Source organism: Carettochelys insculpta, chromosome 10, assembly GCF_033958435.1.
Source record: "Carettochelys insculpta isolate YL-2023 chromosome 10, ASM3395843v1, whole genome shotgun sequence".
In the NCBI taxonomy this organism is placed as follows: Eukaryota; Metazoa; Chordata; order Testudines; family Carettochelyidae; genus Carettochelys; species Carettochelys insculpta.
In genome coordinates, this window is record NC_134146.1 from 12,535,885 (window position 1) to 12,607,438 (window position 71,554).

Sequence of the window (71,554 nt, forward strand, 5' to 3'; positions counted from 1 at the left end):
TAAGGCAGTAAGAGAACGGGGATCTCATTCTTAAAAAAATACTCCATTTATAATTCCATACAAAGCACTGAATTATAAACTACACCCAAAGCAATTATGATAGGCATGTTGGGGTTCACATTACTAATGTATTTAATTCAGAACTGCAGTTATTGATCATTTACAGCAGTGAGGGCCAAGATATAAAATCAGAGTTGGTGAAAGAGGGATGTACTGTCTTATCTCAGTCATGTTTCCCCAGCTTCAACCTTGCCAGGAGGCAGAGCTCAGTTGTTAGCATTTTAGCCTTTTAAACCCATGGTTATGAGTTCAGTCCTTGAGGGGTAGTAGCATCCTTCAGTCCATGTAGACTATGGATCACGCCCTTCGTAGTTCCATTTGGGATCATCATTTGCAGCGTCGAATGTGACTGTGAAGGCCCACACGAGAGTGACATCTGTTGCATGTGCAATGGGTGTCTGGCAGGTCCTTACTGTGATTTCTGTGGGCTCGCTTCTCCTCTGCTAGCTGTCCGATCCTCATCTCACCCTTCTGAAGGCCCTTGTGTAGTTCCTGCCTCCATCTGCTGCGATCGTCTGCCAGCTCCTCCCAGCTGTCCGGCTAGATGTCTAGCTCCCTGAGGTTCCTCTTGCAAACATCTTTGTAGCACAGCTGGGGGCATCCGGGAGGTCTTTTGCCAGAGGCTAGCTCGCCATACAGGATGTCTTTTGGGATCCTTCCATCATTCATCCTTGAGGGGACATTTCGAGGTTCTAGGGCAGGTTAGATTAAAACCAAACAAATAAAAAAATAGTCAAGGATGGTGATAGGTCCTGCTGTGAGTGCAGGGGACTGCACTCCACGACCTCTCAAGGGCCCTCCCATCTCTATGATAGGCATATATCCAGCACTCCTTCCTAGGAGGGCATGTGCCATTGTCTATGCATGCAACTGATTGGTACTTCCTAAGTGGAGTACTTTGCTTTTGTACTTTGCTTTTGCTTTTGTCCTCCAAAATCCTCTGAAGAGAAGAGAAAGACAAAACAAGCAAGATGAACTTAAGTGAGATTCATTTCTCTGGTACAAACATTTTACATTATGGAGTCAGTATTTGTATATAAATTTGTAATTAAAGTTAGGCTTGTGAGAACCAAAGGCAAATTGGGGTTATTAATATTAATGAAAATTAGTTACTGATATCCATTAATGAACTTAAATTCTCAAAATGTTTTTAAAAATTACCATGCCCTCTTGTGGCCTAGAAACACAGCACAACTACAATGTACTTCATGTTAATGTAAATTCAACAAGCAAAAGCCAAATACTTTTTATTCAAGAGTGCATACATTTTTTCTTAATGTGCTGTGCGTTTCTGTCAGATTTGCAGTTTAAAATTACAAACAAGTCAGATAGTTTAGGCATAAATAAAGTACTAAGGCATGTTTTCTCTTCTATGCCTACTCGTAATCCTTACTGAAATCAGAGAGCTGCAGACAAGGAAAACTTAGAAAGCAATTGTGTACTTTGTACATTTCACCCTTTTTCATCACTAACACTGTATTCCAGATTATAGGTCTCTCTCATCCGTCCCCTATGTCACAGATACCATCCATCTGCTTATACATGATAGGAGAATAAGATTGAAATCAGGGTCATTTAATTTCTTTAGACATCTCCATCACTACTGCAGTCTACCACTAGCAAATAATCTCTAGCAGAAACATCCTGTCCACAGGATGAGGGTGGGGTGGCCACCCCATCCATCCTATGGATGAGAATGGGAAGGATTACCTAGGGCAGTGGGTGGGCAGCCAGGGCAGGCAGTGGCAGCAGCAGGGGTTGCTTCCTCTCCTCTTGCCCCACCCCCTCACACTTATCACATGGCTTGAGCGGTAGCCTATTCCGCTCTGCATCCCAACCCCAACTCGGCTGAGTCCCGCTTCTCCGCAGCAGTGGGAAGTGGTCTCTACTCCCAGCCACCAGGAGGTGGCAGCAGAGCAGGGCAGGCTGCTGCTTGCACCATCAATGTACCCTGACCCCATAATTATATGGTTAAGTAAATGGTTTATTTTTTCAGCACCTCCATGTTCCTCATTTTTGGGAGGAGGGCATGGTGCAGGGTGGGGTGGATGGGAGGGAGAGGTCACGGTGAGAGGGTGGTGCAGGATGGATGGACAGGAAGGGTCGTGGTGGGGATGGGGTGGGGCTGTGGGCCAGAGGACCCTGCAGGGGTGCCCTCATGAGGGTCACTGTGGCCCACAGGTGAAGCTTTCTCAGAGGGCCTCCCGGAGACTCATCCTACCACTGTGGGCTTGGTGGTCAGGGGCTTTGGCTGGCTGCTCATATCTGGGACCAGCCTCGGCCATCTGCCCCGGGAGGAAGTTTGCCCTCCATGATGTTGTGGAGGGCACAGCACACCCCCACAACCTGGGGGACATGTGCACCCCAACGACATCCAGGCACGTGAGCAGGCACCTGGACCAAGTCTTCAGGCCCAAAGGCAGACTCCACTGGTTGACGCAGCTGTCGAACAGGTCCTGGATGGGGTCTGGGTGGCCTGTGTTTTACCACATGAGCCAGGGCTGCAAGGGACAGGCCACGCCCCCACCATGCATAAGGGCTCCCACTGCAGGATGCAGGACCCCATCTCCATCCTCTGGCAGAGGCTGGAGTTGCAGAAGACCCACACATCATGGGCCTGGCCCAACCAGCCCAAATAAACATCCATAAAACATCCCCTGTGGTGCACCCGGGCCTGCAACATGACTGAGTAGTACCCTTCGTGTTAGCACAGCAGGCCACACTGTGGTCTGGGGCATGGATGACAACGTGGGTGCCATCGATGATGCCAAAGCAGTGGGGAAAGCCATGGGCAGTGAACCCATCAACAGCCGCATCCAGGTCCCCAACTGGGTGACCCTCTGGAGCAGCAGTGCATTGATTGACCTCACGACCTGCAGGCGATGGAGAGTGGACACACTCGCAAGGGTGGGAAGGGGTGCCCTGATGCTGGCGGGCTCCCTGCCCTCCTCCAGTCCCCTTCTCCGCCTCCAAGCCCTCCAGGCACTCCCTGCACTGTGAGGCTGCCCCTCCAGCAACAGACCTGTTTGGGGGTGGGGTATCACAGTCCCCCCAGGACTAGGCCTTCTCACCCCCTGCTCCAACATCTCAGAGCCCTGAGCCCAGCCCCTGAGGGTTCTCCTTGCCTGGAAGCCCCCTCCCCATGTCGAGTCTGCGAGCCAAGTCTGCCTTACTTCCATAAGGACAGTCCTGGCAGTTGACTTGCCCACTCCAAATTGCTATCCCACGGGGTGGCCAGCTTCCACAACATGATACCTACATGCTTCTCGAGGGTCAGGGCAGGCTGCATGTGGTGTCCTGGTGTTGAAGGGCGGGGATGAGCCATCGGCAGAGCTCCAGAAAGGTCTCATTCCTCATGCAGAGGTTCTGGACCCACTGCATGTCATCCCACTCACCCATCACCAGCTGACGCCGCCAGTCAGAGATGGTTGGGTAGCTCCAAACGCGCCTGATCCCCTGTGGTGGGGTGCAGCCGCAGGCTGGGGGGTTGTGCTCTGTGGCTCCTGCATGGGGGTCTCTCCAACTGGAAGAGCTGGAAGTTGGCCACAATGATGGTGACCAGCAGCCAGACCAGGGCGTGGATACGGTGTTGGCCTGAGAGCTGTCGTGAGTCCATAGGTGCGACCTAATAGCTTGTGGGCCCTGCACTGGCTTTGCTTTGCTTTGTTCAGCTCAGCAGACCTCAGCATGTGCAGGAAGGGAGTGTTTGGGAGGGGCCCTTTAGGGGAGCACATGGCCTGAAGGGCTTGCTGGCCATGTGACTCTGTCTGTGGTGTTTCCTGGCCCATTCTTTTGAAAGAGCGACCCAGGCTGCGTGACCGCTCCCTTTTGAAAGATCAGATTGCTTTTTCGATCCACTTATTGTGTGTGGCCACGGTCTTCCAAAAGACCTTCTTTTGAAGAACCTCTGTAGTGTAACCATAGCCAAGATGCCTGCTGGAAACATCTAAATCTAAATGGAGGAAGGATCAGGCCCAGGCTAGGAGCCTGCTGAACAAGTGAAAGAGATGTTTAGAACAACTTTGGGCAGAGGTGGGAAGCTTTTCTGAGTCAGGGGCCACTGACCCACAGAAAAGGCAGTTCGGAGCCACACACAAAAACAACAAGCAAAACCAACTGCCCCCACAAGTCACAAGGAGATGAAAACCCTCTCAGATGTGTCCTCCAACTGAGAAGCAGGAAAACAAAATACACTCCCCTCACTCCATTCACGCTCTAGGCAAGGGGGTGGGGAGGTGCTGAGGCTCAGTGATTACCCACAGGGCTGGATTAACTCTTCTGGGGGCATGGGGCTAGTAGCTTTTGTGGGGGCCCCTAAGCTCTGGAGAGTAGCCCAAATGAGGGGTTCAATATGCAGGAGGGAGCTGCTGGGGTATGCAGGGTCTGGGCAGTGGTAGGGTTCAGGAGTCGGCTGTGGGTGGAGGGGGCTAGGCAGGATAGAGGGTGCAGAAGCAAACTGAGGGTGGGAGTGTAGGGTCTGGGCAGAAGGAAAGATGCAGGAGTGGGCTTAGAGTGGGGGTGCAGACCAGCGTTCCCTCTTGCCACCCGAGAAATAAATTTCTATGTGCATTGAGGCATATGCACCACCAATAGAAATAGAAACCTAGCTGTGGGCACTCTACTAATCAGCTGGGCAACATCCCTGGCTCACTTCTGCAGCTTCTCCTTCCCAGACCTCTGCACAAGTACCTGTCTTACAGGGAACACTGGTGCGGGGTCTGGGAAGGAGCTGGTGCTGGTGTGTCCCAGAGGTGGGGGTTCAGGGGCTGAGATGCAGTGCCTGGGAGGTGGTGTGGGAGGGGAAAGGGATGAGGACACCTAGCTGGAGCTGCTCCCTTGGGGAAGCAACAGCCACTTCCTCCATCTGCCAGGCAGAGCATGCAAACTATATCTGGCCCTGGCTTACCCTGATTACCCTGTGAGGCTTGGGGCTCTCCCCTCCACAGCAGGTAGCCAATGCTAGCCTCCGTGCCCTGGTGCAAAGGGAGACCCGGTGCTGGTTTGCCCCACTCTGGGGGGATACCAACCCTCCTAGGCCAGAACAAGACAAACCAGGCCACAGGTTCCCCGCCTATGTTAAGGGAAGAATTTGAACGAAACAAGTTTCATAGTGGATTTGGGTAAGCTGGCGTTCGTCATTTGTTTTAACTTAGTAGCTTACTTTGGTCTGACTGTTTTCACTTGCAGCCACTTTTTTTACACTTAACAAGAACAGTTGCGTTTATATCAAGTCTAGTCTAAATAACGGTTACCGCGGGTGGGGAGAGGCGAGCATCCACCGTGCGCATCACCCTTGCATTGACCGACCTTCTGAGCCTCCTCTGCGTTAAACTTTTACAAAGCGTAAGACGGAGTCGGGGGTTGGTTCCCCAGGTGCTGAGCACTCCTGGAACTGAACTAGCTCCGCTGCTCTGCCGGGAGGATGGTTCGTCCCCGCCGGGCCTTTGCTGGGGGAGACGGAAGCTGCGGCTCAGCAGGACGGGGCGCTGGGGAGCCCCAGGAAGCAGGAATGGGGCACCAGCGTCTGGCTCAGCCCGTCGGGTAACAGCTGAGCCAGACTGAAGCATCCAGCCAAACACAAGCAGCACGAAGGAGTGAGCCGGGTCAGGAGGCAGCGTCCGCGCTGCTGTAACGAGCAAGTCCGACTACTAGCCGGGACCTGCCGAGCACCCGAACTCTCCCAGGGGGCAAACCCAGCGGTCACGCGGCACTTCACAGACTCACCAAATCACGTGTTAGGGGAGGAGCTTTCGTGGGCGGACCCGTTTCCTTCCCCGCCTGCCTATGGCCTTTGAGCTGGGATGCAAAATCCTCTCTGATTGGTGGACCCGTCACAGGGTGGGTTGAACCTGTTAACCAATCAAGGGGAAGGCAGCTGGGAAGGCCGCGCGCCGGGGACCGGGGCTGCTGCGGCCAGGAGGGCGCGCCCCCGCTGCAGTGCTGGGGACGGGGCTGCTCTGGGTGAGCCAGCGGGCCCCGCCTTCCTTGGCTGCAGCTTTTCCGCCCCAGGCTTGCACCAGCGGGAACCCCTCAGGGCGCTACCGCCGTTCGGATTGGCTGTAAGCCGGAGCACCCTTCACCCCGCCTGCTCAGCGGCCGGGAACTACACGTCCCAGCGTGCCTAGCGCGGGCTCGGCGGCGGTCAGCATGGCGGCCATGGGAGGGCCCCGGCGCCTGTGGCGGCGCGTGGCGGCTCCCCTCGGGCTGCAGCGGGCCGGCCGGGCCCTGTTGGGGGGCTGTGGCCCCGGCCAGGACGCGGGCGCCGGTAGGTTGTCGGGCTCGCCGCGAACGGGGGGAGGGGTGTTGGCGCAGCCCCGCCTCCTGCGGCGGGATGAGGGCAGCGCCTTCGGGCCCCGTCCCAGCGCCCGCCCGTGCCGGCTGCCGCCTGCCGTGTGGGGCCGGAAACGCCCACCGAGTGCTGGGTGGCTCAGCCGGGGATCGGCCTTTCCCCGCCCGGGCTGCGTCCTGGTCGCGTCCAGTCTGGGCTGGCGGATGCGTGAAGCGCCCGGTCGTTCGCGTCACGCGCCTCTGGGAGCTTCGTCCCCGCTGCAGCAAAGCAGGTAACGCCATAAACGCTCTTTCAGACCGAAGGCAGCCGGATGCCCCCAAGCCCAGTTTTACCGACGGAGCCGTTCAGCGTTTACTCTCCAGGATGACCGGGTTAGATTTACAGAAGATCTTCAGACCTGTGAAACAGGAACTTAAACCGCCCACGTACAAATTAATGACAGAGAAACAGCTGGAGGAGGTGGGGTTCCATTTTTTGCATGTCTTTGGTATATTTGAGAGCGCGACTTGTCCGTGAGGAAGTCAGTGTATCTGTCCGTTTGTTCAAGAACTCCTCCTAATGGGGAAGAGCTAGGAATACCACACTTGGTCTGCAGCTTCCTCCTATAACTGGAGGGTGCTCCTGCACCCCTCACAGCCTCTGCCCCTTCTCGATCTCCAACCCTGCACATGTGCGCACCCACAAACATAGCTGTCTGCTCTGAGCTCTCCCTCACCCCTGCACTCAGCCCTGCCTCACCCCCCCCCCCACACACACTCCAGCATGCCCCACAACCCTAGCCCTCTTCCCTGAGCCCTTTATCACTGCAAAACCCTGACTCCTGCCCATCCAGTCTCCTGCCCTGAAGGACCCGAGCAATACCAGGTAAATACTCATTTGCATGAGTGTAGCTAAATAATATATACGTCTTTGTCAAATCAAAACACTTAGATCAAGTTCTTATTTTCATAAATACCGCTGTCATCCTGACAGATCTGTTTTAAGTAATATCTAAAATATATTTGAAATTCTGTTCCCTACTACTCTATTTCCATCCCATTTTATAAAAAAAAGTATATATTTTACTGGTATTCTGATGTTCAGTTTATTAGGTTATTTTCTTCTGTATGAGGAGTTGAATGGCAGCAGGCATACACGTCAAAAGATAAATGGGAAATGTTACCAAGAAAGTGTCGTTTTTCAGTTAGGGAAATTTTTATATCTATTTGATGTCCCTGAAATTACATAATAATTAAAATATATTCAAACACCATGAATCAAAGTTTTCATTTCTTTGTTCTTACTAGTTATGGCTTCACCAATTTGCCTTTCTTTAGGTGAAGGCTGTAGTAGGTTGAATTCGCAATCAATGTTTATGGAAAAGTTGACATTCAGCACAATTGCATGAGTGAAATAAAAGAAAAGAGCGAAAAAGAAAAGAAAAATTATATTGCTAGTAAACTATCAAAAAAATGGCAGGGCAACAGATTTATTGTAGTACCAGAAATGCTTTTAACTTCTTAAACTGACTACATTTTGATGTAGTGATATTCTGTTAAGTATCTCAGAAATCATTTTAATCTCAAAGTCCTTCCTTCTTCTCTTCTCTTTGGTTTTGAGTTATTGGACATGGAAGGAAGTAAATTGCATATAGTTCTGACCCTCTTATATGACAATTTTTTGGTTAAACTACAGTTTTTTCTGTGCTGCTCCATGTGCTGCTCCTTTTTTCTTTATGCTTATTTCATGTTCAGACTCTTAAAATGCAGGCAGTCTTTTGTTTGCAATGTCATCTCGGTTCCTGGGCTGAACCTTTGAACTGTTGTGATTCTCAACTTAAGCCAATTTTGGTATTACCACAGTCTTGGGTTTCTCCTAAGTTAATGGTGATGCACTTTGGTTAAAAATGGGACAACTTCAGCACCCTCTTTGAACCTCCCTTTCCTAGTGTGCCTTCAAGAGAAGCATTCAAGAGTATGACAAAACAGCATTTTTAAATCGGGACTAGTGGTATGTCATTTCTCCTACTAATACATGTCAGTGTAGTAAAAGTTGAGGGGAGTTTATTTTTTTAAATGTTCTTGCCAGTGCTGAATTATTTTCGAACACAGCATGATATTTGTCTAATATACTAAATAGATTTTATTTTTTTAGGCCACAAGAAAAGCCATTCAGGAAGCTAAAGAACGATTAAAAATGCCCCCTGTTCTGAAAGAGCGAGAGCCAATTGATGATGTGTTAGCAGAAGACAGGATCCTGGAAGGAACTTTATCTACCAAATACGTGTTTACTGATACAACTTATGATACGCCACACCGTGTGAGTAACTTATTTGTGCTGCAAAAGAGCTTCTTGACTACTACATCATTTAAACTTGTAATTTAAAAGAATAATCTTGGGTTTCACAAAATAGGTATCACAGTTCAACCTCAAGTAAGTGCAGTATAAAATTTATGAGGAAATATTTATTGCCAGCAGAACACAAAATTATATTCTGATGCTGTAATGCAGGAATTTCTCTGGAAAGCAAGGGGTGTAATATTTAATTTTTGAACATTCACATGAAAGCCAGATGCCTGCAATTATCCAACAAATGTTCCATGCATTTCTTTTGTTATAACTATCTTTTTTCCATCTCTAGAACATGGCTAAAAATCATATTTATGAAAGATATTGGACAAGTTCACAGTGAAGTGAGAATAAGAGAGCCCTTTTCTAGCACTTTGGCATATCCTGAGATGCAGTACAGTAGGGTATTTTCCCAGCTAGATTTCTCCTACCTCACTTCTGAATATTAAGGGAATGACTAGGAGAAATGGAGTGATAAAATAAAATGTGCAAGAAAAAGTGTTCTTCTAATTTTAGGAGCGTTTCATTGTTGTTAGAGAACCAACTGGTGTGTTACGTAAGGCCACCTGGGAAGAACGGGACAGGATGATACAAGTGTACTTCCCAAGAGAGAGACGCAAACTTGTTCCACCATCAATGTTCAAGGATGAAAATCTTTTGGTAAAAATTTATTTATTTTTGTGGAAATTCATCACTAGTGCTGCTCTTCTGGTCTAGTGAGATGCTGAAATTAAGTTTGTCTTACAGGGGCCTGGGTTTTTGTACCACTTCGGTGATATTGGTTTAGAAACTCTGAGGAGTTCATGCAGTTATTCATGTATAGAGATATACTTATCAGCATAGCTCAGTTTCATAAATTTACAGGTCTAGTAATTGAGAATAAACAAATCCTGTGCAAACACACCCAGTGTAATTAGTTGTCTGATATGTTACATGTCCATGCTTAATTATTGTGTGTATTAATGAGACTGCATGGCTGAGCTAAAGCTGAAAATATGGCTTCTGGCAAACAAATTGTTTTTCTTGTTTGTATATATAAAGTTTAATTATTGCAGTAAAGAATTTAAGAGCAATTATTGTGTTCAGGTGGCTTATTGTTCTTAGCCATCTACTTGCTGAAATTTTCTGAAAGTTGTCATTATCTAAAATAGAAATGGAGTGGCTGTTTATTTTAGATTAAGGGGTATCGTAACATTCATTTCTGAATTACCACTGTCATTTTAGACTGTGTTTTGTGAGAACCGTCATGAAGATGTACTTGACCTATGCGTTGCACAGTTTGAGCCAGATTCAGCTGATTATATCGGAGTAAGTCCGTTATTTTTAATAAGAAGGAAAATGCCAGTGACAACTTGTAAGTTTTAGTATTCGTGAGAGTAAGTGTTCTCTGTGGACCCATAGCTATTGAAAAATCATATTGTCTTTTAATAGCTGTGTAGCTATAAAAATGCTACTAGATTATCAGTGAAAATGTGTGTAAGGCTCTTATAGTATGCACTTTGAGGAGATGAGCATATTATGAAAACAAATCACTGTGCAGTTGTCTAATTTTGATCCTACATTTTTACTTAGTCAACTATGTGCAACTGTTACTTTTTGTAATGCTGCCATAGAAAATATTTATCATTTCAAAACAAATTTGATTTTAGTGAACAATACATACAAAACTATATAATATGTACAAAACTGATGTAAAGTAAAGTGACAACAACTTGATATCTAGTGAGTGTGGTAAGTTACGAATGGCTTCGCTTACCCATATCCTAAATTCTTTGTCAATGTTTTTCTCTTATGGCAGTGTGAAAGACACACAAATTATGTATAGTGCTTATACTTGCACAAAATAAACTAAAATTCTCTGAGCTTCTTATAGTAATAAGAGTAGCTACAACATTTTTCTGGAAAATATTTTAAGTTATTTTTCTTTAACCACAGTGATCCATGAACAAGAGAAAATATAAGCTTTGAAATGTTCCTGCTTTTAATGATATACTGTTCTTATTAACAGTAAGATATGTCCTGCATGCATTTACGTGTGTGTGCATTTTTATTTTCATAAATAGTCCCAATGATGTCAGATAAGACTACTCAATTGAGTAAATCAGAATGTGATGGGAGCAGACACAAATAGACCTTAAGATTACAAGTTAAAGGAAATTGTACTATTTTAAGTACTAATGCATTTAAGTCAGTGGTTGGCAACCTGTGTCCCACGGGGGATGTGTTGCCCACGTTGCCAGATTCCACTGGTTTTCTGTTCACGTAGGTTGTTTTCCTAATATTTCTAAAGTGATACTTACATAAAACAAGGGCATGTGAAGTGGTGTGTGTTTGACTGCACATAACATTGACAGTAAGAGATGTGCTCTCCTGCTGCATCCAATCAAAGCACAGCTATCAATGGGCACACCTGCAGATTGTAGGGATGCAAGCACAATTAGCAAAACCACCCTCTTATGCCTGGGCATTTTGGTTCTGACAATTTTTTAGCCCACTGCAATGAAGGAGGGCCCACTCACTAGCCTACATTGCTCATAGCTGCCCAAAATAATATAGGGGTACTAAGATGTACAAAGATTAGCTTCTAAGTTTTCTGGCATGCAGATGGCAATTTTGAAAATCAGGCTAAGTGCCCTGGAACTCCCAGTTGGAATAAAGAAGAGTTTAATTTCCTACATATCCATTCTGTTTTAACCCTTTGAACATGTATTCTGAATTCAGTAAATATGATACAGTTGAAAAACTTATCAGTGTTCATTGAAAATATACAAGAACATAGTTCCACATTTAGCAGAGCTGCCGCCTTAACTTTTTCTAATAACCTTTCCTATAGTCTACCATAAGATTATTCGTTTTGTGTCTGCTACTCCTCATGAGTAAGGGTAACATCTTCCTACTAAAGTTGTCCTTTGACATCAGTGTTAAACCAACCATTCCTGTAATCCAAGTACTGAAGCTTCCTGCTGTGTCAAAATGTGTAGCTGATTAACAAACTAAAGAACAGTTGTCTGTGTTCATTGTTCAAAATGGGATATAGTGTGAAAAATAAATTTATTTTTGAAAACGCAAAGTAGACTTTTAGAAGCTGTTTCCTTTTTGTAAACTTTTGTTAATGAACGCTACCTCAGAGCGTGTATAGAAGCTTTGAGGCCTGAGATTGTAGGTGTGCTGATGGTTCCTCAAGTGGGTAAGTTAGGGTAGGCATCCTTCTACGCAGACTGTGGATCACGCGCTTTGTAGTTCCATTTGGGATCATCATTTTGCAGCGTCGACTGTGACGGCTCACATGAGTGACAGTCCTTGCTGCATCTGTTCCATGTGTAGTGGGTGTCTGGCAGGTCCTTACTGTGCTTTCTGTGGGCTCGCTTCTCCTCTGCTAGCTGTCTGATCCTCATCTCACCCTTCTAAAGGCCCTTGTGTAGTTTCTGCCTCCATCTGCTGCGATCGTCTGCCAGCTCCTCCCAGCTGTCCGGCTCGATGTCTACCTCCCTGAGGTCCCTCTTGCAAACATCTTTGTAGCACAACTGGGGGCATCCGGGAGGTCTTTTGCCAGAGGCTAGCTCACCACACAGGATGTCTTTTGGGATCCTTCCATCATTCATCCTGTAGACGTGACCAAGCCAGCAGAGCCGCCACTGCCTGAGAAGGGTTTGCATGGTTGGGATTCCAGCTTGCTCAAGGACGGTAGTGTTGGGGACACTGGCCTTCCACAGTATTCCAAGGATGTGCCTGAGGCAGCGCAAGTGGAAGACGTTCAGCCTCTTTTCCTGGCAAGCATACAGGGTCCAAGACTCGCTGCTGTAAAGGAGGGTGCTGAGGATGCAGGCTGTGTAGACTTGCATTTTGGTGTGGGTGTACAACTTGATGTTATTCCACACTCTCTCGCTGAGTCTGGACAGAGTTGCAGCTGCTCTTCTGATCCTCCTATTTAGCTCAGTCTCCAGTGACAGGGTGTCAGTGATGGTGGACCCAAGGTAAACGAACTCGTGGACGACCTCTAACGAATAGTTGTCAGTGCTGATTGATGGAGGTTCAGCAACGTCCTGACCAAGTACGTTTGTCTTCTTTAGGCTGATGGTAAGCCCAAAGTCCTTGGACGCTTTGGAGAACTGATCCAGCAGTTTCTGAAGCTGGTCTTCTGTGTGAGACACTACAGCAGCATCATCTGCGAACAGCATGTCTCTGATGAGGACTTCCTGCACCTTAGACTTAGCTTGCAGCCTTGCAAGATTAAACAGTTTCCCATCAGATCTTGTGTTCAGCAAGATGCTCTCTGTTGAAGATCCAAAGGCATGCTTCAGGAGGAGTGCGAAGAAGATCCTGAACAGTGTCGGAGCAAGGACGCATCCTTGTTTGACGCCGCTCTTGATGCTGAAAACATCCAGGAATGTGCCGTCATATTGGATGGGTCCTCTCATGTCTTCTTGGAAAGACTGGATCATCTTGAGTAACTGTGGTGGACAGCCTATCTTGTGGAGCAGTTTGAACAGTCCATCCCTGCTGACCAAGTCAATGGCTTTGGTCAGGTCGATGAAGGCAGTATAGAGTGGTTTCCTCTGCTCCCTGCATTTCTCCTGCAGTTGCCTCAGAGAGACGACCATGTTGAAGGTAGATCTCTCGGCGCGGAATCTGCACTGTGATTCGGGATACACCCTCTCAGCAATCTTCTGGAGTCTGCCGAGGATGATGCGAGCCAACAGTTTACCAGTGATGCTTAGGAGGGAGATTCCACCGTAATTGTTGCAGTCGCTTCTGTCTCCTTTGTTCTTATACAAGGTTACAATGTTAGTGTCGCACATATCCTGTGGAACCTCTCCCTCTCTCCAGCACAGGTACAGTAGCTCATGTAGGGGTTCCAGGAGGGTGTCCGTGGCACACTTGATTACCTCTGATGGTATACCATCCTGGCCTGGGGCCTTTCCTGCCGCAATGCTGTCGATGGCTTTCTTCGGTTCATCCACAGTTGGTTCCTGATCCAGTTCGTCCATTACTGGGTAGGAGCTCAATGGCATCGAGGGCTGTATCGACCACAGTGTTCTCGCGTGAGTACAGCTCAGAATAGTGCTCGACCCAGCGCTCCATCTGTTTGGCTTTGTCAGCGATGACTTCACCAGATTTGGATTTCAGAGGTGCCATCTTGTTCTGGGTGGGTCCTAATGCCTTCTTGATGCCCTCGTACATTCCCCTGAGATTACCAGAGTCAGCACTAGTCTGGATGCTGCTGCATAACTCGAGCCAGTAGTTGTTGGCACAGCGCCTGGCTGTCTGCTGTACTGTTTTTCTGGCTGCTCTGAATGCTTGCAGGGTGCTCTGGCTTGGTGAGCATTTGTACTCCAGGAGTGCAGCACGCTTCTTTTTGATGGCTGGAATCATCTCATCGGAGTTAGCTTCGAACCAGTCATCTGTGTTTCTAGCTGTTCTTCCAAACACCGAACAAGGCCGTGTTGTAAATTGTATCCCTCAGATGCTGCCATCTGGATGTCACATCAGCACCCCCAGGGCTCCTGCACATATTCTCCTGGAGGGTGTCTCTGAACTTTTCAGCTCTCTCTGAGTTTGCCATCTTTCTGGCATCAGTGCGGAGCCTTCCAGTTGGTTTAGAGTGGTACAGCTTCTTGAGTCTCACTTTGAGTTTGGAGCAAACTAGTGAGTGATCTGTATCACAGTCGGCACTATGATAGCTGCGTGTCAGAAGGACGTTTTTGAGGTTATCATGTCTAGTGATGACCACGTCATGTTGATGCCAGTTTTTTGAGCGTGGGTGTCTCCATGACACTCTGTGCTGTGGCTTGGTTTGGAAAAATGTGTTTGTGATACACAGATTGTGGCATGTGCAAAGTTCGAGAAGACGCTGTCCTTTTCCATTCATTTTTCCCACACCGAAGTGGCCTAAGCAGGAAGGCCATGAGTCACGATCGGCTCCAACTCTTGCATTGAAGTCACTCAAAATGTACAGTTGTTTGTGAGCAGGTATTTGCGCTATGGCAGCACTAAGCATGTCATAGAACTTGTCTTTTACTTCTTGTGTGGCGTACAGGGTTGGAGCGTAAGCGCTGATCAGGTGGACAGGACCAGCGCAAGTTTGAAGTATGACCTAAAGGAGTCTTTCTGATCCGCCCATGACTAATTCCACCATTTGTAGAAGGGTGTTTCTGATGACAAAGCCAACACCATGCTCCCTGGGTTCTTCTTGGGTTTTACCCTGCCAGAAAAAGGTGTAGTCCTTTTCCTTTAGAGATCCCGAATCTGCGAGTCGCGTCTCTTGCAGAGCAGCAATGTCAACTTGAAGCCTCTTCAGTTCCTCATTGATGACAGCGGTCTTTTGGGTGTCGCTGATGTCCTGAAGATCTTCAGTCAAACCGGTCCGCATGGTCCGCACATTCCAGCAAGCAAGCTTAAAACCTTGATGGTTTCCTTTTCTTGTCAATTTTCTTACTGGTTTGCCTGGTGCTCAAATTTCAGTCACTTGCCAGGTTTGGGAACCTTAAGCCTCATGCACCCAGTGAGGCAGGTGAACTGTAGCGGGACAGTACCCTACTGGCTGGGGGCTGCCCAGCTTGAGATGGGCGGTGACTGTCCAGTGAGATGCACTGATCTCTCCCACCAGTGAAGGCAACCCTGGCGCTCGTTCTCTACGCCAATCGAGCAAGAGCTTATAACCGGTATCTGTTACCTCCTGTGTTAAGTGATGCTGGAGTACCTCTCCAGGCGTGAGCCTGGGCAATTCTTTTGGGACCCTTGGCTGCCCAGACGCCAGTGTCCCCCTCTCGGCTTTACTGATATAGTCCAAAGGAGAGGATAACCTCCATGTCTGGTACCAGCTCAGCTGCAGGAGTTGCCGGGTCAGTGCCAGAAGTTGGCACAGAACCGCCTTAGGACTCCTCTCTGGATTTTCTGTCAGGGTTTACTCCCTTAGCCTTGCTCCTTCCCAGGATAACCCACAAGGTAGTGGGGCTGGGTAAGTTACCAAGCAGTTACTCCTGTTTCCTTCTTGCTTTCTTTTTTCCTCAAAGTATGTAGCTCCTGTCACTTGAGCATAGCGAAGGGATACATTGAACTAATTTTCCAAAAATAAGTTGTTAACAAAGCAGGCTGTATTTGTTTTTAATTTACACCCTTCCCCTGCCCCCAAGGAATCTGAATATCCCATTGTGATGCGCTGTTGCCTAAACCTAAGATTTTTACATATAATCTAAATCTGAGATTGTTTTGACACAATCTTTGTGTTGTCAGCAATATTCTAAACCTTTGCAGATGTGGTCAATGTAAATCTGTCACTGCTGGCAGTTCACTAATCTGGCAATCTCCATAACTTAACTAAAATCACAACAAAGTGGAATGTAATCTTCCTCCAAGATTTGTGATTTAATATTAACAGCTCTCATTCTGGGTAGGTTCATCATCGGACATATGACGACATTGATAAACATGCCAAATATCATCTTCTGCGTTCAACAAGACACTTTGGAGGAATGGTTTGGTATCTGGTAAATGGGAAGAAGACAGATGGCTTATTAATTGATATGATTCAGAGAAATTTGTAAGTACTGCTTACTGGACACTTGCTTTGCTTTGTTTTCCTAGCATATAAAAAGTTAAAATCTAACTTAGTTTGAAATAGTTATAAAAATTGTGTGTAAACGTGCAAAAAATTTTTTGTAAAATGTTATGGGTTTTGACTTACATGATTTTAAAAATGGAAGGGATAATCATGCTAAAAAGGTAGGGGGTGTATTTACCAATACCAACCTGTCATCGTACCAATACTTAAAACTATAACTGCAGATTTTAACTTTGGGCACATTTTTAAAGTAGAGAGTCTTAAGTGTATACTTTGTAAACTGATCACTTTTATTTTAAGTAGAATTTTATGACCTGTGTTGTACTTTTGGAAGACTTAGTGAAAATGAAGTATTATTTGTACACCAAGGACTAATACTCAAATTGGGAAAATTACTGAATTTTGGTGGAGTTTGATATGTGCTCTGGAGTTTCCAAGGCATCAGTGAGGGTCTTTGCATGAACATATGCCTTAAAATGTAACATTCCAGCCCCTTTCATAAACACCTGAGACAAATATATTATTCCAGGAGAGTAGTTTCAGGTATGACTAAATTATTGTATGGGTTTTAAGCAGCTAATAAATACATTTCTAATATACAAATCAATCTTAATAGTGTGAAAACAACCTTGATGGAAGTGCTGGTGCAAGAACATGGGTTGCTGATAAATGTTATTACATGAATGGCATGACTAATACTTGATTTTAACTAAAACAAGAAGTCCCTTGGCACCTTAGACTAACATTTGTTAGGGCACAAGCTTTCATGGGTTGCAGCTCACTGTCAGATGCATGGAGTGGGGGTTTCATTTAGCAGGGATTTATACATAAAAAGATGGGTGTGTTACATCAGTGCTAATGATGCTAATTCAGTTAAAGGGGGGTTGGGTCCACTTCCAACAGTGATAAAGTGAGAATACCTAAAGGAGAAAATTACTTTAATGAGCTAGAGGTTCCCAGTCCTTATTCAGGCTGTGTCAGATTTGCATATGAATTCCAGCTCAGTAGTTTCAGCTGCAGTCTAGTTTTGAAGTCCCTCCCCCTCCTCAGGGGAGCAACTTTTAAGTCGGTTACTGTGTGTCTGGGGCAGTTAAAATGTTCTTCTCACTGAGTTTCACTTTCTTGTGTCTGGGGAAGGTGCCAAGGGTCAGGGCTTACCCCCCAGGGCTGGATTAAGCCTTCTGGATGTATGGGGCTAGTAGATTTTGTACCCCCACCTACCTGCCCCTGGACAAAGGGGCAGGGGCTTGGGGCGCCTGCATCACCTCAGAGGGTGGGAGGTATGTGCAAGTGGTTCTGCAGGAGTGTGCTTGCTGGAGACACTGCCCCCCCCATCATTCCCCCTGCCACCCAGGCCAAGCGCAGGGCAGAGCCATGGCTAGCACCTGCTGGGGGGGGAGGAGGGGGTCACAGTGGCTTCCCCTGCTGAGGTGGTGGTGAGGGCCAAATCAAAGCAAGCTCAATCCAGCCTGCAGGTTCCTCATCCATGGTATAACTCACTTAGGCTGTGACTACACTTGGCCAAAACTTTGAAATGGCCATTTTGAAGATTACTAATGAGATGCTGAATTGAATATTCAGTGCCTCATTAGCATTAGGACACTTCCAGCTGTGGTGCTTCAACAGTGCCGCTTTCTAATACATGAGACTCGGCACAGCTACTTTTCAAAAGGACCCCATACATTTCAAAATCCCCTCAGCTGAGAGGAATAAGGGGATTTCAAAAGGTGCGGCGTCCTTTAGAAAAGTAGCTGTGCTATGCTGTGGCTGGAAGTGTCCAAATGCTAATAAGGCACTGAATATTCAATTAAGTACCTCATTATAATCTTCAAAATGGCCACTTAGTTTTGGCCAAGTGTGGCCACAGCCTTACACCTTGGAGGTGTGCTCAGATCTTTGCTTGGGTCTTAGTTATGGGCTTGTGTGCCTATGTACTTGTGCTAAAAAAAAAAAAAATGCTAAGGTATTTCCCAAAAGAATTTTGAGAAATGGTGTCTGTCTTTTTAGAATGGATGATGCTACATGCTTAATCACACTGTATCATATGCTCCATCCTGACTGTCAATCAGCAAAAGAAACACAAGACCAGGAAATCCATGGAGTAGATTTAATCAAGGTATAGTACATCTTCCTGCTTTGGATATTGTAATGAAAAAGATGGCTCATCTCATCACCTATTCTCTCTATACCTAGCCACAAGCCCTCTTCATTCCTTAAGGAACCCTTTTAGCAGGGATATATAAAAATCACTACTTGTGACTCAACAGGAAGTGGTATGAGATGCCACAAGAAACTAACTCATTATACATTCTTCTGTATCCTGTCACCATTTTAATTGTTGTTGTTTTTAACAGGTGTTCATGAAAACAGAATCAAAGAAGGTAGGATACATAGAACTGGCTCTTCAAGCTTATCAGGAGGCACTGGCTTGTTCAGCAGCTTTGTGAAATAAAATGGCTTATTTAATCAAGTTTTAAATGTCAGACATCTCATGTCAACATGGGAAATGCAACAAGTTGTTAATGCTGCCTAGAATGCTAAATAAAACAGATGTGGTTCTGATTCTTCATAAGCTGTAGATAGTCCTTGGTGTAATGCAAATTGGTTCATTTACAAGAATGCTGGAATGAAAGAGAGCCAGGTGATAAAAATAAGCACTGTGTTTTTACCCAGGCAACCCAAAGCCCTTTCTACAGAGGCATTCTTCCTGGAGACAAGTGGGATCCAGCTGTTGACAGAAGTGCTGTGTTCTGTTGACTTATTATCCCTCTAGTCTAGACAGTCTTAAACTAGTGCTCAGTTTTTCAAGCTAAGATGAGGACAAGTACATCAGTTCTAATTCTTTGCACATTTGTTCAACCTGGCAGGGGGGATGACAAGAAATTCAATGAGTTCTCAGCTCAGTCTGTCTAAACCCTAATGCAGTGAAGCTATTTGACCTCTGAGGGAAGTTGGCAAAGCTTATTATTCAACTAAACCTTTGTAATAAGCTGAATGGCAGTTGTTAAAAGTTGGTCAGTTATGATGGCTAATTCATTTTACCCAATACCTGTCATTTTAGCAAGTGCCAATACAGCAACTGCTGTGGGCAGGGGGGGCCACCCTTACCTGCTTTCCCTTTAATCTATTAATGTTTAGCATTTAGTTAACTGGCTATTTTACATCACAAGTAGGTGCCCACCTGCTGGTTTTAATAAAAAATAAAAACAAAAACAACCCCACACTGAATGGAAAATACCCCAGGCTACTTTTTTTTTTTTTTATAAAGGCAGTTTAATCTATATTAAATATGCAACTTGAGCTAAGCATCTGGAATTACAGCACACAATTTTGGACCTATTTATCATCCAGTAAATGTGTACACTGGTCACTAAATATTTATGTATTATCCCTTGGAAAAGGGGTATGCAAGAATACAAGCGAAATTGATCTGTTTAAAAGACTTTATTTTAAATCGCTTGATATTACATGTTATGGAGAGCTGCTTAGTTGCTAAATGAATGTCAAGAAGTTGCAATTTGAAAATTCTTTATGCAACTGATAGTTAGAATAGGGCCCATGTGGTTCAGGTTCAGTATAAAAATCAAACTGCTTTCCAGCTTTTATAGTCCACATTAACATTATTCCACTCCTAACTATAGCAAATTAAAAGTATTTGGTCACTTAAAATCAAATTCAGTCATCCAAGATCTCTTCATCCAGATTGATATCTGTAGTATCAATATCCTCCAGATCCAGGTTATCCAAATCATCATCCAAATCCAGAAGTGCCTGAGAGAAGGAAAGTATTTGGGATTAGGGGCCAGGGAAAAATTTTACCATAGTTATGCATGCTGTGAATGTTAGTGTTTCTTCAACTGAGCCCACTAAACACAAAATTTTGTTGAACATCTGTGAAAACTTTCTTAAATTGTCAGCCCAAAAAACCAAACATACAGCAAGAGCAAAATGAAGTAATTTAAAGTCAGGAATCACAGCAATGAAGTAGTGACACTATCTGGTTTTAGGAACTATAGCCCAGCAGTGTATGATGTGAAGAAAGTGTCAGATGCTTGCAGCACACCTGCAAGTTCACAGAATACCAGTTTTCCACACAACAGTTTAAGAAACACTGCTTCAGAGGGGTATGTTTTCAAACCAACTTTGATGCAGCTCTTCAGACTCGCCCACAAGTACTGTTGCGATTTGAAACTACAAACTTTCACTACTTGGAATAAATATCTGCAGGTGAGCATAAGTGTGTGCAGCTGTTCCATAACAAACTGGTCTCTCTGGTCATGTAAACAAAGGCCAGCTGCTAGTTTGCGGGGGACTGAATGGTGACTGAGGATGTACACTCACATCTGTCCCAGTTGGGTATTTTGCAAGCTTAAATAATGACTCTTTTCTTTTGGTTCTCTGTATTTATGTCAGTCTGTATTGGAAATTGATCTGATGAAGTGGGTCTGTCCCATGGAAGCTCATCACCAAATAAATCACTTTAGCTGCGTCTACACGTGCACGCTACTTCGAAGTAGCAGCAGTAACTTCGAAATAGCGCCCATCACGTCTACACGTGTTGGGCGCTATTTCGAAGTTGAAATCGACGTTAGGCGGCGAGACGTCGAAGTCGCTAACCCCATGAGGGGATGGGAATAGCGCCCTACTTCGACGTTCAACATCGAAGTAGGGACGTGTAGACGATCCGCGTCCCGCAACATCGAAATAGCGGGGTCCTCCATGGCAGCCATCAGCTGGGGGGTTGAGAGATACTCTCTCTCCAGCCCTTGCGGGGCTCTGTGGTCACCGTGGGCAGCAGCCCTTAGCCCAGGGCTTCTGGCTGCTGCTGCTGCAGCTGGGGGTCCATGCTGCATATACAGGGTCTGCAACTAGTTGTTGGCTCTGTGTATCTTGCACTGTTTAATGAAAGTGTGTCTGGGAGGGGCCCTTTAAGGGAGCGACTTGCTGTTGAGTCCGCCCCGTGACCCTGTCTGCAGCTGTGCCTGGCTCCCTTATTTCGATGTGTGCTACTTTGCCGTGTAGACGTTCCCTCGTTGTGCCTATTTCGATGTTGGGCTGAGCAACGTCGAAGTTGAACATCGACGTTGCCAGCCCTGGAGGACGTGTAGACGTTATTCATCGAAATAGCCTATTTCGATGTCGCAACATCGAAATAAGCTATTTCGAAGTTGGGTGCACGTGTAGACGTAGCCTTTAAGTGCTACACTTCTGCTGTCTTAATGGAAGTGAGCTCACATGAGGTTTTTATCACCACTTTTCCACTGTGGAGATTATAAAATCTCAAACTGTAGTTTCAGATTAGCTTTCCTCTTTATCTCAGAGAAATACTTTTGTAACTGAAGTGTACCTTTTCATCTTTTGTCGTTCGAAGTGGGTCAGAATTTCTTGGAACTGGAGATGAAACTAGTTCTTCCTCCTCAGATTCCTTCTGAGATGCAAAGAAGATTTCATATTCACAAGCCTCTTTACACTACATTAATTTGCATAAAAGTCCAAATTTAAGGATGCTAGGAGATCATGGGTTTGTTTCTTCCTTTAGAGAGAACAGTTTCTCTAAGTAGCTTTTGAGTAACATCAATTGCTGACACCTGAATTTAGATTTCTCTTGTTACACTGAAGGTCACTTAAAGATGAACACTAATGAAATTTCATGTATGCACCAGCAGCATGGAAATGTCTCATTTTCAATGTAAAACTACAGATCATATTGAAAACAAAATTCCAAAGTGAGATTTTTTTTTTTTAAGAGGCTACTACAACAAAAGAAATAGGGCCTTTTGTTTCAGATTTTTATTTAAAAACTTTCCTGGGACTAGATGAGTGTTTCTTACTACACCAAAAAACAGCTGAAAATTAGTGCAAAAATCTAATTTTTCTTGGCAAGTGTTAGTTTATTTTGGTTGATGGCAGGATAGGGAAAGTATTAAGCAGATTCATATTTTGCATAGACTAGCATATCAGATCATTAAACCATTTCAAGCTGATAATGTGTACCTATGGGCATGAGATTCAAACACACATTCTGATTCACATGCTTCAGAGCTTGGGTGCATTCTTTTCGACTAATACATAGCCTTACATTATACAACACTCTGGGGCAGTCACTAAAGTAGCCCCCCACCTTTTGGCAGGGGCATGCTAGTGAGCCACTTTGGCAGATGCTAATGAAGCACTGCAGTGAATATGCAGCACCTCATTAGCATAGTGGCACAACACATACCACTTGTCTAGACAGGCCTTTCCAAAGGACCCCTCTAATTTCAAAAGCCCCTCCTTCCCATTTGGTTTTGGGAAGGAGGGGCTTTTGAAGTCATGGGGTGTTCCTTTCAAAAGGCCCCTGGTCTACACAGGTGGCATGCATTTTGAAAGCAGCACTTTCAAGACATGCAGGGTGTCCATTGTGTTAATGAGGCGCTGTATACTCATGGCAGTGCCTTATTAGCATGCCCCTTCCAAAACGCAGGGCTAGTGTAGCCATGGCCTGAGTACATATACTACTCTATGGAGATGTACACTACATTTTTCTAATAATTTTTTTTAAAAAAAACTTTGAATGATATGAAAAATCAGGAAAACATTTTGTAAAACCCATGATTTTGTTCCAGTAAATAAACACGTTTGTTTTCAGTTTAAAATGTTTGAGAGAGCATGTGCCTTACAGTTCAGTGTACTCTCTAAGCCTGCTGCAGGATGTTTGAAAGGGGGAATATTTAATGGTTTAACTCAGAAGAACACAAAAAACAGGACTGTCAGCATTTTCTTTCCCATGGTTCAAAGACAGGTTTGGGGCTTTTTTTTTTTTTTTTTTTTTAAATAAAGAGCCCTTTAAGACACTACCCGCTTTCAAAAAAGATCTTAAAATTACAGGAGAAATGTAAGCTGGATTTCCCCACCTGACAATTTGTGCCATTTCATAGTAGGAGATGGGGTATTAAAAAAAAATATTCATGTAATGTAAAAGTGGCTTGTTTTACATCACCGGACTTTTAAACTTCTGGAAAACAGCTGAAGCTATTTGTAATGAGCTTCACAAGGAAGATCTAGCTCTGAATTGTATTCATCCTGTTGAAATTTATTAGATGTTTGCAGCTGTACTCAACAGCAAACTATTATTCACATGCAATCGTACAAAGATATACGAGTAACAATTTCTCACCCATCTTTCAGAAATTTAAAGAGCCCTAGTTTAGTTTGCAATACCAAACTTGACATCCAACATGGATTTATGTAATTTTAGTGCTGCAAGGGATATACAGCAATTCATGCTAGTGGAGCAATCAGTATTAGCTCAAGTAAATAATAATTGTGAAAGAATGTTTTGATAGGGGCAGCAGCAATGACACAAAGCAGCAACAAAAGCACACCAAAGCAATGATTTGCCCATTAAAAGTGAGTAGTGTCTCCACAGCTGCTAGTGCACAATACTAGATCTGCCTCATCCTGGAACTTTACTGTAGAGTTGTAACACTGACCTGGGCTGCTATTACTCTTGAAGGCTCAAAGCCTTTAGCTTCTTCCAGTAGATTTCTTTCTTCATTTGGCTAACAGAACAGCAGGGAGAAAAATTCTCATAAGTAAAGAATCTTAGAGTTGGCGTTCTTACTGCAAGTGTGGAATTATTTATATTAATGAAAACAAAATACTTTACTTACAGTGACGAGTGGATATTCCTTGGCTGGCCGCAAATCAGAATGAGTTTCCTTTACGTAGTCTTCAACAAGAAAAGCTTCTTTTAATCCAGGGAAAAGGTTTTCATACTCTGTTGGATCAGCCAGGGAATCTGCAGCTTTCTGATTGACTTTAGAGAGATTCTCTCGCCACAGTTTTACAACTCTGGCAATAGGACACAATACATACGTAAACAGCGAGTTTTGAAAAGGAAAGTATTTCCACTTTAAAAACATTTAAAAGTTACCTTGAAACTTGGCTTGGCAAATATGTACGTGCTAAAAACGCAGCTTCTGGCAAACGTCCAGTTTTAATCAAGAGTTCCAAACAACTGTCAACCCTAGAATGTTAAATATTGAAGTTGTCAATACCTTTGCAGTTATGAGCCTGTGCAAGCTCAAGATGCCATCGTTGGACACAGTGGACTACCTACAATACCTTAATACCTTCTTTTGTTAAAATACCAAAAGGCAGATACTGCATTTGATTCAAACCATGATTCTGCTGAAGTAATGAAAAACAAAAAGTCTTTCTGCTTGCACCTGATGTACATCACATTTATTGAAAGATATGAAGGAACATCAGTCTGAAAACTAGGGTTAGGCATGCCACAATAAGCAAAATGTAGCACACTAATTTTGAATTTCTTTTTGCAAGAATCTACCAAGGATTAATTTAGCATTAATCTAATGTATTTGTGTTTTCGGTGTCTCTGGAAAACAAGAAAAATCTTAGATAAACTTTGTATTCAAAGTAATACCAAATTGATGAAACAAAAATAAGGTTCCAGTCCACTAGAAGTTCTATATACATGCTGTATGACCTATTGGAAAGTCATAGACTACAGTGTGTTCAGTACTATTTCAGTAGGGCAACCATATCTCCCTGTCCCAAATACCGGACAGGGAGATACAAGGGGAGGGGCAGTTCCTTCCAGCTCTTCCAAGCCCCCCAGGAGCCAGGAAGGAGGCACAGCAGCTGCAGCCCCCAGCACTCCCCGGGCAAGTGGCAAGGACACGGCAGCCAGCGATGTGCCCAACTTCCTTGAGGCTCAGGGAAGTAACTCCCGCCAGCAGCTGCACTTCCACAGCTGCTGGCAGAAAAGGTCAGCAGGGGAGGGCCCAAATATGGGACATTAGTCCATTTAAAAAAAAAAGCCTGGACGCCTTTTTGGCATCCCAAATATGGGACCATCTCACCTAACATGGGATGGATGGTAACCTTATATTTCAGCTGATGCAAGAGACACAGACCTACTCAAAAAGTCAACAGGGGCTTTGCCACAGGCTGCAAGAGCAAACATCTTTCCTTGTGTCATTTAAAAGAAACTGTCTGATCAAACATCTTTGCAACCTCAAGACTCGTATCATCTTCTTGTGTAGTATTTGAGTACAGTGTTTTAACAAGACCAAAAAATTTCTTCAAAATTTTACTGAAGTAAAAAAAACTTCAAGACTCAGTTTTAGTGGACAGGAGAAATGAAACGTCAACAAAGCTTTATTTTAATACAGATTATTTCAAAATATCAAGCTTGTTTCACATTAAAAACAGACCACTTTTTCCATTTGTTTAAAAACAACGCAATTGTGAAAGTTGCAGAGTAAACTGTCTGGAGCCACCAGTCACTTGCCATTCTTTAACTCAGGAGATCGCCTGCCTGTCATCCTTAACCTATCTTACATCAAGATTTACACCTGTATGACCATTTCAGAAGGGGACGGGGAGAGACATGGAGGTAAGCCATCAAACTTCTACATAAAGTGGAAGTGACAGGGCTGGTGGGCACTAAAAGCAGCATGTCAAGTTACATTACAGCAATAGTTGAAAAGCTGTCACTGTCTATTGGTCACGTGGGCTAGGTCTATACTTGCCCCCAACTTCGAAGGGGGCATGTTAATTTTGAGGAGTAAAGGCACTTTGAAGCGCCTGTGGCTGCACACATCAGCACTTGGAAGTTTGACACTTCGAAGTTGCCATGGGGAAGAATTAGCCTAATGAAGTGCTGCGTATTCACCACAGCACTTCATTAGTACTCTCCCATCACCCTGATGAACGTGCCCCCTTTGAAATTGGGGGCAAGTGTAGACAAGCCCATGGTGTTGGCTCTCTTTTCCATCTCACATGGGATAGCTAAACAGGAAAAGAGTCTACGTTTCTGCATTAGCAGTTGTAGCACCATACTCGTGGCAGCTCTGATTGGGACTGTGTGGTATGGAGCACCTCAGTCCAAGTATTATGAAAACAATGAGAATGAACACAGTTCAAGCCTTTTTTGGCTACTTACTTTCCTTGCAAAAAGTAGCTCATAAAAGCCACATTGTTCTTCCCATCTTTTTCAGCTCCTTCTGCTAGTTTGTTCACCATGTTAGCATTTCCTGAAGCAGTGGCCAATAGCAATAAACCTCCATAGTCCTGTGCATGGTGCAGACACTCCTGGGCTAAGCTAAACTGGCATTTGCTGATGGCAAGCTCAGCAAGTTGCTTCCACTTCTGTTCTGACTGCAAGAGATTTTCCATGTTTCAGTGTTTTAAAATCAGAGAACAGAACATTTTTTAAAGGAAAGACTTCTTTGAAAACTGCAGATTAGTATAAATTCAGTCAGGCTTAGCTGTGTTATCCCAAATTCACGTATAAGACTAAGATTTTTCCCATGGTTATTTTTAATACAAGTCACACACAAACAGAAATTCACAAAAGACCCTCCCCTGTCTGTGACTACTATTAAAAACAACAAAATTGGGAGCAGGATACCCAACACCCACTGCTGCTGGGGCTCACAATAGCTGCGGCTTGATGGGGCCCATGGCTAAAGGATCCTCTAAGACACCTTGGTACACTGGGGGCTGTGGAGTTCTACCCCTTCTCTCCCCAGCAGATGCATGCTCTGGGGACCCAGCTGGTTGGCAGCTCCATGCCCACAACTGAAACAGTCCTGGAGCTCTCTGGAAGTCATGGATTCTGTTATTTCCATGACACAATAGCCTTACTTACATGTATTTGCCCCAGGCCTCAGAATATTTGAGTTAATATACCCACACAAAATGCCAATGTAACAGCTATAGATTGTCAATGTTGCAGCCTCACAGACTGTTTTATACACACGGTAAAATTTGTCATTTTCATGTGGCAAACTAGTAGGGATTTCATTTATTAAAAGGGGAGAAAGCAAGGTGTACGCACGTAAAAGTTATCAGACTTGGTGTTTAGGCGTTTATTTTAAAACAAAAACTCAAAGGCTGTGTCTACACTACAAAAATAACTTCGAAGTTGCTTAATTCAAAGCAAGCAACTTTGAAGCTGAGCGTCTACACACACCCTACTTCAAAGTTAAACTTCCCAGTAGGGCACTACTCTGTTCCTGGGAACGGAGTAAGGACTTTGAAGTCAGGAGCCCAACTGTGAAGTAAGGGAAAAAATGTGTAGACTGATGGCTACGTCAAAGTTAGTTTCTAGTGCAGAGACACACCCAAAATGTTTTTGGTAATAAAACTATTCTATCTGAATTATCTGTCCACCTTAAGATGGACACTATTCCTATTACAAAATAACGTGACTGACGGCAGGTGAGATCAATTCTAGTAACCAAATTGTGAGGGTGAAAGGGGCAAACTTTTAAGCTTACACAAAGCTCCTCTTCAGGTCTCAGAAAGCTAGCTAGAGCGTCAAAGCTCAAAAGATTGCTAAGATTAAGGGGTTCACACATACTGTAAGAGAACATTTGAAGTTGGCAATTAATGAGACTATCCTCAAAGTTAGTTATGGGAGATCATCTACATTGGGCACTAGAAGTGGAGTTTAGGTTCTGGTGTTTCTGCTCAGGCAGAGGCTTCAGCCCCTGACACCGGCAAGTCTTGCAAATCAGTGGCTATCCATGCAGACATCCTGTTTCCATGCACCAGTTCTTGGCTTCCCCCTTGTCTCCATTATAGCTGTGCTCCAGTAAGAGGGCACAAACTTGGAAGGGAAGGTTATGAACCCTGAACCAGTATATGTTGTCAGGTAAGTCAGATGGCTTTCCAGAGGGACAGCAAAGAGAACATCCTTCCCACCCACAGATCTCAGTTCCCTATAGAGCACCTCCCAGAGAGGTTTCCTCCGGTCACTGGCGGGACAGGGGCAGTGCGGAAGGCAAAGCAGGTTCAAGGATCTGTTCTCCATCCCGGATCCTGATTCCCACCCCCACTCCTGCCGCCCACCCCTTAGTCCTCTGTTAAATTCATCCCACACGATACAAGTTTAGCAGTATCAGCAAGACTTTAATGGAAAGTGAATATTACATTTACCTCTGCTTCCACTGCAAGCTGGTATGCGATCTTTAATTCTCCCAGCTGAAGAGCAAGTTCAAAGCTATGTTCAGGATCTGTGGATACTGCAAGAGCTTGTTGTTTGAAACCCTAAACAGATTTTTCAAAAGTCAAACTGTAGTCTATCATATTTATCAGCAATCTTAGAAATTTCATTCTAAACACCAAGTATCTTCCTTTACCCAAGGCAAACTGACTGCTGCACAAAGAACAAAAAAAAAAAAAAAAGGCTGCTTTATTCTTAAGATCTTTATGTAAATTGATTTTAAAGAACTGTCACTAAACAATCTTTGGTTTGTGTACAGTAACATGAGAATTCCCTACTGAGTAAACTAAAAAAGGTTAAACAGGAATTACAGTTTACATTCACACTCTTTACATTTGCAGTAATGTTCTCTTGCCTGTTTTTCAAGAAAATGTGCAACTCTGGTCCTCTGTTCCTTTGGAATTGTGGGAAGAACTTTGTCAGCCATACCAAAATCTCGTCTCATTACTGCTGTCTGATACTCAAGCACCGAGACCAATAAGGAGTAACTAACGATGTTTAGCTCTTTATCGCCCAGATAAAGCCTGTTGTCCTTGGGGATATACCCTAGTAGATACATTGTCCTGTAACAAAAACACACGTTTTAATTTCTTCTTCCAGCGGAAGATTCATTAGATCTTATGATAGCAACAGTAATACCTAACACCCTGTTCAGTTTACTCTATGCAATCTTGCAGTAAAAATGGTCCACAATATACATTAAACTAATGTGGCTAGAAAAGGGGTGCATGCTAAGAAGTGAACTCAGTGACAAGTTGTTGAAATATTTCATATGAAATATTTCAGGGTTTTAAAATAAGCATTACAAAATAAATTGACAACTATAAACTACATACTCACCTATCTAAATGAGCAATAGTGACAATTTCTCCTCCAACATAATAGTTCAATCGGTTCACAGAACTGGTGTAAATAAAACAGTCGCCTACCCACAACCCTGTTTTCACAATCTCCTGAATCTCACCAAGAACCTGAGGGAAAAAAAACATGTTAACATTAGGACTGGGACAACCATGAAAAACTATCCCTGCTGCTACTCGGGACCTCATTAACTCAGACACACCATCTGAGCCGCAGCCTGGATTATTCAATTTACTTCCCAAAATCCACAAACCGGGAAACCCTGGACGCCCTATCATTTCAGCTATTGGCACCCTTACCACCGGACTATCCAGTTACGTGGACTTCCTCTTCAAACCCTATGCCACCAACGCTCCCAGCTATATCCGAGATGCCACCGACTTCCTGAGGAAATTACAAAACATCGGAAAAGTTCCTGATAACGCCATCCTTGCCACACTGGATGTAGAGGCTCTGTACACTAATATTCCACATACAGACGGATTACAAGCAATCAGGAACACCATCCCTGATGCCACCACAGCCAATCTGGTGTCTGACCTCTGTTACTTTGTTCTCACACACAATCATTTCCGTTTTGGGGACAATTTATACCTCCAGATTAGTGGAACTGCTATGGGCACCCGCATGGCCCCACAATATGCTAATATATTTATGGCTGACCTGGAACAACGATTCCTCAGCTCTCGTCCCCTATTACCACTCCTCTACTTAAGATACATTGATGACATCTTTATGATTTGGACCCATGGTACAGAGGCTCTAGAAGAATTCCACAGAGACTTTAACAATCTACACCCCCACCATCAACTTATGCCTCGATTACAACATGCAAGAGATACATTTCCTGGACGCTACAGTACTAATCAAGGATGGCCTGATCAGTACCACACTGTACCGAAAACCTACTGATCGCTATACTTATCTACACCCTTCTAGTTTCCATCCTGCACACGTGACTAGATCCGTTGTTTACAGTCAAGCTCTTAGGTACAATCGCATTTGCTCTGATCCAACTGACAGAGACCAAAAACTACAAGAACTTTACCAAATATTCATAAACCTGAATTACCCACCAGGAGAAGTTAAAAAAAGACAGGGCCAGATGCACACCCAGAAACCAGCTACTCCAAGATCAGCCCAAAAAAGCCAAGAACAGAACACCACTGGTCATCACTTACAGCCCCCAACTCAGACCACTGCAACGAATTATTAAAGACCTACAACCTATTCTTAATCAGGATGCTACACTCCAGAAGGCCCTGGGTGACATGCCTGTTCTCTCCTACAGACAACCTCCCAACCTCATGAGGATCCTTACTAACAGCCACAGCCTATACCCCAGGAACACCAGTCCTGGAACCTTTCCCTGCAACAAAGCCCGCTGCCAGCTTTGTCCACGTATCTTCTCTGGAAATACCAATCACTGGACCTAACCAGGTTACTCACAGAATCACGGGCACTTTCTCATGCTCCTCTACTAACATCATATATGCCATCACGTGCCAACAATGCCCAGATGCTTTGTATATTGGACAGACTTCTAACTCCCTTAGACAAAGGGTCAACGGGCACAAAACAGACATCAAAACGCTCCAGATCCACAAACCAGCTAGTCAACATTTTAATGGAATGGGGCATTCTGTCAATGACCTCAAGGTATGTGTGTTACTGAAAAGAAATTATCGCTCCTTTGTAGAAAGGGAAGTGGACGAACTGACATTTATATTCAAATTCGGCACATTAACACATGGTTTAAATTGTGATGTGAACTTTCTGAGTCACTATAGGGGCTTGTCTGCATACTTGGCTCAATCTAATTCTTGATCTTCCCCTCCACCCTCCGATTTGCTCACCTTGATTATCTTTTTCTGATTTGTCCTCCTTGCTTACTGTTTTTGGTCCTCTGTGTCTTAAATATTGAGTCTGTTCTAGTCTGAAGAAGTGGGCCTGTCCCACAAAAGCTCACCTAATAAACTATTTTGCTAGTCTTTTAAGTGCTACTTGACTGCTTTTTGTTTTTATCCAAATTCAATTAGCCACTCCATCCTTTGTGAGGAACAAGGCAAGTTAAAGACATGGAACGTTCACCTTCACTTTAACATTTATAAATATATTCAATAAACTTCCATCAAAGATTAAGACTGGGATTACAGATCAAATTTTAACCTGGACTATGTTGAACTGTGGGGGGGGGGGGGGGGGGGGGGGAAGGAGGGAAGAGAGAGACTTTCATAGAATCCTAGGGCTCAAAGGGACCTCAGGGGTCATCGAGTCCAGCCCCCTGCCTAAAGCAGGATCAACCCTCTCCAAAATCACCCCAGCCAGAATTTTGTCAACTTGGGACTTTAAAAGCTTTAAGGATGGAGATTCCACCACCACTCTCCTGGCAAAATAGTTTTTCCCTAAAAATCCAACTTACACCCCCTGCTCTGTAACTTGACACCACTGCTCCTTGTTCTGCCACTTGTCACTACTGAGAACAGCCTCTCTCCATCCTCTTCAGAGCGTGCCCCTTCACAGAGCTGAAGGCTGCTATCAAATCTCCCCTCACTCTTCTCTTCTACAAACTAAAGCCCAAATCCCTCAACCTCTCCTCATAGGTCACGTGCTCCAGCCCCCAAGTCATTTTTGTTGCCCTCTGCTGGACCCGCTCCATTGTGTCCACATCCTTTCTATACTGGGGGATCCAGAACTGGACACAATACTCCAGATGCGGCTTCACCAGTGCCAAACAGAGGGGAATAAACAACTTCTCTGGATACGATGGAAACGCTGTATCCTTGTTAACTCTGTCTGGTTTAGTTTTGAAACACGTGCACATCACTTTCTTCCAAAGTGCTTGTTAAAAACATTGTTCAGCACATACCCACTAACCAAATCTTGAACTTCATTTAAATTTCAGTACCATTTGAAAATTCAAGGAAAATTTAAACTATTACCCAGCTTTGTGTCTGAAGATAATTTTAGTTGTATTAGAACACAATATAAAAATCAATGTAGAAAAAAAGGTAACAAGTTCTCTTTGTAGACATTTGTATATTATGGCTACATCTACACTACAGCAACCTGTCAACAGAAGTTATTGTTGGAAGAGATGTACCTGCAAAACTTCTGTCGACAGATCATGTCCACACACAAAAGCAGATCAAAAGAGCAATCTGCTCTGTTGACAGAGTGGCCAGACTGCCTGACCACTCTCTTGCCAGAAGGGCTGACCAGAAGCTCAGCAACCAGGGCTAACTGGTGAACCGGCAACCCTGTCTGTCAGAGGGCCCACCAGGAGCGTTTACACGGCTTTTTGTTGACAAAAGGCATTTTTCTTCATTCAGGAGATGCACAACGCCATCAGCGGAAGTGCTAAGTTTTGTCAGCAGACTGTGAACGAAAGCACATTTCATGCGTAGATGCTCCGTGAGTTTTGCAGACAAAACCCTCTAGTGTAGATGAAGCCTTTGAAGCCAAAGCATTTTTCCCCTCTGTTAACGCTCACCTCCTCTTTTCTAAAAGATGGAAGACAAGTTTAAAACAGGGTCATGCTACTAATTATTCTGCATGATACAGCTTTAAAAGATCTGAATGTGTGCAGTAACACTAGACATGATCCAAAGCCCACTAAAGTCAGTGGAAAGCTTCTCGTTGACTGCACTGGGCACTGCCCTAAATGCACTGCCAGTTTTAAGAGCAGTTACCTCAAAGGCATCTTCAATGCCATCCTCAGTGACTCCTTCATGAGTTTCTTGTGCTGCTGCAACTTTTTCAGACAGATATTTCAGTATGAAGAATGATTCCTCTGTTGCAATACAGACAAGCTCACCAGAGTCTGACCAGAAAATCTAAATGAAAACGAGGAAACAGCATTTAGGTTTTAGAGTGCTGTGGTATGAAAAAAGGATACACACATTGGATCAAAATATTTGTTCGTTTGCATGTTCAGTGTAAGAAATGTAGAATACAGTGTCTATGTAAAAATCGCTTTCTATTACAGAAAGTATGAAAATATAATTTTTATAGTTAACAGCTCCATGCAAAAGCCTTTAGTGTATTACAAGTGGTATGTAGCAAAACTCACATGTTTGGGCTGAATTTCAATTCTGCGTATCAATTCTGTGTTATCCCAGTCATAAAATGCCAAGCCATTCACAGATCTGACACCCAATAAGAAACCTCCATAGATACCTGAAACAAATAACAAAAGTAGAAGGAATTAATATTTCACTAGCAACATTTTTTCCAGAAAAAAGCGTTAAGATCTGTGATCAGGCAGATTTAGGAAATACAAATAAAACCTACCCTCCGCACCAAAATCAGGTTTGAAGGACTTCTTGTCTTTGAAATTCTTAAATATCTTTACAACACTGTTGCTCTCCCTGATTGCATACCTAAATGCGTATAGCGAAAAATGCACCATTACAAATCAGTTACCCCAACAAGAAAGCAAAATTTTACACTGTACAGCCATAAAGAACTGCTGTAACAACTAAGCTAGAATATTGGATTTTTTTCCCCTATATCAGAAGTGCTTGTTAACCAAGTTTAGCAGTTTCTGGCAAGTTCATCATTTGTTTTGTCTGGAAATTAGCAGCAGTAAGGTAGTTTAATACAATGCAAAACTAAAACCACTTACTCTGAAGAATCGTGTGCCCATACAAACTCCTGTGCAGAACCAAAACTCTTGTTCCTCAAAGCCATAGCTGTGTAAATGATGTATTCGCCATCCCCACACACTACTACAAACCTAAAGGAAAAGAAAGCGTGGGTGTGAAAATTGTGTGTGGTGGCTAATGGGAATGGACTAAATCCATTGTCTGGAAGGGGGTTTTATGTAAGCCATATTTCTAAATTTAAAAAACAAAACAAAACCAAACTTGGGAATTTTGTCTTAATTTTTTAACAAGTCTATTACCGTCCATTAGGGTTGTGCTGAATGGTCTGAGGGTAGATTTCGCAGCTCCCCATATCTTTTACAGCCAGTGGCAATCTTTCTCCATCTTTAATTTCAGCATCTCCCATAGCTTTCAAGTTAGCCTGTTGCACCTCTGAGTGCTTAGCCCAAATAATTTTTCCATTAGCATCCATTGACATGGCAGGTTCTTCACGGCCAAGCTAATAAGACCAACATATAAAATGAGCATCCTTGGCCCATTAAACTGCTCACATTTCTTTTCATTCACTTTAAGTACATATGACTTAGAATAGGTGAATAAATTAAAGAACACTTATTTTTTAAAAAAAATCACTTCATTTTTCATGGCACATTTTCTAGTTTCATATTAACATACCTTAACAATGATGCTTCCCTCATCATAGCCCAAAGCCACATTATTGGATCCTCTCAGACTGGCTACGCACCACACCCTCTCCATGCCATAGTTGAGTGTACTTTCCAAGCGATATGTGCTTGAATGCCAAATGCGAACAGTTCCTGGAGAAAAGGATATGTACAATTTCAGTCTCCTCTCTCAGTAATAGGGTATATGACATTCAGCAGCAAGAATCCAAAGACATGTAAAACTAAAACCTGTGATTTAAACTCGAGTGAAATATAACCTTAATCTTTCAATTCTAACACAGTCTCTCTGATGCTTGGGGGGATATTTGGCATCCCACATTGGAACAGAGATGGAAGAGGGGAAATCAACACAGAAGAATCTTTTAGCGTGCACCTGAGGGATCACAGGAAGAAGCAATTAGGTGCTTCTAGTTGGTAAACAGATCTCATGTGGCGGTGCAGAGATAGTGAGGGCTCACAGTTGACAGATGCCCTGGGTTTCTCAGCACCAGCACCCCTGCAGCCATCTGCTTTCCTCAGCCATCCCCTTCTGCCCTTCCTGTTGGTGAGATGCACCTTTAGTGTCTTCAAAAGGAGTACTCAAGGGTATGAATGTGGAGGAAGACTGCGTTACTTCAAGTCAAAGTTGCAGAAACTGACACCTACATCCCAAGGAAAAGGGGAAAAATTCATAGGGAAGGCCTGCAGACCACCTAGGATGACCAAGCCTCAAACAAGTAATTAAGAGAAAGCTTTCTTTGACTGATCCCATGTAAAATCTCTTGGAGGCCAGAAGGCATAGGTGTAAAGTGAGAAATGCCAAGAGCCAAACAGAGATTGACCTTACAAAGAGACTTAAAACCAATAGTAAATATTCCTACAGCCCTATAAATAAAAAGAAAACAAGGAAACTAGTTCTTCTAAGCCTACAAAAGGCATGTAACCTCCACTACTGCTAATATGTATTAAATGCCACAAAACTCAAAGTTACCATCTTCTGAGCCTGTGATTATGATTGGCAGCTCAGGGTGGAAGCTGACACAGGATACATTCTGTGCATGTCCCTCCAGTGTTTGTACACAGGTTTTATTCTATAAGAAGCATTAGAAATACAAGAAAACAAAACATTAACAGTGCAATTTTCTCAGATCACTCTCGAAAGAAATTTAATATCAGAATTATGTAAGCATGTCTCTAGTCTTCGTAATCTTTACTTCCTCTTCAGTTTGGTTCAAAGAACAGCACACTGTGGAGTCTGTTCTAAGAAAAAACTGTCCAAGTTGAATTTGTTCCCACTAGTGTACCTGCTTCTCTGTTTCTTAGGCTAACTGGGTTCCTATCTACAAGACACAGGTGTGAGCAAGGTAGCTCAAGACTGGTCAGTGCCCATAATTTTTGCTTCAAATTGGAATATACATCTGCATATAAGGGACAAGGATAGCAGTAGTCTTGTTTTTTCCCTTGTGATTAAGGGTATTTATTCACATAACTGAATGTGCTTGAGGGGCCTAGAATTATGAAAAAAGAAAAGCCATTCACAGCTGCATGGAGTGGCAAGATTTTAATTCATGCATTCCCATAGTGAGCCATTCAACAGCACTGGCTAAAACTCTCCCTTTCAATCTCCAGTGTGTTCTACAGCAGTGTGCATCCACAACAGGAACAAAAACCATTGGACTGTTGTTAGAGGGAGTCTGTCTTCCCTTCCTGCTGCTCCTGCAATGGCCCCTAGCACAGCGAGCCATATATAGACAGCTTATAAGCTCCAAGTTCCCGCAACAGTGCGCTTGCCCAAAAACTTTTCTACTCCTACACCATTCAGCTCAAATCACAGATTTTGGAATGGATAACGTCTTCCGTCAGTAGTCAAGCAAAATATATCTAGCAAATGTGGAGGAGAGAATCACAGATGGACAGGACAAGGCATTGAAGCAACAAGCATGAAAAATAACAGGCAAAATAATCAGAGATAAAAAAGTGGATACAAAAGGAGACTATGGCTGGAAACGCAGTAAAGGAATAAAAAGAGCATGTGGGTGCCCAATCCCTTGCAAGAAGGCTGGTCTCAAATTAAAAAAATTGGGACCCACTACTCAACAAGAAAATAATCCAGTGCTATTCAGGACAACGTTAACTTCTAATATGCAGATTATCCACTGCCAGTAAATAGTGTTACAAGTAATTTTTAACCTACCAGTTTTAGTTCAGTTTTCCTGGAATATCCAAACATAAGAGTCTGTCTTCTATTCAAAGACATAAAAATGTAATAATATTCTTCTCCTTCATTCCTTTCCCAATGTTTCAATTTTTTTTGCTACTGATAGAGCCAGCCAATTTACTCAACAGACGTGTTCATGAAGAGGTAAACACCCCGTACCTGGTAATCCCAAATCTTGACAAGGCGGTCATCAGCTCCTGAAATGAGGTAAGGCTTATCTCCACCACTATAATAATCAATGCAATTCACTCCTTTTTCATGGCCTTCCAAAGTGAAGTTGGGTGAAGAAGAACCAAGCTGCCACACCTTGCAAAGAAAAAGGTGAATCATACCTAAGTATTCATCTTATCTTCATGGACCAGAACTAACATAAAAATGTAGTAGTCAGATCTCAATCTAAAATTCTATCTAGAAACAGGAAAGACACAGCTAACATGTCTGTACCAATGCATTCTGATTTCTTAAACGTACTTAAAAAAGTCTAAATCACACTTTGGAACAACATTTCAAACAAAATGGCTTTATCCTTCAATAGTCTGTCTTAACTCCTCAATATGTGTGTAGGTTCAAAAACCTGTACATGTATATATTTGTTATTTCAGAAAATGAGGATTATACACATATCCCTTAGTTGTTAGTGTGGATTTTAGAGTCACAAATCAAAAATGGATCAGGGAAGGTTCCAGGTACTTTGCCATCTCATTACCATATCAAATCCTGTTTAGCATAACCATTAATCATAACAGCTGAAAGAGTCTTGAAGTGTAAGTGGCACTTTCTACAGTCCTAACACATAATGAAAGTCCCAAGAGGACGTGGAGAAGCCTTGGTTCCCAGATGGCCCCATGAACCCAATAGTGCATTCGTTCCCAACCTTTTTGAGACAGTGACTCATTTTGACAATTTACTAAGGCTTGTGACCCAAGGCAATTCAAAACCAGGGTGTTTCTCCCCTAGGAATTCCCCCCGCCCCCCATAAATCTTGATTTGCCCCTACCCCGCTTATTGGCTTAAACCCCTTACAGCCCTCCCCCTCCTCCCTAAGACAAGCATTACTGACAGCCCCTGCTGCTCCTTTGCTGGGCCGCTACATGGCTCCCGCCAGCCCTCCTACTCCCTACCCCCACCTGCAGCACAGGAAGTTCCCTGCCCTGCCATGCTGAAATGCGACTCAATTTAATTGGTTTAATGGAGGGCAGGAGGGATCCAAATGTTAAACTAATTAAACTGAGTTCCATTTCAGCACAGCAAGGCAGGGACTGGAAGTCAGGTGTGAGTGGTGGCAGCAGGGGGGAGCCACAAATGGCTCCTTAAAGAGCCACATGCAGCTCAGAACCACCCAGCCAGTGAGCCTTTAAAAAAAAAAAAACAACCATCTAGTGGTGATCATGTTTGGGTCCTGACCCATAGGCTGGGAATCTGACATAATGTCTCTTCCTGCAATAGACCCTGAAGGGTCTCATGCACAGTCAGGGAAGTGAGACTCTGCATAGGCACTCTGCTATTTGGCATTTCTCTAAAATGGACTCTGAAAGTGGATGCTTATGACAGAAGTTACACGCCTCCTCCTTATATTTCTGTGTAATCCAAATGGAAATCAAAAGAGCCCAGAAATTTCTGCCAGGGGTTCACATTTCAAAGATCACATACAATAAACTAATCTGAAGATTTCGGATATCGATCAGAGAGGTAGCTGTGTTAGTCTATCTTCAAAAACAACAAGAAGTCCTGAGGCACCTTATAGACTAACAGATTTAAGGATGGCAGTCCTGAAACAAAGACATTTCAGAAATCAAATGGAGAGAGAAATCTCTGAGCTGCAATTTGTTTGCAAATTTGACTCCATTAACCAAGGATTAAACAGAGACGGGGAGTGGTTCGCAGCTTACAAAGGCAGCTTCTCTGTCCTGGGTGTCATGAGCCATTGTCAGAGTCTAATGGGGAGATCCTATCCCCCCGTCTGATCTGACTTGTTTTTTACTCTTTTGATACCTACTATTGATACTGGGCCATTTCCACCTTGCTGAATAGACCTTGTCAGCTCTGGCCCTCCCTTCTTCTGGGACCCCATTCTTTAAATACCCCTCTGAAATCACCACCCACTCATGCATCTGATGAAGCGGGTCTTTACCCACGAAAGCTTATGCTCCAAAATATCTGTTAGGTCTATAAGGTGCCGCAAGACTTCTTGTTGTTCTTGAAGCTACAGACTAACACAGCTACCTCTCTGATACTTATAGACTAACAGATATTTAGGAGCATAAACTTTCATGGGCAAAGATCTGCTTCATCAGATGCCAAGTGGGTCTTTGCCCACGAGAGTTTATGCTCCAAAATATCTGTTAGTCTATAAGGTGCCACAGATGTAGAGAGAGTCTTTAGCCAGGCTCTGATGATTGTTCAGCAATTTGTTGTCTTGGCAGTCACTCGATAGCAAGTAGGATGTCTTCATATTGCCCTCCTGTTTGCGAGTCCATTGATGGTGGATCAGCCCAATTCTGGAGTCACAGATCTTATCACAGAATGGTTAGTAGCTGTTGAAGGGGCACAGGGCAGTTTTTGACGCTGTTTTCTTCTTCTCCGCCTCGTCCTCATCTGCACTGTGGTGGGGCCCCTCAAACTGCACCACCCCTCAAGGATTACCATTCTCCACTGGGGATGGTCTTGAGCAAGGTTCTCCCAAGTGTCAACACCAATGCTGCATTTTTTCATATGTGCCTTCAGCATGTCCTTATATCACTTCTGCTGGCCCCCAATGTTCTTCTGTCCTTCCTCCAATTTGGAAAACAGAATCTGTTCTGGGAGGTATTGATCAGACATCCAAACCATGCGATCAATCCAACCCAATTGTTTATGAAGGATAATAGCTTCAACGCCAGTCATGTTGATCTCTTCCAGAATGCTAGTGTTCATGCGTCTATCCTCCCAAGAGATATTTAGGATTCTCCTGAGGCAGCGTTCATGATATTGTTCAAGTGCCTTCAAATGATGCTTGTATGTTGTCCAGGTTTCAGATGCATACAGTAACATGGGAACAAGCACTGCATGGTATACAAAGAGCTTTGTTTTGTGATAAACATCTCAGTTCTCAAAGACCCTTTGTTTCATGAGGGCAAAAACAGAGCTTGCACAGCTCAGACGATGATGGTTTCTGCATCAATGCTGACTTTAGTGGAAAGATGACTTTCAAGGTATGGGAACTGCTTCACATTTTCCAGCAGCTCTCCACTGACTTCAACAGAAGGTGCATGAGATTGTTGTTTGTCCCTTCAGCGAGGGGACTGACAAAAACCTATAACTTGACTCACATCATTCCAATTTGTGTGTGTTTCTAGGTCATTCAGAGTCTATTAATGCACATATTTGTCTTATGACTTCAAATGTTTCCATTGTCCGTATTGTCATATTCTGTTTATTTTGTCTGGTAATTATTTAGTGAAGTTTTTAAAAAGGTATAGTTACCGTACCTTAATCGTCCTATCCAAAGATGCACTGGCAAACTGGTTATTATCCTTTGGGTTTATGACAATCTGCATAACATAATGAGTGTGTCCCTCAAACACCTGAGAACATGACCATTTTTTATCCCAATCCCAGAGTTTAATAAGCATGTCATCTGGAGAAAAAAAAATCAAGTTAGCTATTTGAATATTTAAAACTATCTTTTTAAAACAAGATCCTCAGGTAACCCAATTTCAAGAAATTGTCTATACTTCATGCATAAAGGGAACATTATTTATGGACTTTGCTCAGATGACCGTTTACCCTGACAGGCAGGGGACGACTATGGGGAATGCAAGGGTTTGTTTCAAATATCTTGGAGGTGCCTGATCTGAAGCTCTGAAAAGCAAGTAGTTGCTTAAAGGGCCAGATTTCAAAGACACATGCACTGCAATCCTGAAGAAAAATGCCTTTTGTTGTTAGTATAAGGATTCAGGGCTTGTCTAAATGACCACTTAGTCTGCAGGAAGCTGAGGTACAAATCTACCTCTCATTAGCTGCCATAAACCAACTGTCCAAGTCAACCTTTCTTAAGCAAGGGAGTGATCCATCTCCACAAGCTACCCTCGCCCCCAGCACTATCCTTACAGCATCCACTAGATGGAAACCAGCCAATGGCAACTGCAGGAGTGGTGCTTGCATGTGGAGGCAACACATCAAGACCAGCTGCCCTCCTACCTGCAAGCATGTAGGCATGCTTACCAGTACCAGCCAACACTTTTGAGCAGAGTGGGACCACCACTGCATGCAGGCAGGCTGCTTGCCCGAGTGCCTGCTGCACTGCCAGCCAAAATCTGCCTATGCATGTATGCATCGTTTGACCAGAGCCTGTCCCTGGCACTCACTCCAACACCACAACCCCCCCTTCCCCTGCACCCAAACTCCCCCTCCATGAACATAACAGGAAAGTGTGGCCTGTGACCACTTACCAAAATTCTTGGAGTGGCCCCTCTGCAAATGTTATTTCCCATTCCTGGTCTAGACTGTTGTCCAGCTACTCTTATCATTGTTCTTACAGCATAGCCAATTCAGCTATATCGTTTCTTTTGTCTTCTGGGCATGTGCCTTAGTTTGTTCTTAAACCCTGGTTCTGCAATTTATCCAACATTTCTTCTTTTTTTGCTTGAGGCATCTGAAAACTAGCTCTTCCCTTTACCTCTCTAATAAATGCTAACAAGCTAGTGTCCACTCACCCCCCAGCTTTATCGAAGATGAATATCATGCTCCATCAGAGCACTCTTTCATACCAGACACTTCTCAGGACAGCACATCAATAATAAATGAGTAAGGTAACAGTTAAATTTGCTTACTATGAAGCTAAATTGAATGTTGGAGGCACAGCCAACCACTCCATCTAATGAAAGGACCTTATGTTTAAAGGGTAAACAACAGGACAACTCCAATATCACTCATGTCACAATCTTACTGTAAAAGCACTAGCATGCTTGCAATTTTAACCAGCAAAACGTAATTCATCTTGATTTATTTCAGACCCACGTATTGCATGCCAATCGGCCAGAAGAGCAGATTATTAGCATGTAAATGAACTTTTTGTTTGGCAAAATTAAGCAACTAGACCTTGTGGTCTTCTTTGACAACAGCTTAACCTATTATATTTCAAATGGCAAATAAAGTTGAGGCTCCATTAAAAACATGAAACTAGCTGACAAAAATAAGTTGAGATAACAAATGCCAAGTAGGCTACTTGCACCAGAATTCTTATTTCAGCAGCAACAATACAGGGCAGGTAGTTTCTTAATGTATAGAAAAGAACATTTTGAACAGAGTTACATGAGAAAAACATCTTACCACTGCTAGTTAGAATGAAAGGCTGCGTAGGATGTACAGCAATGCAGCGAATATAATCAGAGTGTGCTTCGAACACGTGAACTCTTTCCAAGGTGTTGTAATTGAAAACTCTAATTTGCATGTCATCCTACAGATGAAAAGGAAATAGACACACTATTATTATCAGCTTCTCAGTAAAAGCATTTCACATTAAATAAAGGCTAATATTCCATCTTCAAAAGATTCTTCAATCATAAGAGCTCTTTAAAAACTACATTAGAAGTCTAAAGAAAGGAAACCACGCCAGCTAGGAGAATTACTGATAGTTCAGAAATCCACACTGCACAATCCTATTTATAAGGCATTTATAGCTATGAAAATATAATCTAAGATTGACATTTCTGAAAAAATGGTCTTAGCCCAAATGACAGCTTATTTTAGTTTAAGGAATGTCTAAAGTTTCTTTTGACATTTTCACATTTTAGGACTATGAATTTTCTATGCATTAAGTCACTTGTTCTACCCCCACTGACGTCAATGGGGAAACTTACACCGATATCCATGATGTAAGATTACGCAGTAGGAAAGACCAATGCTGTGTCACATTCAAGTAACTGACAAAGGGACTGCCACTGCCAACCTTGATTTCTTTTAACAGGCTATTTAGGAAATTATATCCTCCACCCCACCTCCTACAAAACACACACTAATGTGATGTTCTGAAATTTTTACTGTTTAAAAAATTAATTTAGTGTTATCTTGGGAGCAAAACGATATTTAGTTTTCAAAAGAGATTTAGATGCAAAGGACAGGGGAGCAAGCCTCCCCTCCCAAGTCAACAGACTCAGACTCAAGCTACCATGCTAAATACACTTGTGTGGACAGCACTCAAGTTGTGGCTTGGGTTTCTTCTCAGGCTCTGAACCCCAGTCTCCTATGTAGGCTTCAAAGCCCAATCTGTACACACCAATTTTTGACATGGTACTGCAAATCCTGCCAACTTGAGTCTGTCACTCCAGGTGTGGGGTTGCAGGTGCTGTAGACAAACCATTCTGGTCTGAATGGCTTGCCTGTAAGGAGCAGCAATGAACATGAGACGGGTATGTAGACTGTGCTGGCAAAAACTAATAGTGTACAACACTTTGGTGCAGTTCAGAAGTCACACCCTCTAGTGCAAGTGTGTCAAACATATTGCCCAATCACAATTTCTGTATCCCCATGCCTGGGAGCCGGACAGGGTGTCTGCCAGACTGGGAGCTGGCTGGGGTGCTGAGCCCTGCCAGCAGCTTCAGCTCTGGAAACTTGTCCAGAGAAACCCCAGCAGCCTGAGAGGTAGGAGCCCCACCAGCAGCTCCAGCCCTGGGACCTGGCTGGGACCAGGAGGAACCCCAGCAGCACCAGGCTGAGAGCTGGCGAGGATGTGGAGCCCCACTCGCAGCTCCAGGTCCAGGGATCCAGCTGGAAACTAGCTGGGGTGCGGAGTACCTTAAATTTATAATTTAAATTAAAAATCATCTGAGCAAATAATTTTACACATCAAATTTTACGAACTAATAATAAGTATTAAATTCTCAATTAAAATTATTGTATTACATTCACACAAGAATAAATAATTACGACTCTGTAATAGAAATACAAACGTCTTTGGTGGCCCTGAAAGCTATCAGTTTTCATCTGTGTGGCCCTCAACAGGCTTTGAGTTTGACTTGCCTACTCCAGTGCACATTGCTGCTTTGGGTAGACAAGTCCCAAGTCTCAAGGAAGCCATTGGAATTGCACACTTTGGAAAGTTTTATCCTAAATGTTTTTAAGGGAGCAACATGATCTATGCTGGCCCCACCTTATTCCCTTTTCTCCTCCAGATATACAGTAGATCCACAACTTGCGGGGGCTGTGTTCTTGCGCAATCCCCCCTAAGTCAAAATTCGCACAACTTCAGGGAGCCAGGAAACTAACCAGCGCATTTTAGTATGCAGCCAGAAGCATATTCAATGGATGAAATTGGCTTAATGTTCTAAAAACGAACCAAAATTCTCTCAATTTTGTATTAAATTAATTGAGAAAAAGCATAGAAAACCAGTAAACTTTCAAAATCACATTACCTTGAATAATCCAAGTTCTTTAGCATAATTCAGGGCCACTGTTAAAATACTATGCATAGTACACCTTAAAAAAATTGTAAAGAAGTGCAAAGTGATTCAAATTGGTAATATATATCAGGCCTAAATATGGAGTCAGTCACAACTTTATATTTTCTGTTTTTAAAATTAAAAAAAAGTAAGGTTTAATGTGCCCTCCTATTCAGTGAATTTTAGGATAATGTTTCAGGAAAACAAACAGCTGTACAAACTATTACCTTCTTCCAGTGTAAAAGTTAATATCAAACCATACGCTAATGATGTGCAAGAGTGCAACAAAATACAGTAAAGAGAAATTGTGGAAAAGAAAGGGAATGCATATGAAACAAACGAACTCACAGCTCCTGTCACAACCCAGTTCTTTCTTGCCACAAATTTAGCAGCTCTGACTGGCAAGTCACATACTTCAAAGGTCTTCACTAGAGTCTAAAATTAGAAATATATTACTGAGAAAATGTCAGTTACAAACTATTTAGCATTTCTTAACACAGCCCACTTTTGAGCAGTTGCAACTTTAAGAGAAAGGGATCGGAGTTGCTTTTTAAGAGACATAGAAAAGGCAGGCACAGAGAGAGATTTACACAATGGTGCAGTTTTGCAGTCTTAAAATGTTTAATACCTCCTGGAATAAATTAAACTAAACTTGTAAAAAATCATCCCTTGTAATTAATAAACCTGCTATTATGCAATCTCCATAAACCTCTACATCTTTCTCTAAATCAGCAGTTCCCAACCCCTTCCAGACAGTGACCCATTCTGACAATTCAGGAGACCTGGTGACCCAAGGCAATTCAAAAACTGGGGGTGGGGAGCAGTGCCATAACTAGCTAATTTTGTGCCTGAGGCAAGAATATAAAAATTGAGCCCCCTCATGTTTATATATTCATAGCAGTTATTTCCTAGGAAAAGGGAAAATACATTATTAACAACACTACATTCATTATCATCGTTGATCTGAGTTGTGGTGGGGGAAAGAGCCTCATCCCCATACCATCCCCCCACCTGCTCCCCCAGCTTAAACCCCCACACTCAGAGGCTGGAGGGACTAGGGAGAAGGGTCACACTCAGGGGTTGGGGGGGGGGGGCACATTTGGGCTGGCGGGGCTGAGGGAGGTCCCACTCAGAGGCTGGAGGGACAAAAAAAAATGAAAACTGACAAATCAGCTACATAGAACAGAATGGGGGCGGCGCGCAAAACTGGGGGAAGTGGAGTGAAAATTACTGCAAGAGAGTCTGTTAAGTGGCTTGCCTGGGATGGCTCCACATATCAAAGGCGGACAAGCTATCTTTGTAATGCGTAATTGCTTCTCTATTGATAGAGAAAGCTGCTGGATGTGGCAGCATTAAGGAGCTCCAATGGCTTCTTTAAGAGCCACATGCAGCTCTAAGCTGCTGGCAACACTTATCAAATCCAACTGTGACCCATAGGTTGGGAATCGCTGCTTTAGACCATTTCTTAATGTTCACGATAGCACCTGGACAACGTATGCTGGGGGTTCATAGATTGCAAGCATATGAGCCTCAGATTCAGGGAGAGTAAACAGACCAAAGTAAGTTTAAGATTAATTTTGTGCTTCACATACCTACTGCTCTTACTATTCAAAGTGTTTAGCACAAACAATGCTCAATGCTGGGTTGACATCCTAATCCGTCTGCTTTATGAGCTGTCTCTGAGGCTAAAATTTGAAAATGCACATCTATTAAGATTACTGTTCTTTAATGGCACCAACTGTAGGTGGCATGAAATCCAGGAGTTTCTTGAGGACAGTTGGTGATGCAGCAAATTATATATTTTGTTGTTTTGCTTTTTGAAAACAAAAAACAGTGATTTCTTAAATTATTTAGAATTCCAATATATCTGCTGCAGATGAACGCTTTTCATACATTACTATCGTCAGGGTACATGTATCAACATATGATCATATTTCTATACTGAACACAGTCTCGCCTTAAATTAGAAATAGAATACAGCACTAAAAATTTACCTGTGTTTCATGATTCCAAACACAGACACTACCATTGTACAAGCTAGCTAACATCCATGGCTCAGTTGGGTGCAAGTCCACACTCTTTACTCGGTCAGACCGAGCTGTTAGTTTTCGCTTGATATCAAGTCGGAGAGGCTAAAGATCAGAAAAATTCATTATGGTTCAATGTAAAAATGGCACAGAATTGTTTTAACGTATTTGCAGTGTAAATAAGCAAAACAAAAACAAAAAACCCTGAAAGTTAGCTTAAATAAAAACAAGAAGCTCTGGTTTGCAGGCACACAAATCACACACTGCTTAGCCTATCTCCTTTCTTGTAAGAAAATCTTCAGAACATAAGCAAATAATGCTTCTGAATGGCATCATTCCCACTGAGTTCTGTGAAGCAGGACAGGGTCCCTACAAAGCAGAAAGGACTGTCCTTGTCCATATTTTCTTTAGTCCACATGAATATATTACTTGTGAAGAGGTCCTGAATTGCTCAACTGGAAAATGTGTCTACAGAATTAGCTCAAAGAAAGGAAGGACAGTGCATGCTTCCACACAAAATCCTGCCCAGTATGCCCATAAACCTACACTGAATGCCATGCCTAGGCCTTGGTAATAGCACAGCAATCTCAAACATAAAAGAGAATAGGCAAATTTTAAGATACATTTTCTCTGTATTTCTGTTGTGAATGTAGTGAAGGAGCCAGTTATCGCAAACTGTGATGTGTAATGGGGACACTTGTCCTGAAGGAACAGAAGCAAGTCCAACGAGTCCTTTAAAAAGCATATAAGCAGAAGCCAAAGATCATAGAATACTAGAACTGGAAGGAACCTTGAGAGGTCATCAAGTCCATCAAGGTTGCAAGGCCAGATAGGCTAAACATTCATACACCCCTTCATGCTTTGGCCACTATTCCAGAGGACATGCTTCCATGATCATAATGCTTGTTACAAAAATGTGTTAACTAAATCTGTGACTGAACAGCTTGGAGGAGAACTGTATGCCTCCTGATCTCTTTTACCTCTATTCTGCCATACATATCATCTCTCTGCAGTCTCAGATGACCCAGCACATGTTCATTTTAAGACTACTTTCACTGCAGATTTGACACAACACAGAAAGTATCCATGTGAGATGCTCAAATGGTAGATACAACACTTGTTTGAAACACCTTTCAAAAATCTGAGGAGATGTGAACCATGCTTTCCACCATCTTAAAAGACCATCATCCCAGTGGGAAAATTACCGAACCCAAACCACCCAAGCAGAAAAAAATCAGTCTTCTGCCAATGTCTTCTGACTGACATCATAAAAATGACGATGCACTAATCTGCACTGTTTTGAATCAAGATGGAGAAGAATCCATCACCATGTGAAATGGTGACTGAAGCAGGAAAGAGCATATGAATCTCTAGTGCCTCTAGCATGTAAATATCCTATGACAACAGCTATGAACAGTGCCATGTAACACCTTGTCTCACTTTCAGGTGCACGTAAAACAAGACACAGGCATCACTGTCATCCGCAAACTAAAAAAAAGCTTGCCTGGGTGATTGGCTGAAGACAAAGTAGGACTCAGTGGACTTATATGCTGTAAAGTTTTACATCATTTTATTTTTGAATGCAGCTTTTTTGTACAGAATTCTACATCTGAATGTTTACCTTTCACAATAAAAAGCTTTCACTATAATTCTTTTAATGGGAAAAAGGAAATACTATTTTATAGAGCAAATATTTGTAATAAAAGAGTGCATTAAGCATTTTGTATTGTTTTGCAATTGAAATCAACATATTTGCAAATGCAGAAAACATGACAGCTCTAATTGTACTGATTTTATTTTTGCTTTTCTTGCAGCCTGTTGTAAAACTAAGCAAGTAACGAGACGAGATGATAGATTTCCTGGAAAACCTTGGAGCGTCCCCCGAGGCGGACACCCTCTGGCTGAGAACTGAAACACTGGTGGGACACCCTGGCCTGGACCACTGGGCATTACATCAGGGATTTACTCCTGCAGAGCTCGGGGCTCCTGCCCTGCCGGGGGCGGCTGGGACAGGGCTGGCCTGCAGGAGCGCGGCAGCCCAGGCCCCTTCCCGCTCCCAGAAGGGATCAGCATCAGTCCCAGACAACCCCTGAACGCGCCATGCCTCGCCTCGCTCCGCCCCAACCCGGCGGGCAGCTCCTCGTCGTCCCCAGCCGGCCCAGGCGAACCCCGCGGCCAGACTCACCATGTCTCCTCAGCCCGAAGCCGGCAGCCGCCGACACGTCGCTCTCCGAGTCCAGCAGAGTACACCGACGTGGAGCTTCCGGCCACCGTAAACAAGCACTTCCGCATCTCAAATATCGCGAGAACGAGACTCTATTCCACGAGAGACTGACGGGTCAGGAGGTGCCTGAGTCCTACGCAGGACGCAGTCACAGTTTCCCACGGGCGGAAGGGGTGGGACGAATGTGAGCCTGCATGATGGGAATTGTAGTCCTTTTTTTGTCGCACAGCCTCCTGGGACATGTGATTGCGCCGTGAAGTGAGAACAGGAGCGGGTCTGCTGCGGTGCATGCTGGGCACTGTAGTCCGCCTGCTGTGCGCTGTCGTGGCTGCCGTTGGCTTTCCGGGCTAGAGCGACCGTATCTCCCTGTCCCAAATACGGGACAGGGGGATATTGGGGAGGGAGGGGCGGTTCCTTCAAGCCCTGGGGAGCCGGAAGGAGGCTCAGGGAAGTGACTCGCCAGCAGCTGTGCTTGTGCAGCTGCCGGCAGAAAACTGCGGGGCTGAGGGGGACGGGCCACATACGGGACAGTTCGTCCCTTTCATACAATAAGTCAGGTCGCCTTTTTGGTGCCCCAAATAGGGGACCGTCTCTCCCAGTACGGGCCGGATGGTCACCCTGCGTCTGGCCCGGGCTCCCTTCATCATCCCACGCACTGTTTGGTCGCACAGTGGGCGTCACCCCAGCTCCCCCGAGCTCAGTTCTCGTGGGCACATCGTGGGCAGGCTGTGCCTGGGGTCACTCAGGCTGCCCAGCCAGCACTGACCCCAGGGCCATGCGAGCTCCCCTGCATTGGCCCCTGCCCAGGTGCTCCCATGACCTCCTCCACCCACTTCATTTGAGTCCAGTCTCATCAGCAATGGCCCTTGATTTGGCCCACTGCACCGGCGTGTGGAATTGATCCAAGCCAAGGCTATGTCTGCACTAGAGTTTTGTCGCCAAAACTTGCAGCACGTCCACATTATAAATGTGTTCTCTCAACAGTAAATGGACACAATGCAGCACTTCTTTTGGCAGCATTCTGCCATTCCCCCAGGAGGCAGAACACCTTTCTCAACAGAATCTGTCAACCAAGCCAGTGTGGACGCTCCCAGGTGCTGGGGGGTGGGGTCCTCTGTTGACAGGGCTTCCAGGACACCATGCTGCCCTGTCTGCTGTGCTTCCAGGTGGCCCCTCTGTTAAGAAAGCAGCTGGGCCGTCTGGCCACTCAGCATCAACAGAGAGGATTGACAGAGTGACCCGTTTTAATGTTTGGCTGCAATCTCTCAACAGAAGTTTTGTCAGAAGACATCATCCAAGAGTAACTTCTCCCAAGAGATTGCTGTAGTGTAGATGTAGCCCACGTGTGGGGCACGTATGGGGCGTAACACAACCACAGTCACTCAGCAAAACAGACCATCAGCCACTGGGTAGAGCCCTTCCCAGTATGGTATACACTGTACCTGATTCATACATGCCAGACTCATTTTATCCATTTTATCTGAGCAGGGCAGTCACTCCTGGTTCAGCTAGTACAAACATTCTGTTTCCAGCCTGCTGATCCATTTATCTCCCTAGAAAAGGGACTTCATGCATGTTCATCTCAAGCCAGGCCTAAATCCATGAACTGATGCCACCATAAATCATGCTCACAATAACAATGGCATGTTAGTCTTCTCATTGTGCCTCTGTTCACAACTCTGAGAGGGTAAATGGGTCTCTGTCCATGCAGGTTTTTTGCTTCTCCAGTGAGAGACTATTAATGTGATCTACTTGTGATGCTGGGTTATGTGTTGTAAGGAACTGTCCCTGCACGCTGCACTGAAAAGCTATCAATCCAATTCACTGAAGTCTTACATAGATACTACACTACTCACATACCTTAAAATAGCTAGGGAGTTCTGGCAAATTCAAATTAGCATCAAAGATGTAAAAGGCCATTGTGCAAAGGATTAAGCAACAAGCTAACACGTGACAACCCAGACGAAAAAATAAATAGAAATGGTGCAATCAATCTCAGATTTCTACTCAAACACAGCCCCACTGTGTTATAAACCATAACTGTTGAACGATTCATTTTCTGCTCCTGCCCAGACTTATGTCCTATCCTAACCAGTAAAAACACGAGAACACTTTGGTTTCCCTTATTTTTGGATAAAAACAAGCTGAGGGAAAGCCAGCCTCCCAACCCAGCCTGGACACTGTCCCAAGCATTGTTGTGGCTTTCAGACTGTAAATGCTCCAGGGCAGGTACTGTTTTGCCTTCTGTTTGTACAGTGTCCAGCACCATGGGATTCCAATCCTGTTGAGCTGTAAACATCATACAAATAACTGTGAAATTGGAGATAAAAATTCTCTTGTAATTATTTCCTTCATGCGCAGATTCAGATGATCTTTGTAATTTACTACACTCTTCCAGCAGCAGCTCACAGTTTTGCCATCCTGTAGGATGTTTGGAGCAAACTCCTGGAGGCATGTGATGATGGGATCTCAGCTTTCATTAAACTGAAGATTGTTTCTAGACCTCCTGTCAGAAGTCCACTCAGGCACCCTCTCTTGGCCATTCAATAGGCTATTGTGATGGATTTGAACTCCTGGAGTCTGAGCATGCAGATCCTCTTCTGAGCAGTCCTGCTACACCATCCTTGTAGATTACACTAACTCATCTGACTCTCCCTTCAGCATCAAGACACCCCCTCACAGAGCTTCAGCGGAAGGTGTGAGCCCTCTGGTTCAGTTCTTAAAGGGACCACATAAGGCATACCACAGAGTGCCATAGATGTTGCACAGGTCTGGAATACAATGTTTCTCTTTAACATAGACCTATGCAAAATAAAAAAAAACTACAATAACTTTCTGCCTCAATTTCCTCACTGATCAACAGCATTCTTGGGGTTAGGGTATGAGCCCTTGTCTGAGGCACAAGTCCTGCTCCTGTGTATGACTTGTGTCCATGGAGTCTTATCTCCTCAGCCTGCCTTCCATTAACTTGTCTGTCAGTCCCCTTCCTCTCTCCTGCCTGCATAGTTCTTCTCAACCCCACCCCAAGCCCTTGTTATGACCTTCTTAGCAGCGGTGAAAGTAAGCAGGTGCACCCTGGTTCAGCGCACCAGTAAGAGAGTGGCCAGATGGAGGCAGGGCTGTGGATGTTTCTATCCATCCTCCTCCTCCTCATCTATATTACTTTTGCTGTGCCACCTGTCTGTGCAGGCAAGGTTCTACCATGTCCCCCTTCTTCCCCTGCACTGTACCAGCTCCAACCCCTCCCCCACCCAGCACAGGACGTGGTGCAGCCCCCATCCCCCATACACCCCGCCACAATGTCAGCCCTCACCCAGCTCAGGGACTGACCCAGCCCCCCAGTGGAGCTGCCCTTGCACCATGCCAGCCCTCCTCTGGCCAGCACAAGGCCTGACCCAGCCCCCAATGGAGCTCCGCTCCCGGCTCACACACTTTGGATGCATATCACAAGTATCTGTCTAGAACTTTTTCCAGCCCAACTTCTGCTTTCAAGTGGAGCTGCAACAGGGCCTCTGGTACACATTTAAGGCTCCTGTGCCAGTGCTGAGCATGGGCAGCCCCCCGCACCATTCCATCCCCCATCTTCCACAGTCAGAGCCCCAACCACTCCCCTACACTGGCCCTCGCCCCAGCAGCAGACATATAGGGGCAGGAAGGCGAGGCCTTAGTGGTCCTGAGCCAGCATGATGCAATACCCGCAGCCGTGGGGAGGCCTGGCCACAGCCCACTCAGGCTCCAGTCCTGAAGCTCAGGCAGTTGGGCAGTGTGGTTACTGACAGCCAGGCAGCGCAATCCCCACCACCCCAACCAGCTCCAGGGAGCCGACAGCTGGGCAGCATGGTGCCCACACTCCAAATCTCCCTGTGACCCTTGCCCTGAGCTCCCCACCCCTCCTCTGTCCCGCGACCAGGCCCACCAATGGGGGATGGGAGGCAAAGGGGCAATTCAAAGGGGACTGGAGCTTCAGTCACCACCATGGCCAAAGCTCAGGACCCCTCTGAAATGCTGCGGAGCTCTGTGCACCATTCCACAGGCCACTCAGAGGGAGCAGGGCAGCAAGGCTGACTGTCCCACACCTTCAGCCCTTGTCCCTGCCCTTTCCAGGGGTAGAGAGCCAGGTCCCCCTCCCACTCGCTGCCTGTAATCCCCCCACACCCAACCTCCTGCCCTAACTCCTACACCTCTCATATTTCTGCTCTGCAACCCTCACACCCTGCCCTGACTCTTGCACCCCCTGAGTCCCAAACCTTCCAACACCCTGCCGTGAGAACCCACCAGACCCCAGTTCCCTGCCTGAGCTCTTCCACACCCACACACACCTCAACACCCTGCCCTGAGTCACCAGCACTTCAACCCACGCTTACATTCTTTACAAGTTCCGTCATATCACAGCCCTCTCCACTCTCTGCCCTTGCAGTATGACAGGACCTGTAAGACATTTAAGTTATTTTCACCCCTGCTTCTTAGTCACTTGTCACTTTGGCCAGTTTGGTAACTTTCCACTGCTCCAAACCCCCAGCTCCTTGTTGAGGGAAATTGGAGAAAACTGGTTCCCCACCTCTCAGAAGACCCTTAGCCTAACCATTGTCCTTGCTTCGCAGAGATCTGACAGCCCTGTCAGCCCATAGTGGGTACACAGAGGGGTATCAATACCAATCAGTAATTTCATAGCAGTATAATGTTATATAGAATTTATAAGTTGTACATACGTTTCTTGACTCACCACACGTTCCCTAATAGTTCAGAAACTAGTAGGCCAATAACAACCCAGGGCAAGTCACAATTTTTGGGACCTGACATAATGAGCACTTCAAGGTTTACAGCACTCTCGGTCACAAGAGCAGAAGGAGAAATTGAAAGAAAAGAGCTAACAGAAAACATCCATGTTGAGGAAGTGGAGGGGAGTTCTAAGGAACAGGTGAGGTACAGGGGATGAGCTGGATTTTTTTCTTGGGGGAAAAGGTTTTAAAGATGGACTCAGAGGCAGCTAGTGGTTTTGGGTTCCCCAACCCCCTGCCTTGGAAACTCTAAACAAAGTCATCATGTTTTCTGCAACTGGGGATATGGAAAGGGTCACCACATTCGGCGTGCCATAGCTAAGCCTCAGCCCACCAGCTGAGTGAGTGCAGGATTCCATGGAATACTCTTGGGGCAATTTTGTACTGTAAATTAAAAATTCTGCACCCAGTATTTTAAATTCCGCATATTTTATTTGCCGAAAATGACAATACAATCGTGCCAGCTTCAGTTATTTTGGTAATTATTTCAAAATAGCCATGAGCAAGTTTGTCTGTAGCAATATAGAGAACGAAAAAGACCCAGGAAATATCTGATAAATTCCTTACTAGGAATATTCAAACAGAACTTTGAGTAACAATTAATTTAAACTACAATGCAGAAGTGTATTTTGTGCACCTCTCAGAAGCAGTGCAAAGGCTTTGGAGAGTGGGGATAACAGGAGCAGAGAGAGGGAAGTAGTTTCTGGGAAGGAGCCTGTGTATGGACTTGGCATACACAGCAGAGATTTTCGGCAAGGAGAGATTGTTATGGAGTTGGGAAGCCTCTCCCACATGCAGACTTCTACCAGTCCCCATTCAGTCAGGCACATGTCACTGTGTGTCCTGGCATCACCACCCCCTTCCTCGCATTCTCCTGCACTTGCACTACCATTCCCAATGCTCAGAGAGGTAGCCATCTTAGTCTGTAGCTTTGAGAACAACAAGAAGTCCCGTGGCACCTTATAGACTAACAAATTTTGGAGCATAAGCTTTCGTGGGCAAATACCTGCTTCATCAGATGCATGAGTGGGGCGTGGTTTCAGAGGGGTATTTAAAGAGTGGGGTCCCAGTAAAAGGGAGGGCAGAGCTGACAAGGTCTATTCGGCAAGGTGGAAATGGCCCAGTATCAATAGTACGTATCAAAAGAGGAAAAACAAGTCAGATCAGACAGGGGGATATAAGGTGGGTCTATTTACACCTTGCTGAATAGAGCTTGTCAGCTCTGGCCCTCCCTTTTACTGGGACCCCACTCTTTAAATACCCCTCTGAAACCCCCCCCCCCCCCACTCATGCATCTGATGAAGCGGGTCTTTGCCCACAAAAGCTTATGCTCCAAAATATCTGTCAGTCTATAAGGTGCCACAGGACTTCTTGTTTTTCCCAGTGCTGTCACCCCACCAATTCCTGTGCCCTCACTGCTAAAAGTCTGGTAAGTCCATGTCTACCCTGGCCCTGAGCCCTTCCCAGAAGTTGCCAGCACATCCCTCCCTGTGGCCACTAGGTCAGGGAAGGTTTCTCTGTGTTGTCCTGCCCCTATGACCCCACAGCTCCCAGGACTTGGAACTGCAGCCAATGGAGCTGAAGGGATGGTGTCTGCAGGGTGGGGCTGCACATGGACTTACAGCTCTCCAACCCTCCCTGCCCCCAAGGCTGCAGGGATGGGCTGGCCATTGCCAGGAGTGGTGAGGGATGAGAGAAGGCAGGAAGCCTGCCTTAGCCTTGTTGTACCACCTAGTGGGATTTGGAGCTGCCAGAGTCTACTGACCCCCAGGCTTCCCCAGCCCTCAAACCTCTCCCATGACCCACACCGTGCACCCCTTCCTGCATCCTGAACCCCCGCACCAGCCCTGAGACCCCTCCCAGAGCCCACCGCCCTCACCCCCTCCTGCACCCTAAACTCCTGCTCCAGGATCAGCTCAAAGAACCCTCCCACACTCCAACCCCCTGATCTCCAGCCTAGAGCCTCCATTCCCTCCTACACCTCAACCTGTGCCTCACCCCAGGGGAAGTGAGTGGGGAAGCGAGGGAGCGATGGGGAACGGAATAAGCAGGGGCAGGGCCTTGAAGAAGGGATGGGACATAGCGTTGTCTCAGGGAAAGGGCAGGGCCAGGGTGACTGAATCTGTGTGATTAGCAGTTGGCAGCTGTAGCTGGCAGCCCGCTCTTGTGGCACTACAGCAGGCTCTGGTGGGCAAAAGGTGTAAGTGGAGAGCCTTCCCAGCAGAATGGATTTTGGGAGGAGGAGGAGGAGAGACTTTTGCACACGTGGAGGGGAGCAGAGCAGAGCAGGAGTAATGGAATGAGAAAGGTAGAGCCTTTTAGCAAAGCTGATAAAAGAACTGAAGGAGTGAAGAGTGAATGTGTAGTGGGGGAAGTCACCCTGTCACTCACCTTTTGCCAGGGAGTTCGTGGTCTGAGAACCAAGAGTGGGGGAAATTAGTCTTACGGATGAGCCGAAGGTACACTGGCAGGGCAGATCATACAGTAAGAGAGGGGGACAAAGCCAATAAAGAAATAATATCCATAACTATTTGCTTGTTATTTGTCACAGGGCGTCGGGCTCATTAAAAACGCACAGAAATACGGTTACATGGCAGGATCAGGCTGGCATTCCAGAGCATTTTAAACAAAGCGAAACAAATTACCTGCGTGATTTGGATGTGTCTAGGTTTTTGGGTCAGTTTACTTTTTCTTAAATACTGGATGGCACAGCTGGTCTTCACACATTAACTCCTACAGCATTAAAACAACTGATAAACACGGCAGTGTCAGCTGTATTGTGCTGCTCCCCTCAGGGAAGTCCCTGAAGGACCAGCTGAGCCACCACATTAAAAAGGGTTTTGTTTCCTGCAGGTTTTAGTAATTAGATTTTGACATTTGTATTAAACTTTAAAAAGTAATGTATGAAAATACAAATGCATTGAAATTTCTCTAGAGTGTTGGGATTTTGCACGCTTCATTATTAAATTATCCTATTGTTGATTAAATGCACCGAAGAAACAAGGAAGTTACAAGAAGAGAGTATACTAAAAACAATAGGTGGTAGGAAACCAGTACAATAGTATTTCAGCAGCTGATGGTTTCCCCACCTCCAAAGCTGTTAACCTCCTAGGACAGCAAATCTATTAAGTCGTTCAGGAGTCTCAACTTGAATCCTGGTGTCAATGATTAGAACTTGGCAGTGAGATTGATATTGTACTAAAGTAATAAGAGTAGCTGTCAGGTGACTGGGGTGTTGTCATTTGATGTATAATGTGTATAGACACATGTTATTGACCATCCGATTCTATCAGGTAGAGGCAGTCTAGTATGCCTATCACAAACATGTACAGTGTAAACATATAGCTTCTGCCAGTTTATGTAAGGGCATAAAATTAATTTGAACAAGAAAATACAAGGGAGAACTGCTAAAAAAGTGCACTTTGGGCAAGTAAGGTTTAATTGCTTTACAAACCTGTACAATAGCCAACACTCCAATTCCAGTGTGGAGTTATTGCAATTGTACAAATTATCTGTCTCAACCCAGATCTGGGTTACATAGTGTGTGCTGCTGCCTATTTTGGAAAATAGCTCTGAGTCCTGAAAGTCCAATGGCTCCTGCCTGGACTGCTTCTCCAGGAGTTCAGTACCATGTAAACTCATTTATTTTTCTAAACTTCACTGACTGTCTTATTTTTTCAACAGGCCCATAGGGTCTCTCAGGCGCACTGCATTTCTCCTTGGATCCCAGTTTATTAAGTCAGCTGCTCAGGGTATTTTAATGGTTATTCCTTTTGAGTAGCAACCAGCTAGTGGCAATGTAGACTGTTTGCTAGGTTCCCTGATAAATATTGCAATTATTTTGCAATCTGTATTATTGCATAATTCTAGCTAGAGGTTAGTTTTGTGGACTGAGCAAACACTTCTCTATTGACACTTTCCACCATCTAGGTAAATGCTGTGGTTTATTGTGGAGTGTTTATTTCAGAACCAAAATTATTTTGAGGTATTATTAAAGGGGAAGAGTTTATAGCTGCTGTGCAGTAGACTAAAGCAGGTGTGTGGCTTCTCAGAAAAAAAGATGGAGATAAATTAAGCCTAGTGGATGTAATGAAAGGGATTATTAGCATTTAACAGCTATGTAAGACAGACCAGTGTGGAACAAAATAACCACCAAACATTGAAACAGCATGATATGTCCCTACCAATCAATTCTTACCACTTGCAATTTGACTTCTTCAGCCTAAAGTTTTCAACAGGTTAGTTACCTTTGGGATATATGCCTATTTATCACCATCCCACTTCACTAGCATCTGCAAGCATCAAATGAGTAAATTCAATGAAATAACTAACACTTTAAGAAGATATTGTACAAACACAAACTAATGATGGATATAACAACTGCAGTACATGTTTGTGGGGTGGGGGGAGAAATGAATGGGGCCACTACTGTCTGTCTACATACAACTGTCTCAAGCTGTAAAGTGTTTTGTATTGTTAACTGTGTAGAGATAACTGCCTAACATTTTCCATTATAAGCCCATATTTTCAGTTGCTTATAATTTTGCAAAACTCTAGCCCTTTGACATTTTTCAGATGGATACTTCCATTTTTTAAGTTTCAGCAACATGGATTAATCTACTTTTTTTCCATAATGTCATTCTGGGAATCCTTCCTGTATTAATATTTTTTTTCTAAATAGTTTTTAAGAGCTCTAATTCCTCCTTGTTTTGCAGCACAGGGATGATTTGGGGGTCAGGGAAGTATCTTTTGCACATCCATCTACATTTGCTGTGGCTTTGAAAAATGGCTATTTGCACATGCTCAGAATTTGTTAGACATTTATGGCTAAAATCTGCAATATTGCAGCTGGATTGAGCATGCACTTACCCACTACAGAGAACTGCAGTAAACCTCATAGCATCATATTCTTTAGAATAAGGACCTGATATCCTTGGCTAGGTCATGAAATGTAGTCTCAGCTAGTCTCCTATCTTGTGTGGATAAGTCTATTAACTTCACAGCTCCAACTGAGCAAGGCCTTACACTATAGACCTAGGAGGCAGGCATAAAACCTAGGTATACACATTCCCCAACTTCTTGCTGGTTTGAAGAAGCCATAGTTGTGTACATTCTTAGCAAAATTCTTGTTACATCTCCCTTGAATGGCCGGTCCATGCAGAGGATAACTGAGTTACGTTCTGTTAGCTCAAATGCCAGAAGTCTTTTCTGTGATTCTAGAGGCTCTGCATTTAAACCCTGCTGAAAACAGGTCTGAGGGTTAATATAGTATCTCATACTGGAGATAGATGTAGTACTTTGTAACATTATTATCAGCACAAGCATTGACAGGAATGGAAACAGCAAATGACAATTTCCTGAAACAAAGCTGAGTGTGGTCTAGCTGTTTTAGAGGATAATAGAAGAATAAAAACAGAGGGTAGTTTAAGCAATAAATAGCTGAATTCAATAATTGAATGCAAAAAATGTGTGGTTCAAAACCTCATTGTGCAAGCATTGCATCTGTGTAACTCTCAGCGACTCCCATAAGATTCTTGCAGAAACAGCCATTCACTTAGAGCTGGTAATTTTAAGGTCACCTGGAAGAGGAAACAATCACTGTAATGCAGATGAAGTCCGATGCTTCATGCTCTATTCTTACTGCACAAAAATAGTGTAACAGTCTGGAGAGTCCAATGAACTACTCTTCAAAAATAAAGATATCCCAGCCTTAACAGCTTACCATAAGTTTTTAATCAGGATTTTTTTTTTTTTTGTGGACTGCCTGGCAATAAGCATCATATAAAGTCAGGGACGCAAAGCTTAGTTAATATAGAGGTAAAGTTACCTCTTAGTACAGTACACATTTCTAGAACACAGAGTTGAGCCAAATTTGAACTCCTGGAAATGAGTAAAAACACAAAGAAAGTAAATGCCAGTTTAGTTGTTCTGGTGTCCTCCTGAAGTTGGCAATAGCTAGAGGGAATTAGCTATGTTGAGTGTCCGCTGTGTTAGGTGTGGCTGTACTGAATGGAGGAGTTAGCTGAACAACTTGGTAGAGATGTGACTATGATTGGTAATCTAAGCAATCCTGAGCCCTGCTCCCTGTCCTCCCCCCATCTAATACGCATAATCAAAGGGCAGCGGTCCATGTGCACCGTGAGAGATCCAGCACTGAGTTCCATTGGTTGTGTCAATAACAGGATCTTCTTGCCCTGGGGATTGTCAGCCATGAGAGAAGATGTGGGTGGTTTTAACAATGGGTAAGTGAAAGTCTCATGTTAGAACACTGAACAAACAGTGAGAACATGCACATATGTTTGACAAAGTGGGTCTTTGCCCACAAAAGCTTATACTCCAATATATCTGTTAGTCTGTAAGGTGCCACAGGACTTCTCATAACACAGCTACCCACAATACCCTTTAGCAAGTGTGGTTTGGTTTCTGTGGAGCAGATTAAGTATTTGAGGATAGGTAGCTTCCATTCACTGAAGTAGCCTAAACAAATAATTTACCTTAGCACACAGAAGGCATCATACTCTGGTCTAGAGTGGTCATGAGTGCTACGTAATGTGTGCGATCTGCAAAGGTAGGAGGCGAGCATGTGCTTGGGTGTATTAGAACGTCACTGAGGCTCTGTCTACATGGCGGGCACTATCTTGGGATATGGTGGTATCCCGAAATAGCTGTCCACATCTAAGAAATGTGCCCATCGTCTTGAGATAACAGGCATGGTATTCTGGCATCCCTGTGCAGGGACGCCTCAAAATAGCACTTTATTGAGACAGCACTACGTGCCAAAACAGCCCATTTCAAAATCTACTCAAAATAAGCTGTGCAATTTGTGGTATGCATAAGTTATTTCTAGGTTAGGCTGCCGTATACACATAGCCAGTGTATAGACAGCCTTATTAGGGAAGCTTTAAGGTTGTGTGGGCAGGTACTGTAACTTCATTTCTTAGTTGTCACAGGTTTGAGTTTAACTGAATTTAACATTCTGGAGGTACATAATATACTAGGAGGCAACCTTAACTTTATGCTAAAGGTTTTTGACAGTCAATGTCCCACATTTTTTAAACAAATATTTGTAGGTATTTTTGTTAGGCAGTTATAACTACCATGTAGTTTCATTTCTGAGCCACTAAATGGCAGGTCTACACTGCAAAATTAGGTTGGCCTAGCTATGTCATTCAACGGGTATGAAAAATCCACACCCCTGAGTGATGTAGTTAAGTCAACCTAACCCTGAGAGCAGAGAGAGTTAGGTTGATGGAAGACATTTCAACCTACCTACTGCCTCTTGAAGAAGTGTATTAATTACAGGGACAAGAACACCCCTCCTGTCACTATAGGGAGTGTCTGCACTGATGTGCTATAGCTATGTAGCTGCAGTGTTAGGCGTAGACATACACCTGGTCCGATTGCTGTCAGGGCAGATTTTCTCTGGATTCTGTTTGTTAAAAATAAATAAACTGAAACATTACACAATCTTATTGCCCCAGCTCCCAGATGGAGACATTGTGAGTTTTATATTATGAGAAATGAAGCAAATGCCAATTTCCCAGAGGTGGAAAAAGTACCCAAAATGTGACTTGAGTCAAAGTACAGCTGCTTTGGGCAAATGTGCTTAAGTACAAGTCACTGGTGTCCCTCTGGAAAACTACTTGAGTAAAAATACACATACATACACATCACATCTGTATTGTACTCAAGTACCCAGAAGTAAAAGCAGCTGCATTTTTACTCAAGTTGGTACTTTTTCCATCTCTGCAATTTCCCTCCAAAGTGCCATGATTGCTTGTCCATGGCATGCTCTTTTCAAAACTTTTCCTAGCTATTGTCTTCAGTTTTCAGCCTGGAGCCTGGGCAACATGTCAAAGACACGAGCTGAAACACCAATGCATTTAATTTAATATTATTATTTTTCCACGTAGCACATGCAACTAAGTGCTAAGTAAGAGAAAGGGAGAACTTCAAGAATGAAGTGCATTGTAATTCATTTTCCCTTGAAATACCTAGTTTACAGCTGTTCTGCACGAAACTAGCCTGTTTATTCCGTATAGCATTTTCAACATTTCTTCATTAGTTGAAGAGATATGACTATAAAAATGTTAACCAGATCACACACACCCCATGGAGTTTATTTGGATCTTACAGTTCTGTAAGAGTGCAGCTGTTGGCTTCAAACACTCCCTTCTCTCTTGTTCTAGGATTCTCAGATTATAGAATCTATTCACCAGCCACCAGAGCAACTCCGTCAAGTTACTTAAGAATCTTGCCGCTCACCAGTTCCATTTGGAGAGGGGCCCCCAAAGGTAGCAGTCATGGGTCTTCCAGTTCAATATCAGCAGCAATCTCAGCTTTTGGTGAAGGAGTCTGTTTCTAGCTCCCTTCCTTATAGATATGGCCTTGAAAATGTAAACTGATAGTCAGAGTCTAAAAAGCTTATCTAAAATTTTTCAGGCGTAGTAATCAGCTGTTCACGTTCCCTGCAACAAACCACCCCTGGCTGCAGACTCAGTGTGTATACAGGTGTTGTTATTTCCGTCCCCTTAAAGACAGATCTCTTACCAATGGTTGCATTCATTGTAAAGCGAGTTGAGATCTCAGGCTTCATAGTGAAGGAAAGCAAGCTCTGTGAATGAAAATTAGGCATGTCAGTGTATATGAAGATCTTTTGAGGCCGAGTCCAACTGCAGTGTATAGATCCTGTGAACGTTTTCCGCTCCTCAGCGGAACCCAACCACTCTGACTCTGCCTTCTACACATGTTATTTTCATGTAATCATTATCTTAATGACACAACATTCACAAGGATTATTTAAGTGAAAATCTAAGTTTCTCATGCTTAGCAGCATGCAGTTACTCCTGTTGTAAACACTCCTTATGCTGGTCCTTATAATAACAACTCTTTGCAAGTTAGGTTGTTGAGTTGTGTTCCCAATCGCAGTTGGTGTATGAGGAATTTACATTTAATTCATGATTGCTAAGTGTTTGATTCCTTTGTCAACACAATGAGAAAACCTATATTCACTTGTGCAAGTGGGGAGGTAAATGGCTTGCACATATGGAAAACCAACCCAACTGAGACTGGTTGAATCCCTTGTAGCATCATTAGCTCTGACCATTCTTTAATACACACATTTGCCAACATGTTCTTGTATTATTGACTTCAGACCAGGACAGACCAAGTGCATTTTCTACTCCCTTCTTGCTCTGGAAAGAGGAGTAAATCACTGCTCTCCTTTTTGTGGAGTGGCTCATTCTCCTTTGTGTGCCCTGTTAGTCACCCTGGCATGCTGGGGCAGAGCAAGGGGACTCTTCACGCTCCCTAACCCAGGCCCTCTCTGTCCACTTCTTGCTTACTTAGTTTCAGTGGGGATCGTGGGGTAAGTACCTCCTGCATATCCCAATATAACCAGTCACAGTTAGAGCAGGTGATCCCTGTTCTAAACTGCTCAGCCAAATGGAGGTTTGTAACAATACCTTCTAGCCCATTGTTTCTGAGCCAATCAATTAGTTGTACTTAAAGGGCGGCTAATTGATTAATTGTGGAAGATGTAGCAAGGATAATCTGTGACTGAAGACTGAGTTGCATTCAAAGGGAATCTTTTCAATGAGATCCTTTTTAAAAACAGCACAGTGCCAGCTGGAACAGTAGTGACGAGGCCCTGGATTAAAAAATACAAAAATGCACAGAGGAAGAGTAATGTATAAATGCAACTGCAGTATTTCTAGGCCCATACTGAAAGAAAACTGCAAGAAGAGATCCATTTGTCAAACTTTGATGAGAAGAGAAGAGGCATTTTGTGTCTTAAACTGTGTTCCCCCAAGAACTAGATGAGATAGAGGACTTAGAATAAATAACACAGGGAGACACCTCTCAGAGCTGAAGGAGACTGAGAGTCTAGTCCTCTGCCCTCTTGGCAGAACCAAGCACTGTCCCTGACCCTTTTTTAAATCTGTTTGCCCTAGGCTGTTAAATAGCCTCCTTAAAGACTGAACTCACAACCTGGGGCTTAGCAGAGCATTGCTCAAACCAGTGAGCTATCCCTCCCTATGCCTTAAAAACAAGGTACTCTTCCTGGTGCAGAGATATCGTTCCCTAAGAGAGCAAAAAGAATATCTGATTTCAATATAAGCTTTAAAATACAGCTTCAGAGCCTGTTGGTTTGGTAACTGTGTTTTGGAGACCTAAGGGATCAGACGTCTAAAACTGAGAGGGGTGCCTGAGCAGTAACTAGCGGGGGGGATAGGGTGGTGCAGAGAAACAGTCGATATCGCATGAATCTGCCCGATGTTTCTCATGACAAACTCAGAGCACAGCTGTGCTAAATCAGCTTAGGGCTGCCAGCTTCCTAATTCCAGAAAGCGGAACACTCTTGCATTGCCCATCCAATCTTTCCCCTTCCCTTCGGCTCCTTCTCTGCCCTACCGCATCTGAGGCCCTGCCCCCACTCTCTCTCCTCCCTTTCACGTACCTATCTTCTCTGCAAGCCACACACAGGCATGTTGCTTATTGTTCTGTCGGACGCTAAGTTCCAGTTGTATTTGTTCCAGGATGCTACAGCTGGCAGCAAAATAGTCAAAAAGTAATTGAAAAAAATGAATTTCACACATGTTTTCATGATTCTTTCCCTCCTCTCTTCCCACTTTTCCTGTGTAGCTCCATGTTTTTTTCATGACTCAAGCTGTCCTAATTGCGTGTGGAATTAGAACTACACATTACAGCAGCGATAAAGTCCCACTCCTGAAGCTCAGAGGCAAACCCACAGAGAAACAACCACAGAAATGCACACCTGTCCAGATACCTTTATAGCTCCAATACACTGCCTGTATCTGAATGTAAGTATCTGTATATGAACACAGCTAGCATGCATTAACACACATCAACACTCGCGATATTCAATGTTACAATTGTCGTTTTGTGTCTAGAGATCCACAGCTAGGATCAGGGCTCCAGGGTGCTTGGTGCTGGACAGCCATATAAAAAGAAGGAGTAAGGCTGCAATAAAGAATTAATGTACCTAGACAAAGTTGGGGAAAAATGTATGGTGTGATCTTCTGCAATCACTAATAATACCATTCTCTTGTTACAAAATGAATATGTCAATAATTTTTTAAGTGGGAGCCAGTGGAAGGAACGCAAGGCAGAGTAAGGCAGTGGGAGTATGTGGAGTAGATGAGAGTGCAGGAGGAGGCATAAGGCTACAGGTGCATGAGAATTTGGGGGGCACAGTGTGTATAGGACCATAATGTGAGTGCAGTGGCATATATGGGGTGAATGGATTATCGACTATGGGGAGGTGGGGTACATTGGGACGGTGGAGAGGATGGGTGGGACAGCGCTGTAAGTGGTACAGCACTGGGATGGGTAAATGGTGGCAGGACACAGAGGGATGGAGTGAAGATAAGAGGGTAGGATGGGGAGGAATGCAGTGAGGTGTGGGGGTGAGCCCTGGAAGGATGTATTGAGGGGGTGAGGTGCCGGGGTGAGCCCGGGAAGGGTGTATTGAGGGGGTGAGGTGTCGGGGTGGGGCAGGGAGGAATGCAGTGAGGTGTGGGGGTGAGCCCGGGAAGGATGTATTGAGGGGGTGAGGTGCCGGGGTGAGCCCGGGAAGGGTGTATTGAGGGGGTGAGGTGTCGGGGTGGGGCAGGGAGGAATGCAATGAGGGCGATGGAGGTGCAGCCCTATTCTTAGCTGTGGTGGGGTGGACTAAGCCCCAGTGCCCCCTACAGGAGGCCAGAGGCCTTGCCAGGCCCTAGCACAGCCAGAGGAGCAGAAAAGTCCTCCAGGCAGGGGAGCAACAGTCTTTGCTGCAGCCAATCAGAACCTAACAGGCTGGTATATAAGAAGCTCCTGGACTAGGGTCAGTTAGTTCCTCACAGAAGCTTGACCTAGGCAGGTCTATACACTGTCTGGGTGACCAGCAGCACTGTGGACAGCTCCAAGTACAAGCTGAACCTGAACCTGGACCTGGGTCAGATGCAGGCCCTGTGGCCTGAGACTGGCCACAAGCCTATTATAGGAACTGACAGCACTCTGGACAGGGCTCAGAGCCCATCTGCAGAACCCTGAAGAGAACCAGAAAAGACCTTATGCAGTATCGTTGGCCTCGGGGGGCACACTTGAGTGGTTGGGCCCTGTTACACCAGCACTCAGATGGGGATACACATACCTTGAACTCCTGGATGCCAGTGATGAGCGGACAGACAGACCACAGTTCTTCACAGGGTACAGCCACATGAGGAGAACAGGGCTGGACAGCAGTAGCATGAGATGCACACGCCACGTGACCCCCCTCAGAGGCTGTCTCCTGAGGACTCACAAGTATTACCCCAACCAGTGGGAACTGCGCCTGCAGGGCGGGGGACAACACATGGCTCCCCTGCCTGCTCCTCAGGATAGGAGTGAGACCTGGAAGCCTGCCAGCCCCACTGCACACAACTGACAATGGGACAGTCGGCAGCCCAGTCAGCAGTGACCTGGAGCCATGAGGGTTTCCCAAACTGGACACCTGGCCACGCTAGATGCTGAGCAGACTGCTTTTTACAATGCAAGGTAATAAGTAAAACACCACATAAAGAAGGAAATAAAACAAAACAAGCACCACACTGCCTGTGTGTGGAGTTCCAGTATGGGGCGCTGGATCCACTGCTGCAGGACAGGAGCCGCTGGTGCTGCTGCATGAACATGGGTCAGGCTTGTTCTCCTGTTCTTTCACTCCTCAGCGCCAGGTTCAGTATCTAGCATTTGGGGGGAGCACCACTCGCCACTGGGGAAGAACATGGAATTCCCAAATATAACACAGAGGTATAAAAACTTATCATGGGGCTCTAACTATAAGCAGGACCCCACAGGTCTAGGCTCATTGTCATGAATTAGGGCTAAGTAAGTGCACTTAGGAATTAATAATCTAAAAGAAATCCGTGTCCAGGAGTGTTACAACCACAGCAATATTCTTCCACCCAAACAAGTCAATGTGGAGTGACTGTGGTAGGGACTTCAGCCAGGCTCAGATTCCCTGCACGCTGCTGCAGAGCAAGGTGGTCAGCCAAAAGAGTCATTTAGAACTAGAAGTATTGGAGAGTCATATCAATTAGACCAGTGGTTGGCAAACTACTAGAGTGTAGTCTTGGAGGAGAAGTTAAATCTCGACTGGGGAGAAAGATCGAGGCAAATTCTAAGCAATGAAATATCTTAAAGTCCTTATTACTGTCTGTTACAGTAATAATAATCCAGGCAATTTTGAGCTTCATTTTCAATATGAAACCTAATGAAGAAATTTACTCTGGGTGGCACTTTCCTCGTCCAGCACCTCAGGTGCTGATCCATCCTGAAGGAGGGAATTTGCTGGACGAGGCTGCCCCAGCCCCTGCTGGACTGAAAGCTGCAGCTCTGGCCTGGGAGTGTCACCAGCTCCCACTGGGGAGTCAGGCAGCTCTTTCCACCGTGCTACTTCCTAGGCTATTTCCCATTTTTATGTGTCCAACTGTTTGTTCCTTCTTAGGAGCTACTTTGCATTTGTCCTTATTGAATTTCATCTTATTTACCTCCGACCATTTCTCTAGTTTGTCCAGCTCATTTGGAATTACAATCCCATCCTCCAGAGCCGCCTCCAAGCTTGCTGTCATCTGCAAACTCTACGCCATTTTCTAATTGTTCCACGAACTGATCCCTGTGGAATTCCACTTGTCATATCCTTCCAGCATGACTCTCGACCAGGGACGGGAAACCCCGAATAATGGGTGGGCTGCATGGGTGGCTCCCCCTCACGTCAGTGGGACTCAGCAGCCTGCCTTGTGGGGATCTACTGGCAGCCTGCGTGCCCCACCCCCCAGCTACCTTTTTTTTCTCCAGGCACCTCTCATGCACTGGGGCCCAAAGCCCTGCCCTTACCTGCTCCCCCCACTCCCTCCCAGCACTTCTGTAGCAAGCAACTCACGCAGACTTCTACCAGCACCTCTGCATCTCTTCAGCAGAAAGACACATACTCACAACTCATCTGTTCCTCTCACTCCCAGGAGGATAAGCACTACCAACCCATTTGGATATGGATAGTGTACAGTCCTTGAGACTTTGCCCTTGCTGTGGTTCAGCAGCTGATTTAATCCAGGCTGCCTCCAATATTTCCTGTTTATAGCCTCCCTCTGAACAAACAAAACCACCATAAAACATTTAATTTACTTTGTAAGTATTCCATGACCGTTTCCTGCAACTGTGGAGCAGGGAAAAGGCATTTGTTTCATGACAGGATGTGTTGCTTTTATTAAAATGGTAGTCAGGCCTCTAGCTGGTGTTTTGGAGTCAGTTTTCTATACACAAGTTTGGCCACCAGGTGGTGCCTAAATTCTGTCTATTACAAGTTGTTTGCTGCTGTCTGGAGCTGTCTAGCTTCTTTAATGTGTAAATTAGTTTCTTCAATCAGTTCACTGAAGACAAAGAATTTATAAAGTGTTTGCATTTATTTTGTCTTTTGTAAGACAGAAGCCTTTTCAACCTTTTTCTCTCAAGTAATTTAAATACAATATGCACAGGCTCTTAACTTACCCTTTGTTAGTTTGTCACATTTTCTTTGCAGCTATATTTATAACCTTAAGGAAAAAATAGAGATGGTTACAAAGAATGAGTTTACTGCACTCAAGGCCACGTCTACACTACAGCGTTTTGTCGACAAAACTGGCCTTTTGTCGACAAAACTCAGGGAGCATCTACACACAAAAGGCTTTTTGTTGACAGTCTTGACAAAACAGAGCACTTTCCCAACAGTGTTATCCTTCTCCATGCTGAGGAGTAGTGCTTCTTGTGACAGAGTTTTGTTGACAAAAGTGCAGTGTAGACACTCCGGGGCCATTTGCCGACAAACAGGGCTTCCGGTTCACCAGGCAGCCCTGTTTGCAGAGCTTCCAGTCAGCCATTCTGTCGAGAGAGGGCTGGGCAGCCTGGCTGCTCGCTGTCAACAGAGCAGAGTGTTCTTTTGATCTGCTTTTATGTGTAGATGCACCCCACCGACAGAAGTTTTGTCAGGAAATCTCTTCCGACAGTCACTTCTGTCAACAGCGCTGCAGTGTAACCATAGCCATTGAGTGCAAGATCGTTAGTAAGGAACCCAAGGAGGGAGAGCAGACCCATATTGCCAGTGTACTGTTTTAATTGTAGTGATAAAAATGTGGTGCTTCTGCCGTAGCATGACTGCAGGTGTACCAGAGCTAGATACACGTACAGGTGTAGCTTATTTCTACATGGGAAAGGAAAGGAGCAATACTAATGTAAAGCACCTTTAAAATGGTAAAACCGCATCCACAACCGAGATTGTACTGTCATTAGTAAACGTCACGCACACAAACACACCCCACAAAGCCCAACGGACAACTACAAGATCTGTAGAGACACTAAAGGCTTGTCTTCAGCAACAGAGAAAGCACAGCTCAGGCATTAGCAACGTACACCTTCATTTCTACCCTTCATCCAAATACTGCCACTAATATGCTTCAGTTACAGTGACAATTCAAGCCTAGGAGACTATTTTGCTAAAAAAATCTGTATCACGTCCATAACTGTTAGTATTTGACTTTGCAATGTAAGTTCACTCCTTTTATGAAAAAGAATCCAAAATAGTTTGTCTTTATCACCTTCCTGGCAGTGTAGCTGTATGTTAAATTACACTGTTTGGTACTCTTGCAGGATAAGTGTTTCCCCTAATTATTCTGAATAGAACATGATTACTAGTAAGTGATGAAATCAGAATAAGAGTCATGCACTGTGTGAGGGTGTATGCTGGTTACATTGGTTATGGGGGCCAAAATATGCTCACTGGGTGTCTTCAAAATCCCTGTTGTTTAAGTTAAAATGACATATTTTACCGAGCATTTATGGACATTAAGGCAAAGTGTTCTTACAACAAACATCACATCTCTGAGAAATTACTGTAGCATGTTCATGCATACCTTGTTTATATCGTAATGGTGGAAAGACCTGGAGTAAGTGCTATTTTTAGGGTCTGAGTTTTTTGACCATTTAAATGAGTGATTTTTTATCAGCAGAAGCCCCCACAAACCCCAGCTTTATCAACAGAGTCAAGGCTTTAATTCTAGCAAGGAAAAAAGGCGTACAGCCAGCACTTGAGCCCGAGAGCTTGATTCACTCACTTTGTGAGGCCATGTACACTTGTGCTGAGCAAACTTAAGCCATTACAGGCCACACTAATAGTAGCTCTACAGATCTCTGTGCCAGCTACTGCTTTTCAAAGGGCTGAGAGAAGAGGTAAGACCACCCCTCTGGTGACTATACTTCACGCAGACGGAACTGGGCTTCTAATGGCACCAGTGGAACCAGGACCATCCCAAGGCGGGGCAAGGCCTGGGGAACTGCCCCCAGTGCCACAGCTGCTGGGCCAGAGGCAACCCTGCCCCTATGCCGCATGCCCTGCCCCTTCCTCTCTCTGCCTCTGCCCTACCCTCTTCCCTTCCCCCCACAAGGCAAGGGGGCCAAAGATTACTTGGGGCCAAGGGCTGGGTGCAGCGGGGGCAGCCAGGGTCACTTCCCTGTCCCCCCACACTCACCACACAGGTTGTACCATGATGCGCTCCCCCCGGCCCCGCCAGCCCATTGCACTCAGCATCTGAGTGAGAGAGGCAGAAGAGAGGGAGAGAGAGAGCAGTGCAGCAGGATGGAGCAGGCTGCTGCTCCTGCCACCTGCGTGGTGAGTGGAGGGGTGTGTGGAAGTGACCCCTGCTGTGTCTCCCATGCCCAGCTCTTGGCCCCAGATAACCCCCATCCCTCCAGTCCATAGGCAAGCGCCAGGCCTGGGGAGACTGCCCCAGCTCATCCTCTGCACAGGACAGCTTTGAGTGGCACTGTACTGCTGGGCGCATGCTCTGAGGCTGCACTTGCGCCTGCCAGCCCAGGGCTCCTCTCTCCACCTCTGGACACACAGTGCAACTCCAGCTCAATCAGTCTTGGTCAGTTGGAGGTTGTGGTGGGGAGGAGACCATCAGGCCACTCCTGGGCAGCTGGAGTGATTCTTGGCCCCAGGACTGGGACCAGCCCCAGCTGCTGTGCTGCCTGAGCCTGGCAGACACAGGCACCTCCTCGTGGGGCCGGTGAGTGTGGCCATGATGGGGGAGGAGGGCCTGGGATAATGAGTCTCTGGGTGGACTTCTGGGGGCGGGACTCGGCTGTGAGGAGCAGGGAGTGCTGGGCAGTGGGGGAGGCTCATGTGTTTGGGGGTTCTAGGCAGTGGGGGATCCTATGGGGGCACTGGGCTGTGAGGAAAGTCTGTGTGGGACACCGTGTAGGTGAAATAGGGCTGTGGGGAAGAGCACTGGGCAAGATCAATGTGTATTGGAGCATGACAGAGCAAGGGCTGAGTGTGGCACACTGGGCAGTTGTAGTGAGTAGCGGCGTGCTGGTGTGCCTGGTGCTGTACATTGGAGGGGGTTCGAGGCAGTGTTCCCTGTAAGCTGAGCACTTGGGCAGCTGCCCAGGAGAGAGTCATGTGCCATCCAGCTGATTAGCAGAGCATCCACAGCCACCCCCAGCTGGCACCGTGTGTTTCTGTTTGTGGTGCACATTGACACATGCCTTGGTGCACACAACAAAATTTATTTCACACATGAATGAAAAACATTAAGGGGAAGTGTAGTGCTGGGCATGTTAGGAGTTGGAGGCTTTGTGGCACAGCATGGTCCTGCCCCTGAGGGGAAGGGATACGCTGGCAGCTCAGGGCTGGGCAGGCCCAGTTACGCCCAGTGATGATGCTTTGTAAACAGTGCCCTCAGACGGTGCTGGGCATAACAGGACTGTTGCATCCATGCCATGCCCCATGGCTCCTGGCACTGCAGAACAGCCCTCCCTGCGCCATGGTCCATTGCCCACAAATACGTTTGGTGCTAGGCCCACAAAAGGCTAACCTGGCCGTACATGCAGGAGGCACCTAGACCAGGCAGAGCTGCATGGCTCCCACAGGTCTGCACTGTCCCTGCAGAACCTCTCAGTGGAGAGGGTGCATTACTGTGAAGCAGGGGGCAGATGAGGGTAGGCCAGAGAAGAGAGGTGTCAACAGGAGGCATGACACGTTGAGAGAGATTTCGGGCCCCTGTATACCATGTTCAGCCTCATTTATGCAGAGGTTTTGGGGGCCTTGAAATGACTGTCCCTCTTTCCTGCCCACTCTAACTAAAAGAATCCTGCATCCCGTTGACACAATCAGAGGCTATGGCAATGGATGACTCCAGTAAAAGGTATCAGAGGCGTAGCCGAGTTAGTCTGTATTTTCAAAACCAGCAAGAAGTTCTGTGGCACCTTATAGACTGACAGATATGTTGGAACATCAGCTCTCCTGGGCAAAGACCCACTTTGTCTTGCTGACGAAGCAGGTCTTTGCCCACAAAAGCTTCTGCTCCAAAATATCTGTTAGTCTATAAGGTGCCATGGGACTTCTTGTTGTCTTTCCAGTGAATGGCACATTTCTAGTTTGGATTCAGAACAGAACTGGCTCAGGAATCAAGTGGCGCCTGTC

The 71,554-nt window shown here is 44.8% G+C and overlaps 2 protein-coding genes across 4 annotated transcripts; one reads left to right on the plus strand and one right to left on the minus strand.

The window, feature by feature from the left end:
* The first annotated feature begins 5,959 nt into the window (after window positions 1-5,959).
* MRPS22 (mitochondrial ribosomal protein S22) lies at window positions 5,960-18,810 on the plus strand. The gene is made up of 8 exons (XM_075003617.1): window positions 5,960-6,325; window positions 6,645-6,808; window positions 8,483-8,647; window positions 9,194-9,337; window positions 9,902-9,985; window positions 16,072-16,217; window positions 18,246-18,354; window positions 18,593-18,810. The coding sequence occupies exons 1-8, from the start codon at window positions 6,208-6,210 to the stop codon at window positions 18,683-18,685; spliced, it is 1,023 nt and encodes a 340-aa protein (XP_074859718.1). The 5' UTR covers window positions 5,960-6,207; the 3' UTR covers window positions 18,686-18,810.
* Window positions 18,811-19,667: 857 nt separating this feature from the next.
* On the minus strand, window positions 19,668-48,331 carry COPB2 (COPI coat complex subunit beta 2). Of its 3 annotated transcripts, none has more exons than XM_075003615.1 (22): window positions 48,239-48,331; window positions 46,021-46,158; window positions 44,375-44,461; window positions 41,919-42,045; window positions 40,076-40,224; window positions 36,768-36,914; window positions 35,382-35,481; window positions 34,401-34,543; window positions 34,025-34,224; window positions 33,746-33,856; window positions 33,412-33,500; window positions 33,191-33,297; window positions 32,811-32,954; window positions 29,098-29,228; window positions 28,613-28,820; window positions 28,191-28,301; window positions 26,191-26,405; window positions 24,154-24,246; window positions 23,891-24,071; window positions 23,711-23,779; window positions 21,586-21,663; window positions 19,668-20,009 (listed from the first exon to the last, which is right to left on the minus strand). In XM_075003615.1, exons 1-22 carry the CDS (start codon window positions 48,239-48,241, stop codon window positions 19,914-19,916), a joined length of 2,727 nt encoding a protein of 908 aa, XP_074859716.1. In that variant the 5' UTR covers window positions 48,242-48,331; the 3' UTR covers window positions 19,668-19,913. The 3 variants fall into 3 exon arrangements, with proteins under 3 accessions (XP_074859716.1, XP_074859715.1, XP_074859717.1); XM_075003614.1 differs by having other exon boundaries at window positions 21,586-21,666; XM_075003616.1 differs by lacking the exon at window positions 21,586-21,663.
* Window positions 48,332-71,554: the final 23,223 nt, after the last annotated feature.

Bases quoted from the DNA above. Each gene is read 5' to 3' on its own strand.
- MRPS22 (XM_075003617.1), top strand. From the start codon at position 6,208: ATGGCGGCCATGGGAGGGCCCCGGCGCCTGTGGCGGCGCGTGGCGGCT. The intron at 6,326-6,644 runs GTAGGTTGTCGG...ACGCTCTTTCAG, and splicing joins CGGCCAGGACGCGGGCGCCG to ACCGAAGGCAGCCGGATGCC. The intron at 9,986-16,071 runs GTAAGTCCGTTA...CATTCTGGGTAG, and splicing joins ATTCAGCTGATTATATCGGA to GTTCATCATCGGACATATGA.
- COPB2 (XM_075003614.1), bottom strand. The intron at 35,482-36,767 runs GTACGGGGTGTT...TGCTTCTTATAG, and splicing joins TCAAGATTTGGGATTACCAG to AATAAAACCTGTGTACAAAC. The intron at 33,501-33,745 runs GTAAGTGGTTTT...ATACGCATTTAG, and splicing joins TGGGCACACGATTCTTCAGA to GTATGCAATCAGGGAGAGCA.